At 43.3% G+C, this 72,089-nt stretch overlaps 1 protein-coding gene across 1 annotated transcript; it reads right to left on the minus strand.

Moving 5' to 3' along the window:
* Positions 1-7,153: 7,153 nt before the first annotated feature.
* On the minus strand, positions 7,154-37,857 carry LOC144756308 (uncharacterized). Its single transcript, XM_078646005.1, has 3 exons — positions 37,705-37,857; positions 19,326-19,442; positions 7,154-7,508 (listed from the first exon to the last, which is right to left on the minus strand). Exons 1-3 carry the CDS (start codon positions 37,754-37,756, stop codon positions 7,372-7,374), a joined length of 306 nt encoding a protein of 101 aa, XP_078502131.1. The 5' UTR covers positions 37,757-37,857; the 3' UTR covers positions 7,154-7,371.
* Positions 37,858-72,089: the final 34,232 nt, after the last annotated feature.

The following is a 72,089-nucleotide window of genomic DNA, read 5'->3' on the forward strand; positions in this document are numbered from 1 at the left end:
ACTGGCTTCGCAATAGGGTTACTTCTTCTTGTTGCAGAGCGCGGTGTCGCAGCAGATGTGGAACACTTTGTACTCGATGTTCAGATACTTGTCAGGCTCTTCCTTTGAGCACCGCTCCTGAGCCAGGCATCCTTTCTTGGTGATATGATGGAGACCTGTGGTAAATGCAAAAACAAGGAGTCACTGCTGAGGCCTGTCACTGCCCAAGGACGTAACTGCTGATTGGTGGCAGATGAACACTGTCACTGTTCAAGGGTGTCACTGCTGACGGGCGTAACTGCTCATTGGTGGCAGATTAACACCGTCACCGCTGAATGCTGTCACTGCCCAAGAACGTACCTGCTGATTGGTTGCAGATTAATACTGTCACCGCGAAAGGCTGTCATTGCCCAAGAACGTACATGCTGATTGGTGGCAGATTAAACCTGTCACCGCTGAAGGGTGTCACTGTCCCTGCTGACGGGTGTCACTGAAGGAGGCTGTCACTGAGTAAAACTGGCACTGCTTGAGAGTGTTACTGTTCATGGGTGTCACTGCTTAATTGTGGCACTGCTCAGTTATGTCACTGCTACAGGCTGTTACTGATTACCACTGTCATTGCTCAATGGTGTCACTGCTGACAGGTGTCACTGCTGGAGGCTGTAACTGAATACCACGGTCACTGCATAGTGTCAGTCATAAAGAGATGCACAACTGTTGGTGCAGTTGGAGGTCAGAAGCGTGTGCCCCAAATTCCTGACTGCCATTTTACACTATATTTTCCTCTTTTTGCTCTCTCTGTAAATACAGAATGGAGCATCAGTCCAAGTCTCTCTTCCTTTCACAGCAGTCCAAGCTTCCATCACATGCAAAGAACAGGTACATCACAGGTGGCAGCAGTGCGCACTTCCCTCAAACACATACAGTGGACAGCAAAGCCAGTGGTGATGCCATCTCTGATGTACGCATTGAACAGTTTCAGCAAAGCAGCAGCTCTGCGTACAGGGCTCAAAAACTCCACCCACTGGTGATCTATTTTTAGAGACTCCTCACCCTTTTCTGGGGAGCTGAAAATCCTCCAACTTTAGTCATAGAACATAAAGTAAACGTAGGAAGATAAACTGACTTTTAACCTATGCCTCTGAAAGCAGAGCAATTGTGGCAAGGTAACAAGATGTAAAGCATCTTTATTGCTCACAAAGTGAAAGAGCAATACAAATGCCTTGAAAATCTTATCTTCTCACATTTGCTGGCTTTTTGAGACAGAGGTCAAAAGTCAATTTGTCTTCCTACATTTATTTCTCTCTCTGTGACTGAAGTTAGAGGATTTTGTTTAATGAACTGTTTGACAATATCCGGGGGGGGGGCGTTCCATACCTGTTTTGGCGCGAACTCTGCTTTTACGGCTGTTTTCAGCTCCCGTAAAAAAAAGGGTCGTACGGTGCGTACCCGACACGTATCGTACTTGCTGGGTCATATAAACCAGCCCCTAGCCATATAGATGTCGCGTACAGCGGGTTCCGACGGAGACTCGTAGGGGGATTCGAGTTGTACGGTCTCTGTACGATTCATACGGACTCCGGCTCCTGGTACGAATCGTACTTCGACGTACGTACGCGGGACGTCGCAGGGTACGATTCGTACGGGAAAAACGCTCCAAACGGTTATTCGGAGCGTTTTTTCCCAAATCGAAATCGACCCCCTTATCTCTGTGGGGACCTGTGCTTCACTATAATCCCGTAATACCTCTTCTTGACTTGAGCATGTCTATAATCTCACACTATCTGTGACTCCAGCTCAGCATCTCTATAATCATATACAATGTTTGCAGGGATCTGAGCATGACTCTAAAAATTCACCATTTCTCCAGGAACTGAATATTTCTATCATAACCATCTCTATATAGGCATTTGAAGCGGACCACCTAAACACTTTGTATATGGGGACTTGAATATGATTGTAATCACATACTGTTTCTGAGAAGTCTTGAATATAACTATAATTATACACTATCCTCGAGGGGAAATTGAATCTAGCAGTACTTGAGAGTGATTATCATTAAATGCTATATCCGTGGGGAAATGGGCACAACAGGAATGGCATACTATGTATGCATGAACATCAGGATAAGTATCATCATACACTATGGAGGACTTGAACATGACTTTCAGAACACTATCTACGTGGGGACTTGAACATGACTATAATCACACACTATCTATGTGGGGACTTGAACATAACTGTAATCACCCACTATCTCTGTGGGGACCTGGGAATTACAGTACGACACACTGTTTCTGCATGAACTGTAGCATCACAATCATCATACACGGTCTCTGGTTGCACTTGAACATGACTATAACCAAACACTATGGGCCCGATGTAGGTGGCCATTACCGGTCAGTAACGGCCGAATTCGGCCGTTACCGACCGGTAAATGGGCCATTGAGATGTAAGGGACCTTTTTTACAGAATTGGCAAATTTACTGAATGGGTAAATTTACCGATTCTGTAAAATACCGAATCGGTAATTTTACCGTTTCTATAAATCTCACATGTAGGTGGCACTGCAAACAGTGCCACAGGCCTTTAGGAGTCGGTATTTTACCACCCAATCCAATTGGGTGGTCAAATACCGAATCCAGGTGTGCATGCACATCTGTGCATGCACACCTGTGCCATGTGACACACAGACATGCCCTTAGGGCAAAATTCGGTATTTACCGATTTGGTAAATACCGAATCGGTAATGCCCATTGATTCCTATGGGCTTCAATGCCCATAGGAATCAATGGGCATTACCGATTCGGTATTTACCGAATCGGTAAATACCGATTCCTTCTGATTCGGTAATTATTAAAATAAAATTACCTACATCTGCCCTCCTCTTTTTTACCACTTCTTACATACCGATTCGGTATGAATCGGTATGTAAGAAGTGGTAAAAAAGATTTACCTACATCAGTCCCCATATCTCTAGGGACCTGGGCACGGCTATAATAATCAGACACTACCTTTTGGATGATTTGAGCATGACTATAATGACATGCTATCTGTGTTGCAACCGGGAAACATCCTTTACAATGCGGTGTTTACACCACGCGACCTTTACGATCCAGCCATTACAACGTAAGGCATTACTACGACTTGTGCTGGATGGCGCTCTTGCTTAAGGAATAGTTTGATTTTCTATTCCAACACCTTCTCTACTGTTATGTGGGCTGGAGTTGGAATAGAAAATTAAATTAATCCTCAATCCAGAGCCCTCCAACGCAAGTCGTTGTAACGACTTGCGTTGTGAAAACCGCGTTGTAAAGTACCGCGATCAAAATGATCGCGTTGTACTGACGTACATCCGTTGCAACCTGGTTATCACTCTAATGACACACTAACCCATGCAATTTCAACATAACTATCATTAAACACTATCTCTACAGAGAATTGAGCCTTATTACAATAACACACCATCTCTGTTGGAGCTTTAACATACATATAATCACACTCTGTCTATGGGGACTTGAGAGCGACTGTAATTAAACACTGTCAGTGGGAACCAGGGCATCAATATAATCATGCACTATCTCTGTGGGGGCTTGAAAATGACTGTCACAACACACTCCCTCTGTCAGCTCTAGACATTACTATAATCACTTGCCATATCTTTGAAGACTATTATTGTACAGCCATACCAAGAATTTGGAGAAGTTGATGTAAAAAAAACAAGGTCATCTCAACTTGACTTTCCCATGTGACCACATTGCATGTTTTTTGGCCTTTGCATGAATTTAACTATTTGTTGTTTCCTTATCTCTTAATGTATGTGAGAACTCAGCAATAGAGAAGATAACTGTAATCTCTTTCAGTTGACTTTATCTACTATGTGTTTCTACTGAGAAACGCATTACCATCAAAATTCATTTGTTGGAGGATCTTAGGACACAAAGAGATATTCATATATGTCTAAACTATCAAGCAATATAGGTAAAGCACTGAAAAATAACATTTAGCCACTTGTTTATGAATGTATTCAATCAGACACGATAATTATTGAGTAAGTCCCCACAAGGATGGTAACACACGTTCAAGTCCCAACAAAGATGGTTCTGTACTTATGAATATTTAACAATATATTTGCAGATATGAAGCAGGATCCTATATAATGAATTTTTTCTTAACATTTTCTGTTATTCGTATGTTTTTAAAACATTGGGAAAGGTTAGGCCCCACAAGGCAGGTGTTCACACATAGTCCCCACAAGGATGGTAACACGTGTATGTGTGTGTACACACACACATATATACACATTTGAATGTACACATTTCTTTAATAAATACTGGGCCCAGCTATAAATGGTGGGACAGAACAGAAGGCTGAACAATTAATCCAAAGTTTCGGTAAAATTAAAAGATATTGGGGCAGATGTATCAAAGCAATTTTTAGTCGCAAACGATACGAGTCGCAAAAAAGCAGCGTTTGCGACAAAACATTTGCTAAACAGTATGTATGAAGGAAATTGCATAGCAAAATTAAGGAATCGCAAAATTTGCGATTCCTTAATTTTGCGTAAGCATTTAAAGAATCGCAAATTGCGAATCCTTAAATGCTATGCATCAAGCATTCATTTATTGCAATTTCCCCTTAAGAAATCACAAATTACCACCAACTTCAAGTTGGTGGTAATTTGCGATTTCTTTCACAAATGCCCTTTTTGGCATTTGTGAAGGTGCCATATGGTGCACATACATGCCCTTAGGGCATGTATGTGCGCCGGTATACAACCTTTACAACGCAACTTTTACCACGACCTACCATTACCACGCATTTTTTACAACGCAGGATCCATGACAACGCATACCATTACCACGCATGTATTTACAACGCAGGTACTTTTACAACGCATACCATTACAACGTAAGTATTGGTAAGTATATTATTTTATTAAAAATATTATTTGGTTTTTTTTGTAAAGGGGTATTTTTTGGGTTCAGGGTCAGTTTTGGGTTTTTAGGTAAAGGGGTATTTTTAGGGTTCAGGGTCAGTTTTCAGTTTTTGGGTAAAGGGGTATTTTTAGGGTTTAGGGTCAGTTTTCAGTTTTTGGGTAAAGGGGTATTTTTAGGGTTTAGGGTCAGTTTTCAGTTTTTGGGTAAAGGGGTATTTTTAGGGTTTAGGGTCGGTTTTCAGTTTTTGGGTAAAGGGGTATTTTTAGGGTTCAGGGTCAGTTTTCAGTTTTTGGGTAAAGGGGTATTTTTAGGGTTCAGGGTCAGTTTTGGGTTTTTGGGTAAATGGGTATTTTTAGGGTTCAGTGTCAGTTTTGGGTTTTTGGGTAAAGGGGTATTTTTAGGGTTCAGGGTCAGTTTTGGGTTTTTGGGTAAAAGGGTATTTTTAGGGTTCAGGGTCAGTTTTGTGTTTTTGGGTAAAAGGGGTATTTTTTGGGTTCAGGGTCAGTTTTGGGTTTTTGGGTAAAAGGGGTATTTTTTTGGGTTCAAGGTCAGTTTTGGGTTTAAATTTAAATTACATTAAATTAAATTGATTAAATTAAATTAATTAAATTAAATTACATTAAATTAAATTAAATTAAATTAATTAAATTAAATTAATTAAATTAAATTAAATTACATTATATTAATTTTAATTAAATTAAATATTAAAAAATATTATATACTTACCAATACTTACGTTGTAATTGTATGCGTTGTAAAGGTATATGCGTTGTAAATACATGCGTGGTAATGGTATGCGTTGTCATGGATCCTGCGTTGTAAAAAATGCGTGGTAATGGTAGGCGTGGTAAAAGTATGCGTTGTAACGTCATACATCCATGTGCGCCATATGCGCACACATGTAAATTTCAGGGGTGCATCAGGGTGTCCTTATGACACCCTTGTACCCTTGAAATTACTCTCAATTTGCGATTCTCAAATTGCGAATTGCAAATTGAGAATAACTTCACATTCATTCCGATGGGACTCCTGGCCCATAGAAATGAATGAGAAATTATTCCTTAATTGCGATTTGCAATTTGCTAATCGCAATTAAGGAATTTTAAGAAATCGCTAAAAATTTGCGATTTTTTTATATACATACCATTTTGCAATTCTCAAATAGCGATTCTCAAAAAATCGCTATTTGAGAATGGCAAATAGGTATTTTGTTACATCTGCCCCATTGTCAATGTGATACTTGTTTTAGAGCCTACAGTTAAAAGTACAGGAACGGACATGATATGCGAAGAAAAGGGCAAGTATTTGCTGTGTGTTTGGTTGCAAAGTTGTTTTGTCAGCAAACTTTGAAAAATTTACTGCAGAACTAAGAAAGTTTCTAAAAGGTTGTAGAATTTAATTTGTGAGCATGCATGTGCAAAAGGAGGAGTTGTGGAGAAACATCTTGTCAAAAAAAATTTTCAGTAGAAGAACTATCGTAAAAAAGTATTCTTGCTAAAGAATCTACAAAGTTTTGCAATTTATTTAAATAGATGTGAATTAATTCTTGAGTGGGTCTCACCTCATCACACTCATCCTTTTGATCAATAAATGCCAGCAGATAAAGGCAAATGGGCAGACAGGCTTATAGTCATAAATGACATTTATCACTGCAGTACAATTAGTCTACGGACTATATTATGTCGCCATGGGAGGGTCAGTGGGTGAAAAATGGAAAAAATGCACATGGAGACAGTAAGATTAATACAGGGATGCTGCAACTGCACCTCCCTCCTCACCATAAACAAGCTCATTTTCTCCAGGCAGAAAATGTACCAATTTTGTGTTGGGTGTAAATGCAGATTTATATATCTTTCATAGGTTTCATTGATTATCAGGGTCTGGTGGTTTAGAGGACTAATGCGTCCACTGCAGGGGCCTGTGTTTGACCTCATGGTCATAGGTTCACACCCTGGCTGGCCCACTCACCTTTCATCCTTCTGAGGTCAATAAAATGTGTCCTGTTGAGTTTGGTAACAATGAACATCTGTTATTCAGCGCCAAGATACTCTGTGGTGAAAGTGCAATTACAAACACTATTATTTATTGCATTTTTATAGACTCAGAGGATTAACAGCTTCATGAATTCACAGACATTAGTCCACAATTTGTAATGGGATATTTTGTGGATGAGGTGTATAAACTTTTCTTCATGAGATGCCTTTAAAAAAACAAAAGAAATGAGCTGCAAACAGTTGAGCAATACTGAGAGTCAATATTTATTGAGGAGATTACAGATTGTGATATAAACAGTGTTTGTGGTCTTAGTGAGGGGCAGTGGGAAGCCCTCTGTGGCTGACTCCAGTAGTAACTGTGGCCAATGTGACAAGGCCACACTGATCCCCTTGCAGGGCGCTCGTGAGACCAGTGTCCTGCCAGTGACTATCGCGACAAGACTGGCTTCGCAATAGGGTTACTTCTTCTTGTTGCAGAGCGCGGTGTCGCAGCAGATGTGGAACACTTTGTACTCGATGTTCAGATACTTGTCAGGCTCTTCCTTTGAGCACCGCTCCTGAGCCAGGCATCCTTTCTTGGTGATATGATGGAGACCTGTGGTAAATGCAAAAACAAGGTGTCACTGCTGAGGCCTGTCACTGCCCAAGGACGTAACTGCTGATTGGTGGCAGATGAACACTGTCACTGTTCAAGGGTGTCACTGCTGACGGGCATAACTGCTCATTGGTGGCAGATTAACACCGTCACCGCTGAATGCTGTCACTGCCCAAGAACGTACCTGCTGATTGGTTGCAGATTAATACTGTCACCGCGAAAGGCTGTCATTGCCCAAGAACGTACCTGCTGATTGGTGGCAGATTAAACCTGTCACCGCTGAAGGGTGTCACTGTCCCTGCTGACGGGTGTCACTGAAGGAGGCTGTCACTGAGTAAAACTGGCACTGCTTGAGAGTGTTACTGTTCATGGGTGTCACTGCTTAATTGTGGCACTGCTCAGTTATGTCACTGCTACAGGCTGTTACTGATTACCACTGTCATTGCTCAATGGTGTCACTGCTGACAGGTGTCACTGCTGGAGGCTGTAACTGAATACCACGGTCACTGCATAGTGTCAGTCATAAAGAGATGCACAACTGTTGGTGCAGTTGGAGTTCAGAAGCGTGTGCCCCAAATTCTTGACTACCATTTTACACTATATTTTCCTATTTTTGCTCTCTCTGTAAATACAGAATGGAGCATCAGTCCAAGTCTCTCTTCCTTTCACAGCAGTCCAAGCTTCCATCAAATATAAAGAACAGGTACAGCACAGGTGGCAGCAGTGCGCACTTCCCTCAAACACATACAGTGGACAGCAAAGCCAGTGGTGATGCCATCTCTGATGTACGCATTGAACAGTTTCAGCAAAGCAGCAGCTCTGCGTACAGGGCTCCAGAACTCCACCCACTGGTGATCTATTTTTAGAGACTCCTCACCCTTTTCTGGGGAGCTGAAAATCCTCCAACTTTAGTCATAGAACATAAAGTAAACGTAGGAAGATAAACTGCTTTTAACCTATGCCTCTGAAAGCAGAGCAATTGTGGCAAGGTAACAAGATGTAAAGCATCTTTATTGCTCACAAAGTGAAAGAGCAATACAAATGCCTTGAAAATCTTATCTTCTCACATTTGCTGGCTTTTTGAGACAGAGGTCAAAAGTCAATTTGTCTTCCTACATTTATTTCTCTCTCTGTGACTGAAGTTAGAGGATTTTGTTTAATGAACTGTTTGACAATTGAACTGTTTAAAGAATGTTAAATTAAAGACTGTAAGATGGCAGTCTTTGTTTTCTAACACAACACTGAAATAGCTAAGTGAACTGTTCAAACATTTAAAATATATTTCCCTAGTCATGAATACCCATTTTTGTAATTCTGTGGTGAAGAACATATATTTATAGGATCAAAAAAAATTAGAACATTTTACTTGGTGATGTGCACATTTTAAATATTTTTACTGAAACACAATTTCCAATTATTGTTTATGCACTATTACCAGTAAAACTACATGTGGAAGAGTTGTGTGGCCATTTCAATGCAAAATATTCTATCTTAAAATGACCGTGCAAGTGAGTTTTTAAACATGAACTGGGAATTATTATTGCTCCTGCCAAGATGACTATGCTATTAGGGAACTAAGCGGCAAGCCAGGGATCATGTGTACCCTATATATGGGCTCAATTTGTGTTATACATGGAGCAAACATTTGTGGGCCGGTTACGATGCTGTCGGTAAACGCTCCGACAGCCGGTTGGAACCTTTCCAACCTCATTGTAATATGTCCGTCGCATTCCTTTCCGACACGCAGACTATTCAGCGAGAGTTCTCACCTGGAGATTCTCTTGGTTTTACTACCAGAAATTCGTGTTCCTTTTCTGCTTGATTGCACTTGCATTTATCGGGGTCTTATAACATACCTCAATGAGCCTCATAGCGTGTTTAGCCACTGTTGTTTTCGACCCACTGCTCACCTGCTGACTACCAAGCGAGCGTTCTAACCTGGAGGCTCTCTGCGTTTCACTATCAGCATTTGTTTTGCTTGAGCAGAAAGCTCATTGATCGACTAGTTGTGTCAATCATTGACTTTTCCTAATGCAAAGGGTCTTCTCTATCAACCAAAGTAAAGTCCTGATGATGGTCTAACGGACAAACACAATATTTGACCGAAACATCCACTTATACACCTATTCACCACTTTATTACAGTTAAGGCAATCTTGGTATTGTGTAAACTTTTCAGATTGCCTATGAATACTTTGTGAAAAGGTGTCCACAATTATAACTAAGAAGATTATCTAACCCTATGTATTGTTTTACTTCTGGTTATATTGTGTTGATTGATTTTTTGATTTCTGTACCCTCTACAATCAATGATTTTCTAGTAATATAAAATTAGGTTTCAAAATCCCTATACCCATGTTGTTGTTATCTCTTCTTCAACTATAATGTTTAATTCATTGACAAGTTAACAGAATTGTGGTTTGAGTGAACTAACTGTAAGCGACTTGAACAGAGCTTACTCAATTGTAATTTCCCTTGAGGTTCCTACCATGGGGCATCTTCTATTTTACAATGGGAGCATGCATTCCGTTCAGAATACATGCTCCCATTGTAAAGCATAGGACTGTGACTGAACAGCGTTTGGTCGCATCCTAATTAGTCTGTTGGGACTCTGCCCAATATTGGCCCCTTAGACTAGTAAATAAAATAGTTTTTTGGACAGTAGAAATAGTGAACATGCATATTTGAAGGTGCTCTCTTATGTGATAATAAAGAAAATGACAGCTCCATAGGACAAAATATTTGCATAGTATCACACAATTTGAGACCAGTTCATGGGACAAGTAGATTATAGTTAGGTCGAGTAGATTATTAAAGTTACTAGACCTGCATGTCTAGTTTCATTTTTATGATTTTTTGAGTCCTGCTACAGTACTTCTCCTTTAGATGTCTCTTTCTGAGTAGCGTCATCAAATAGACATCTCCCTTCAGCTCCTAGAGAACTGTAAAATTGTGCTTGTTTTTTGGGACATTTAATTTGTTCCCATCAATAGCGACCAATTGCATTTTGAACTCTTTATCCATTGACTCCAGCGTTCTCATGGTGCCCCAGACACTCCAAGGAAGTTTTTTGGCATCAATACATGGGTTGGTATTTTTGCCAAGATTGTGTAGAATGGTACTATGTAATATATAACATGTCACAAGACGTAAATTCCGGATGTACATTTCATTCGTGTCAGGAAGGCAAAGGGCACAGACATTGCCTTTAGTATAGGTGGCAGGAAATGGAATTTCCAGGCAATTAAATACTTGACTGAGGGTCCTACTGACTTAGTGTAACATCAATAGCCACGTGCACAATAATGTAAATGTTCTTTAATCAATTAGTGAGCAAGACCTTGTGTTTTGATTGCACATTGAACAGTCTAAGAAAGCGTGCATTCACTGGCGACGGCGCCAGACTGTCTGAGGAGCAGATGGATTAGGCGTCACAATGTGTGGAGAAGGCCACCTACAAGCTGGAAGCTCACCCTCCCTGAGATGTACCTCTTTTGTGACAATTGCTGAGGAGTTCTGTGTCTGGCTCTCTCTACCAGCACCTCAGCATTTGGGGCACGCTTCAGCAGCTGGCTGCAAGGGACACTTGTGGGCATATGTTCAAGGATTAAATGCTATTTGAGACATTCTGGTGGCGACAAGTCCTTCGACTTATTTACAAGTCAGCCTTATAGAGAATGCCCCTATTCACGCAACACTTAGCATGAAAGGGGCAGGCACTGGGTGTTGCAGTGGGCATTCCATTGCAACAGCCAATGCTTTTTGATGCTGCCCCATATTTACATGGTATGGGGCAGCGGCAAAAAAAAATTCCCGAAAATACCTGGTCTTAATCAGGCGATGCGTGGAGAATTGATTTCTTTCTCCGCGTATATTGTTCTTTCCACATGTGCTGCTTTCTGCAGCACACATGGATAGAGAAAATCGCCTGGTAAGATTGTTTATGTGTAGGAAGGTGTCTCTTCCTGCACATAAACAATCACCCCTGCAGCGCAGGCACCCTAGCAAAATGGCGGTAGGCAGCTTGTTTAGCACCAGGCTAGGGGAAGCACAGGGGTGTGCCATATGTTTGTAAATACGGCGCATCCCTGCATTTTGAAATTGACTGAGCGAATATGACTCGTTACAACGCGAGCCATTACATTGCGTGGCATTACAATGGGGTAGTTACAACGACCTCGTTGTTACCATACAATGCCATTACTATGCAAGTCACTACATCGACTTGCAGTAGATGGCGCGCTGACATTAGAAATGTATAATTTACTATTTCAATTCCAGCCTACACAACTGTAGGGAAGGTGTTGGAATGGTAAACTATAGTATTCCTAATCTTAGCGTGCCGTCTACTACTAGTCGATTTAATGACTTGCATAGTAATGGCATTGTATGATAACAGCGCGCTGTCTACTACAAGTCGTTGTAACAACCACGTTGTAATGGCATTGCGGTAAGATCACCGCGATGTAAAGGTAATTTCCCGACGGAGCACGGCGTTATCAATTTTGGCGTAATATGTTGAGTATCACCGCATTCCAAACTCCATGTACTGTGTGATGCCGTGATGGAATGTGGTTATACTCGAAGGGCCTTTTCATCTAAGAATCCAATTTGTTGGACAGGACCGGGAAAGGAACCAAATTATCCATGCATTCAATAGCCTCCCGGTTTCCCTTTGGCCACGCATAACTGCATCGTGTTTGATTCACTGAGCGATCATGGCGCCCTCGGGCTGCCTGAGTTTTGATTGACAGTTGCTACTTATGTGTTTTTATCCTGATGATGAACTGCTAAATGACTATCGTTGAAACGTCGTCAACGCCTTCCCAGGCAAAAAAATCAAACGAAGCTTTAAGTGTTTTTTGTTTTTGTGGTTCTGCAAACGTGTCACTGTATATAATAACCTTTGTTCTCCACTATTAATATTTATGCTTACATGTCTTTGTTATTAACATATGTTTGTGTAATCTTAGGAGCACTTTTTGTATTGGCCTGTATATGTATACAAATATTTCTTACTAAAGAAAAAACCTTTTTTGATACATTTCTGAAGGGTACTGTTTCATTATTTCTTTGATCATTGATATGAATCATCTAAAGTCACTAATGTCTTTATATAAATAAGAATCCGAACCATTGTAGAATCAGATATTACAAACTTGGGAAATACTGCAGGTATGGAGAAGGAAGTGGCCACACAATTGGGCTGGCACAGCCTACACGGTTGTAAAACCCTACTACAGGGTTTTGAGGGAGAGTCAGTATAATTTGGCCCTACAGTGTGGTTAAACCCTACTATGGGGTTTTGAGGGGGAGGGTCAGTATCACTTGGCCAGTCACCACCCCCGTGGCTAGCCATAAGTGTTCTAGCCAATATGCTAGGAGTCTCGCACGTGGGTCATCAGGGAGCTGGATAGTCAGTGCTCGCTTGTGTGTCTAACAGCGATGGAGGACCAGTGGCAGTCATCTGAGATGCTGCACATAGTTTGGTTGACCTAGCAACCAGTTTTGGTAACAATAACCCAATGGTGTGCCATAAGGGGTCTATCCCCTGGATGCTTTGCAGAAACAGAGGAGGACATCTGTAAAGGGGACTTTTCTTTAAGCAGTACTGAAGCATCCGACATTCCAGGGTTGGCACGGATCCGGTATGACATAAAGTCCCGACAGATGAAGGCCTTTAGACTCACAATTGCATATGATAAGAGGGTCATGAATCTGTACCACATGGAGTTTGAGGTGGCCAAGAGTGCATCTAGACTGAACCATTCCTTTCTGATAAATTAACAGGGAAATAAGAAAAATGCTTGCAAGCAATTCAACCAAAATGATGTATAGAGGTAGGCACATGTAAAGGTAAACACATCTGCTCCTTCTGTGGGAGTCAGGGACATCCCACAGCAAGATGCTCTAAGAAACACGGGAAGCCCAGAGACCACGCCGTAAAATCAAACTAGCGGGCCATCACCATTAGCCAAAGCGTCACTCTGATGTGCATTTATGTCCTGATTCATCTCCACTAGGCCTGGGCTGTAAATTCAGTTCCGTTTGCGGAATTTGGGTAATTTCGCGTTCCGCGGAGAATGCGAAATTCCCCAAAATTGTGCATTCCACGACTTTGCAAAATTTTTTGCTTGTTTGCGTTCTGAAATGCGTGTTCGCAAGATTTTTCCCGTCGAGCACGCAAACAGCAATTGCGAACAGTAAAAAAGCATCTTGAACAAGCAATTGGAATTTCTGCGTGTTCGTGGAGATATTTTACCGTTTCGCGGAGATTTGCGTAATGCGATTGCGCAAATTCAGCCCACCCCTAATTTCCACGTGATGCTCCTACCCTGTACTTTCAGTGAGGGGTTCTGATACCACCCAAAGTGGTGACAATCCTCTTCTCCCACGAAATCAGAATCTGGATAGACCACATTTGAGACTTAGGGCTCGTGAGTCGTGTTCAACCATGCCTGCTAGCAGACTCTTCCTTTCTATAAACCTAAGAGATCAAAGAGTGTCATCTGTACATTTATTCATTTTTTGAAAGTGTATTCGCCAAGAAGGAGAGTGGAGAAGCGAAGCCAGGGATGGAAAATCATTGGTTGGGCAAATGCAAACTCGAGTTAGGGCACATGATGGCGGCATTGGAGGCTGGTTAAATTACCAGGCATGACATTCTGTTGATTCATGCTACACACGAAACACTGAGTTTCTGGTTGCAGTGTGGAACACCGATCCTGGTGTCCACCTCTGCACATATTTGAGTATTCTTCAGCAATCACTTGGAGAAATGTTGTTCCTAATACCAAAGGCCTTTTTTTGTGGGCTGGATCTATTTGAAGCGCACAATTAATACTGATGCCCTGAAGAAGTTCTCTTGAATGAAACATGTTGGTAGTGTTGCTTTTTTAAAATGTGAGTTAAAGAAAACTTGAAGTGTAACCTTGTGGCAATAGGAAGTTGCAGCTTTCTTGAGTGCCGCTTGATTGGTTTTCATTGTATTTTCAGCTTCATCAGTGGCCCCTTTTAGCAGCTGGTGCTGCCCTGGTTGCGCACCATCTCATCAATTTGGGATAGACTCAGATGAACTATATTGTTGCCTCAGCTGCTATATTTTTGGGTTTGCATTCTGTTGATTCATGTTGGGGCACCAGTATGATCACTTTAGGGAGGCAAGGGGTTCACAAGGGAGTCAATCAATCAATCAATCAGTCAATCAAATAATCTTTATTTAATCATTTCCCGGATGATCATAAAAGACGTACATTATTTACAAGGGACTCATTTAGATGTTAGCCAAGCTTCACCACTTACTGCCAAGCGGCCTGTTGTGATTCTTCATGGACGGCGGGTCAGCAGGGCTAAGTCTGGGGCTATAAACAAGTCAGTGAGAGAACTTGATAACTCTTTGCGAATTGTTTTGAAGATGGCAGCCGTAAATACCACCAGGCTTTAGTTGCAGCTCCTGCCAATTCTGAATTCTTTGGCAAAGACGGCATTCACCAATCTCAGTCAGAACTCAGTGTATTCCTGGGTGAGATTGCTGAGAAAGGGAAAGGATTGGCGGTGGACCTTTTCACACTGCGGCTCACACTCTCCAAAAATGGCAATACCATCCTGGAGAGCTCTAGGATGTGGGGGTCACCATTATTTTCAGGAGAGGCTATGCAAGGGGTGGGCCATGTTGGACGGGGGGGGGGTGCGGTCCTACTTCTGGTTCAAAAATCCTAGTCCTACCTCAGGTACCATTGGGATTACCTGGGGCGCGGCTCAGAGTTCAAGAGGTGCTCCAGCGCGACAAGATGCTATGTAGTTCCTGGAAGAATGTATGGTCTGCAATGTGTTACTTTAGGTCTCCATATCTTTTCTGTACTATGTCAGCTTGGATGGGATAACCGGTCTGGTATCACTAGGGGGGACGAAAATAGGAAATGTGTGCAGTTTGATTTATATAGGTTTACATATTTGCTGTTCACTTTCTAATATTAAATGCTGCAATTTCTGTACCATGTTTGGCTGTGAAGTAAGCTTGATGCGTCCTAACCCAAGAAGATTGGCCCTTTGCCTACCAGCAGCAGTGCAAGGTTCCTCACACTATAACAACGAGTAAGCTTCTCTTACGTGACTACAATAGGTTCCACCATGGACCATAACATCCTCCTCCACCGTGTCGAACAGGCCGGCATCCAGGGCCTGGCGCTGGCCTGGGTGAAATCTTTCCTTATGGGGAGATCCCAGTCCCTCAGCCTAGGTACATTTAGGGCCCCTAGGGAACATCTGCCTTGTGGGGTCCCTCAGGGCTCCTCTTTATCCCCTCTTCTTTTCAATCTCTATCTTCGCCCTCTTCTCTCCTCTCTGAGGCAGTGGGACGTCCGCGTCTTCAATTACGCGGACGACCTACAACTCATTTTCTCTCTAAACTCTTCTTCTTCTATTCCTACTTTTCAGGCAGTCATGTCCCATATCTTTCAGTGGATGTGTCAGAACCAGCTGAAATTGAACCCCGGTAAGACGGAGCTCCTCCTGCCGGGTAAGAGCGCCGTCCACTGGGGTCCATATTTCTGGCCGACAGAGCTTGGCTCTCCTCCCTCCCCGGTAACCTCGGTGAAAAGCCTCGGGGTCACTATTGACGCTGGGCTCTCTCTGGGGCCGCAGGTGGGGACAGTGGTTTCCTCCTGCATGTTCCAACTGCGCAGGATCAGGAAGGTGGCCTACCTTCTTACTCCCGATGCCTTGCTTCAAGTCATCATGGCCCTTGTTCTCTCCCGCCTGGATTTTTCAAATTCCATCTATTACGGCTTGCCCAAATGCTCCATCAATAGGTTGCAAGTCATCCAAAACCAGGCGGCGAGACTGGCCCTCGGGATTCCGAAGTGGCAGTCCGCCAAACCCCTCCTTATCAAGCTACACTGGCTCCCGGTTAGCCTAAGGGCTGCCTTCAAGGTTGGCTGTCTTATTTTCAAATCTCTCTCTGGTTCCTGTCCCGCCTTTCTGAAATCCCTGATCTGCCCCTACTGTCCCTCACGTAACCTTAGATCACTTCACTTACATCTTCTGGTGGTCCCTCCCTTCAAACTCTGTAGATCTGGGGGTCGAAGATTTGCCTTTCTCGGCCCCAAACTTTGGAACTCTCTCCCCCTCTCAGTTAGGACTTCCGGTACTCTGATTCAATTTCGCAAATCATTAAAAACCTGGCTTTTCCCACAATCCCGCTAAAATCCCTCTGTTTCCTCAGCACCCTTTCAGCGCCATGATACCTCCGGTGACAGTGCGCTATACAAAATTCCCTTAACAATAACAATAACACCCTACCAGGGCTGGACTGGGAACACAACCCGGCCCTGGCAATTGAGTTCAGACCGGCAGTGGAGGGGAGGGGGGATTGCATTCTGGTAGGAAATACTGTTGCTGATTTCGGTAGAGAGCGCTGGCCCCTACTACCAAAAACGGCCCCCACCAGTCCAAAACTGTCCCCCACCCTTCCGGCCCACCGGTAAAACGCCCCATGTCTGCTACGCCCAGTCTGGTCCTGCACTTTACCAGCAGCATTGCACGCTTCTTTACACAACTGGAACAAATAGAGATCAGTCAGCAGTAGTGCAAGCTTCCCTCACATAACTGGAACACCCATTTATCAAAGCACAGCAACAAATACTGCCCTGCCAGCAGCAGCAATGCAGGTTTCCCTCAAGTGACTACAACAGATACCACTCAACCAGCAGCATTGCATGCTTCCTTACACAACTGGAACAAATAGAGATCAGTAAGCAGTAGTGCAGGCTTCCCTCACGTAACTGGAACAGAAAGAGACCAGTCAGCAGCAGTGCATGCTTTTCCACAGCACACCAACAGATACAGTCCTACTAGCAGCAGTGCAAGCTTCTCCACAGCACAGCAACAGAAACAGCCCTACCAGCATCCGTGCAAGCTTGCTCACACTACAACAACAGATAGTTCTACCAGCAGCAGTGCAAGCTTCCCTAATGTGACTACAACAGATACCACCCAACTAGCAGCATTGCACGCTTCCTTACACAACTGGAACAAATAGAGATCAGTCAGCAGTAGAGCATGCTTCTCCACAGCACACTAACAGATACAGTCCTACTAGCAGCAGTGCAAGCTTCCCAATAGCATAGCAACCAATACAGCCCTACCCGCATCAATGCAAGCTTGCTCACACTACAACAACAGATAGTTCTACCAGCAGCAGTGCATGCATCATCAAAGCACAGCAACAAATACCGCCCTGCCAGCAGCAGTGAAAGCTTCCCTCATGTGACTACAACAGATGCCACCCAACCAGCAGCATTTCAAGCTTCCTTACGCAACTGGAACAAATAGAGATCAGTCAGCAGTAGTGCAGGCTTCCCTCACATAACTGGAACAGAAAGAGACCAGTCAGCAGCAGTGCATGCTTATCCACAGCACACCAACAGATACAGTCCTACTAGCAGCAGTGCAAGCTTCTCCACAGCAAAGCAACAGAAACAGCCCCATCAGCATCCGTGCAAGCTTGCTCACACTACAACAGATAGTTCTACCAGCAGCAGTGCACGCATCATCAAAGCACAGCAACAAATACTGCCCTGACAGCAGCAGTGAAAGCTTCCCTCATGTGACTACAACAGATACCACCCAACCGGCAGCATTGCACGCTTTCTTACACAACTGGATCAAATAGAGATCAGTCAGCAGTAGTGCAGGCTTCCCTCTCATAACTGGAATAGAAAGAGACCAGTCAGCAGCAGTGAATGCTTCTCCACAGCACACCAACAGATACAGTCCTACTAGCAGCAGTGCAAGCTTCTCCACAGCAGAGCAACAGAAACAGCCCTACCAGCATACGTGCAAGCTTGCTCACACCACAACAACAAATAGTTCTACCAGCAGCAGTGCAAGCTTCCCTCATGTGACTACAACAGATACCACCAAACCAGCAGCATTGCAACCTTCCTTACAGTCAGCAGTAGAGCACGCTTCTCCACAGCACACCAACAGATACAGTCCTACTAGCAGCAGTGCAAGTTTCCCAATAGCATAGCAACCAATACAGCCCTACCCGCATCAATGCAAACTTCCTCACACTACAACAACTGATAATTCTACCAGCAGCAGTGCATGCATCGTCAATGCACAGCAACAAATACTGCCCTGCCAACAGGCAGCAGTGCAAGCTTCCCTCACACGACTACAACAGATGCCACCCAAACAACTACAATGCAAGCTTCCTTACACAACTGGAGCAAGTAGAGATCAGTCAGCAGCAGAGCAATATTCCTCAGACCAGAGTTATAGATACAGGCCTACCAGCAGAAGTGCAGGCTTTCCTGGACCAAACAGAAATCTGTCAGCAGCATTGCAAGCTTTCTCACACCACAGGAACATATACAGTCCTACCCACAGCAGTGCACACTCACCCCCCACACAATTGATCAAACAGAGACCACTCATCAGCATTGCAAGCTTCCTCATTCACACCACAAGAACAGATGCAATCCTACCCACAGCAGTGCAAGCTTCCCTCACACAACAGGATCAAACAAAGACCATTCAGAAGCAGCATAAGATTTCTCAAAGCTAACCAACAGCCAACCAGCATCATTGCAAGCTACCCTAACACACCTACAGAAAATCAGATGAATCACCACAGTGCAAGCTTATGTACCAATCCGGATCTGACAGGGCAGTAGATGTGCACGGGCAGCAAAAAGTCAAGCTTCGCTCACAGACTGAAGTTCTGAATCTTTTAACAGTAACAAAAACGTCCTGCACACACAGCGAGGTGATAGAACAAAGGCTGTGGCACTGCCAATTGACGAATATTTACCTTTGTGGGCTTTAGAGGTGGCACACATCTCTCCAGCTTTGCATGTGGCTGTGCTCTCAGTTATGCATGGATAATCACACTTGTGGCACACCAGGAGCGGCTGGGTTGTATTCATCGCTGCAACAGAGAAGGAATAACATGAGTCACTGCAGGAGTGATTGCATCAGACACCATATCCTTTTAAAGGTTCAAGCTTGAACCACTAAAAACAAAAAGAGGTGCTTCCTAAAACACTCTGAAGATGTATCCCCAACACCACAGACATCTCCAGTGGTAGTTATAACTGCTACTATGGACATGCACAAGTACTACTCAGGAGACACATTGACTAAGTACCAGACCATCGTTGGTAGCACCCTGCTGCAGGGATTCTGTTTGGAAACAGAATTGTGCCTTGGGATAACAGGAAGTCAGAATGTAGCGACTGAGGGGCATATTTACAAGAAAAATGATGGAGCACAGCGTTAGCCTTCTTGGCCACCTTTTAAAAGCAGGGCTGCACCTTATTTACACCAATACGGTGCAGCCCTGCATTCCCCCTTGCGCTGACGCTAATTACAGTTGCCTAGTGCCTACGCAGGCTCCCTTGCACCATGGTGCAAGGGTGCCTGCGTTGTGGGAATGATTGTTTATGTGCAGGAAGGTGTCCCTTCCTGCACATAAACAATCTTAAATAGCGATTTGTAACTTCTATGTGCGCTGCTTTGTGTAGCACATATAGAAGTTGCAACTCATCATTTTTAAAATGATTGTTTATGTGCAGGAAGGGACACCTTCCTGCACAGAAACAATCATAAATGGTGTTTTGCTGTTTGTATGTGTGCTGTACAATGCAGCATACAAAGAAACTGCAAAAATGAGGAGAAATAAGTTTTTCTCCTCGTAGGGCCATGTTAAGACCAAGTTTCTTTTAGTATGAATTTTGGTGATGCCCCATATTAACGCCACCCTTGTAAATATCGGGAGCATCAAAATCGATGAGTGTTACGGCAGAATGCCCATGCAACACCCATTGCCCGCCCCTTTCATGAAGTGGCTTAACACTGCCTTGTAAATACGACGAAGCCTGAATCACCACGGGAACGTAAAGAAAAGTGATGTTCATGTGGCGATAGGGGCTGGTAAATATGCCCCTGAGTCTCTCTAGCACATCAGTACATGAAGGTCCAGATCTGACTACCTCACAGTGCCTCACCTGAACTCCTAATCTTCCCAGAGTAACAGGTGTTTTGGCAATCTAGAACATGAACCTCTAGTCTCTAAGCTAACTGTGGAAACAGATCATCACCTTTCATTTCTCACTCATGCACGTCCATAATACACAAAAGACATGACTAAAGTTTACAATACTTAATGAAACTATTGTAGTTTATTATGAAGCAGTTGTGCTGCAATCAGAAAACATACACAACTAAGCAGAGTAATCAACATTACTTCGGTCATGTGTGGTTAGTATATTTAAAGAATGGCGCAAGCCAGAATCAGAAAGTGGCTATGACTTCTGACCAACGGTCGCCATCTCTCAAGGTCTTCAGTTTGGACTGCTGAATGGGTGATTCTGAGTTGGAGCAAGCCTTTCCAGAGCCGCAGACGTATGTTCATTTAAAGAGGTTGTGGTAAAACCATGGTTAGCTTGGCTTGGCTAGCTGTGTGGGCGTTTAGTGTGTTATAACAAGTTATAGTATAGCATGATATATTACGTTATAGCATAGCATGTTATATTATGTTATACTATTACATGGTATATTAAGTTTTGTCATGTAGATATGCTTTGCCTTCATACTGTGTTAAGTTAGCATGAGCTTATTAGAAGTTTGAACGCCATTTTACCTTTCTGCTGCTTTTGCACACGGCACATATTGTTATTAGAGCTTTGAGCCTAGTAGAATATTTTGCTTCACACGAGAATAATATGTTTTGCTATTGTATCAGCTTTGCTTGGTAAGCTATGTCTGAACAGTGAATGCCGAGGTCTTCAAGGTTATTTCAACACAGTGGTTGTTGTGAGGTCTGATCTGTGCAAGTTCTAGACATAACACATATGCAGCTGCGGCCAACTCTGGCTTTAGGCGCGTTTAATAGTGCACTGCACAGAGCATGCACACACACTTGATGATTCTTCGCATGTAGAGAGCTGGTGGAAGATGATGTGATCCCCTTCCACTAAGATCAGAGGTATGGGGCCGCCCTCCTAAAACCCAAAGAGACCTTCTTTAGATATAATATAATATACTAGCAAGTGAGGGTAAGACTTAGGTGCTATTTGGCCTTCTTCCCTTTAACATTTTAACATGCTTTCTCCCTTTGTATTTTATGGACTACTAACTATGCTGATAACTTTGTTTCTTATAATGTTTGCTTGTATTAGCTAAGATACTGCGCTTGAGTACACTGCATTAGAAATAAACATTTCAAACTTGCACGTGTCTTCATTTACTCCTCGTTCTGGATTGATATGTTGGTATAACGAAAGAGTGTTCATGTGTTCCACGTTACCCGAGGTGTTCTAAGTCCATGTTCTGGGTTATCTAAACATTGGGAGTTTGTAAGAACCAATTTATTTATTTATTTATTTTTCACATTTTTAGAGCGCGCTGTTACCCGGAGGTGTCCTGGCGCTGGCTGACTGACATTAGTGTGTGAGAGCTGAGAAATTAGTGTGTAAAAAGCCAGGTCTTTAAAGCTCTCCTGAATGATAGAAGGTCAGGCATCTGTCTGAGGTTTAGCGGCAGTGCGTTCCATGCTTTCGCAACGCCCAAGGAAAAGCTCCTACCCCCCCAACGAGCTTTCCTGACTCTTGGGACTACCACCAGCCCCTGCTCGGCTGACCTAAGGGATCTTGCCGGTATGTACCAGTGGAAGAGCAAGGTCATACAGTGGGGGGCCAAGGCCATTCAGTGCCTTGAAGACCACGCACAATGATTTAAAGATTATTCTTTTGCGAACTGGTAGCCAGTGTAGCTTCACCAAGTCCCGTGCAGTCGAGGCGAGTTTGGGTGTACCTGTAATCAGACGGGCAGCTGCGTTCTGCAGAATTTGGAGTTTGTTTAGAATCCCCTGTTGCGCATTCAGCAGAAGGCTGTTGCAGTAGTCCAATCGGGACATCACCAAACCTGTGACCACTGTCTTCTTGTGCTCATCCGCTAGAACCGGCAAGACTTTCCGGATGGTTTTTAGCACATTGTGGGTAGTTGAGGAAAGGGCATTTATTTGAGGCCTGAAGGATAGAGAGTCATCCATCAGTACACCCAGGTTTTTCACCTTCGTGACCGGTGATGGGGGGGTCCCCATTTCCTCTGGCCACCAGCGTGGGGACCAGAAGTTATCTCTGGACCCAAACAGCATCACTTCAGTTTTTGCTGAATTCAATTTGAGGCAGTTTTCAGCCATCCAGTTGCTGACCTCACGCATGCAGCCTCTGAACCTATCTGCTGTGCTGTCAGTTTCACCCGGTAGCAGTGACACCACTATCTGTGTGTCATCTGCGTATGATGTTAAGTTGAAGCCAAAAGATCTGATCACTGGAGCCAGGGTAGATACGTACACGTTAAAAAGAGTTGGACTCAGGGAGGACCCCTGATGAACTCCGCAGGGGAGCACAAAAGGGTCGGATTCAAAGGCCCCTAAAGCCACTCTCTGAGTCCTGCCGGAAAGGAAGGCTTGAGACACTGATTGCTAGTCTGGTAGGGGATTTTGGGTACTAAGGTGAGTTTTGGCACACCCAAATTCACTGAGGTTCCAAGTCTCTATGCACAGTTCTGTGTGAGAGCAGGATCCCTGCGACATGGCGCCCAACCGTTGGTGGTCTTATTACCTGACACTTGAGTAGTACTTCATTCAGTCCTCAACCCCTTCGCTATTTTTTCCAATTAACAGTGGTGTTGGACAAACCTACCTATAGTTACATAGGTCTTTTCAAGCTTGAATCTTTTCAAACGGTTCCTTTTTGAATTACTACCCAGTTGTGCTACGTAGTTTTTATTGAACATCTTTCTTCCTGTGTCCCTATGGCTAATGCCGTTGATATTCCACAGCATAGTCGGATTGTGGTTCGCAATCATTTGCAGACTTATGATGTCCCTGTGGATGGCATGGCTGTGATCATGGTGGTGAGTGTGGAAGTAGCTTACCCATATGACATTTTTTACTCGTGGGTTACCTTCTCTGCTGTGAATGCAAAACGAATGTGTTCGACAGGTACACTCCGACTGCCATGCCACAGGAATATGTTCACTATAGGACACAGGAAGTTCCTATTAATGCCTGGCAGCACACAGTTTAGTTTAATGGCGCCCTACCCCACTCTTTGTTAACTCCGAGGTTAGGTCCTTTGTCCATTCCAAGCGCAACTTGGCCTGTTTTGTCTGGATTTACACCGCATCCTAGACGTGGAGCGGTTTCCGTTGCAGATTTACGGCTATTACATACAGTCGCAATTAGTGTAATTCGGTCGTTAGTACATTACCCGCAATCTCCCGGGCAGGGCCCCGGGCGATGCGGCGCTTCCTGCCGGACAGGGCGGAATGAAGCTCAGTCCTGTGATGGTGAATGCAGTAATGGGCAAGCGCCCCCAGAATGAGGATGATTTTCCTTTCTGGCTTGCCGAGAAGTTTGACCAGCTGGAAGCAGTATTTCCTAACACGACTCCTGGTGAGAAACACAGGATTCTGACAATTAGCATGCCAAAGGACTTGGTCCCGGAACCTGATGACTGTGAAACTTGGGGTAAGAACTTTGCGGCAGTGTATACGAGGTGCTTCGGCACTCCGTCAATGACTGTCCTTCCGACGTGTTCAAGATGAGCACGGACCCGAGGCAGCGGTTGAATTGGGTATACGCCTATGGGGCACTTTTGACGTAGTTTCCGATCTCATAATTGCGAATGTCAAGGGAGATGCTGTGAACTTTCAGGTGTGTAATGCTTTGCAGGCTGTACCCGATGTCGACAAACCCCGACAGTTAGCAAGAATTATTGTGACGGCTTATAAGACCGTAGGCCGTAATAGTTTGGGACTCACGCCTTTCTCAACAAAAGAGAAAAAACAACTCCAAGGGCAGAAGTCAGAAACTGACGAACAGCTCAAGGCTAAAAAGCAAAATTGGCAGAAAAAAACAACAAAAACAGGGTAAACAACAACAGCAGAAACAGGAGTCTCGTCCTGCATCTCCAGTGCCTGCACGTACAGAACGTATTTATGACTTGCGCGATCGCGCAACGATAAAACCACCTGATCGTTTTCAGGTTTCTGAACAACGCTCTCCTCGTTCTTTTCAGGAATCATTGGCCTCATCGACCGGTGGTGTAGGAGGCGGCAGAGGTCGGGGCGGCCAGCAGGGACGCGACCAGCCCCGCCGGAAAGACAGTAAAGGCAAGCAGGACGATTCAACACCGAAAAGAAAGTTGCCACTTTAACGGCGAGATATGCCACAGATAGTGAGAACGCAGCTTCGGAATCAGACATGGGCTCTGACCTTGCTGGACAGCGCGGCGAAGATTACCATAGTGCGAGAGGCCCTGCGTCCACTACTGAAGGTGCCAGCGACTGACCGATATGTTGTTGTGGAGGCTGCTGACACTAGAGTAGCTCCCCCTGATAGACTTCATGAAATAGTTCTTTTAGTTGAAGGTGACATACAACGTACCATAAAAGGGGTATTTCGGGAAAATCTTACGACTACCTATGACATTTTATTAGCGGAGGCTGACTGGCCCCCACCTTTTGTGCTCGCAGCTCCGAGAGGGGAGGAGGTGATCCTCCCTAGTTTCGCGCACACTGTCTCGAAGGAGCATGCGCTGAATTTTGCAGAAGAGTGGACTAAATCCCTTGCGCCGGCTCTCTATCGTACACACTATGGTTGGGATACATTTTCCCCACACCACGAGATTCCCTTACGGTCTACGCCACAGCCTCAACCTCAATATCCCATCAGACGCGAAGCTAAGGCTTCTGTTGCGGAAATCCTTGAACAATTAGAATATCAAGGTGTAATTGAAACTTGTGTGTCACCGATGAATAACCCTCTTTTTACTGTGACCAAGCCAGATGGCTCGTTCCGTTTGGTATTGGATTACCGGCATCTTAACTCGCATTGTCGTACCTGTGTAGTACAGAATACCCACGGCTCTGCTTTAGTGGATGGTCTTGTGCGTAAATGGTTTAAAACCACACTTGACATTTCCAATGTTTTTTTTGCCCACAATTTAGATGGCCTAAGTTCCCAATGGACCAGTTTTACAAGTGGCGGCAAACAACGCCAATACAAACGTTTACCAATGGGCTATATGAATAGTCAAGGCGTGTTTGCTGCCTGCATTGTCTCTCTCTTAGAGAGAGTAGACACGGATGCGTGTTCACATGTGGATGACATCTATCTCACAGACAACGAGCTTTGGGCGCATCTGTGTCGCGTTGACCGCATAATTTGTAACTTTGCAGACTTTGGTTACAAATTCAACTTTGCAAAGTCTCACATTCAAGAGTACACAGTGTTGTTCCTGGGCTACGAGCTCAACAATGAAGGTCGAGGATTGGCTCCTCACTTCTTGGAGAAATGTGCACAATTGCACGCTCCTACAACTCTGAAAAAATTACAGTCCTTGCTGGGATTTTTGAATTTCGGGCGTACATACATTCCTGAATATGCCCAGCGTATCAAGCCCTTGCATGCTTTGATACAACCTACTTTTACCAAATCGTGCTGGCTGCCAGAACACTCAGCTATTTTGCAATTTATGCAGGCTGATCTTTTAGAATCTAAATTCTTACTGACTCGTGATAACCACATCAACCTAGTGATAAGAATGATCCCTGGGGCGGTGGGTTTCACTTACCTTACTTTTAATAAGGGAGACACAGTACCTATTGCTTACAAGTCACACTTGTACACTTCGGCTGAAATGCGATTTTCCACTGTGGAAAAAGTTTTGACAGCAGTGCAGATGGCGATTCTTAAGGAGCATGCACTGTCGCAGTGAAAACGCATGTTGGTTGCTACCCCGTATCCTGTACTAGAGTCAGTGACGAAAGCCAGTGTACCAAATTCTAAAGATTTGCACCCTCGATGGATACAATGGGCAGCATCATTGACATCTCTGGATGTCACGTTTATTTTTGATGCCTCCTTAAAGTCGCAGGAGTTTTTGCAATATGAATTTGTTCATCAGGCACCTTGGCTATGCGGCCGTTGGAGGATTTCCATTGCAGCATATACACTGATGGTTCAGCGCAAGTTGCGCATGGGTCTAAACACGCATACGTTTCTGCTTGCACCATTGTGGTAGGTGCCACGGTGAATGATGAGTTCAAGTCGAGAGTTGTGCACACGGATACTCTAGGGGACTGCACCGCACAATTGGCAGAGCTTCGTGCTCTGATGCTTGCATTGGAGTACGCTGATCCTAGTGTGACAACTCTTATTGTGAGTGATTCTTACTACTGTGTCCAGTCTTACAATGAGAACCTCTTCTTTTGGATTTAGAATGATTTTCGTGATTCCAAGGGTAGCACAATAAGATGTAAAATGATCTGGGTCCAAGTGGCTGAGCTTAAAGAGCAGTTGCCACTCGTGTTTGTAATTCACACTTTAGGTCATCAGCGCATGGGAGTCCACTCTGTTGGCAATTCGTTGGCAGATGAGGCCGCGAAATCAGCAGTATCATCATATTTGGTTGCAGCAGTTACACAGTCCAAAAGTAAGATTTATGATGATATCTTGGCAGCTGTTGCTGCGACTGAGAAGGGAAGTAAATATCAAAAGGGATTCCCTTCGAAGTATTCATACCACTTAAGTCCTGATAAAGTTCCGTATGTGAAAATACCTGACGTTGGTGAAAGGTTGATTCCCAACGCGGATCGCAGGCACACATTGCTCACAGCGGCCCATGAAGGAGTTGCGTCTGCGCATGCGGGCGTTTCGGCTACTGTGGCTCAGTTACAACAGCGTTTCTGATGGCAGGGACAGTACAAACAGACGCGTGATTATGTCTTTCAATGTGACATTTGCCAGCAGATTAAGCCTTCAACTGCTACGCGTCCGCCCCATACCAAACGCTCTTTGGTATCAAGATGTTCGTACCGGACCTTGACGGTCTAGACTCGGCGGCTGTTGCTGCCTCCTTTGACGTAGATGAAAATTGCAATGTTTTACAGAAGCTACAAGAGACAAGAGACAGTCTTGCAAAGGAACATTTGCCCTCCACCTCGGATGATGCTTTGCAGATCCCAGTAGTTGGCTGGCTACCCCAAGTTGGAGAAGTGGTTCGGGAGAAGATCGAAAACAAGAAAGAATTTAGTCCCTCTTATCGAGCTCCAGTTCCAGTGCTTGGTGTGAAGGGCACAAGAACAGTCATTTTATCACCACTTCCAGGTCGTAAGGAAAACAGGTATATCTCTATTGACAATGTCAAGATACACAGAGTGGCCGATTCTTCTTAGTATGACACCAGTGGTCTCATGTCCTTCGATTGTGAGATGTTCTGTTTTTGCCCCGGCTTCAAATCCTGTGCCTGATGTTGCCCTTGAGATGCCTGCAATTTCTAGTCCTTTATTGAGTACACTGCCGGGTACTCAACATGATGAAACTGACTACACTTACCCAACTGACTTATCGATGCCTGATTTACAAACTCGCTTGGCCACAGAATCCAGATTTTCATTTGACACTGTTTCACACACATCAAGAAAGACTTCAAGGATTACTGTTTATGTAAGACTGTTTAAAAAACATTTTTTTACTTCCGCCTTGGACCTATATTTGGCTGGTGCTTTTTTTGGTTCACCTTTTTATGTCAATTGGTTTTGTGTTTTATTTTTTCCGACTCGTCAATGGACACTATGTCGAGGAGAGAACATGCATTCGACATATCAATGGAACATTGGCACCCCATTCCTCATCACACAGATTGAAGAGAGACTTGGATTTGTTAACATCACTGCTTGGCCTCTCCTAGATGGGATTGTATGGGATGCTGTAAGATTTCAAATCCATGGCCCCACTGAGGTTATAAATGTCCCTAATGTGCTTAGAGTTAACATGGGGGATGTAGTTAAACAAAATATACGTTCTGATGATTGGGATGTTCAGGCCGTAGAAGCTTTGTTTTCTGATTTGAAATATTATGCTGCCTTTGATGCTAAAGATTTGTATTTAGAATCTGCTAATTACGGTGATTTATATTGTTACCAACATTATGGCAATCACTACCTGCATAAAACTAATACCAGGAGGAACACTGTAAATTATACACAATGGGAGCATTGTCCAGCTCCTATACAAGGCAGTTCTGCTTCCTTTTTGTAAAGGTTCACTTATTTTACTGATTTTAATCAGTCAAATCCCAATGCATTTTATTTTAAAATGACCGAAAAGTGCACATCCAAAGTTAGACTTACAGATACTAAATTATTGTACTCGAAGTCCTTTCTAGACCCTTTGGCTGTCGGAGGCTACGAGTTGTGGAAGGAAACAGTTGACCTTAAATCGGTTTGGGGTTCTATAAGTTGGCAAGTGCAAGGCACTGAGGCTTTGCACCGTGCACGTCTCATCCCGAATCACACGTTGTTTTTGAATTCTACAATTTCACAGACAACATGCTTTGGATTGGCTACTACAAAAAAATTAAATGCTCCTTCCTTCCCTGATTTAGAAGAATATTCAGGTTGGGGTAATACTAAAAAAAATTCGATTAGAGAGTTGCAAACTCTGTTGCTAAATTTTTCTTTTAACATATCCAGTTTGGATCCCAATGGCTGGTTGCTCTGGCACAGAAGTGCTGACTCGTCCCAGCATCGTTTTCTGGGTTTAGCTCAAGGCTTTACACAGGTCAGGGTGGATCCCCGTTTTGAAAGTGACCATTCTGTGACTACCTATTCTGTAGGCAAATTATGTCAGAATTGGCTCAAACATTCTACCTTGGCGTCAGTTAAACAACATTTATCTAACCTGACCGACGATGTTGATCTGAATGATTTCATAAAAGGCCCGGCTAAAGGTAGATCTAAAAGGTGGATATATGCTGTTTATGATGAATTCTGGAAAACTTCCCAGATTGAGGCGGCAACCCGCCTTAGGGCTATAGATCAAGCTAATTTAGAAAAAGTGCTAGCAGTTGTAGATAATAGCATTAAGACGCTTTCTTCCCGCATTTACACGTTGGATAATATTGTGTCATCTGTTGTTGATATTGTGCAAGATGAAGGGTCTGTATTATACCATGGTCAAATCAATTGCGTTCTATTATGCAGTTTGCGTGGACCCTGCAGACTCTTAAGGCAGGAAAAGTGCAATGGCATTACATGAATACCTCTTCCCTGTTTGCCCCATTTAATTTGACTGACTAGCAGCGTTTACTTTCAATGAAGGATGCCTCTTTTTCCATGTTACACATTGAGCGGTTGGAGTCTTTACCGTTTTCTGTGGCAGAGGCCACTGCTGCAACATGGCTTATCCATGGATTGATAACTCTCCCGTTTCCTCTGTTTGAGTTCAACAGCTGTATGAAGTACTTTGCCATTGGTAGATACAAGCCTCTTGGAAGTTCTTATCTCCATGAACCATGGTCGCTTCCTTTTACATATAGATGCCTTACGGAAGACAAGGAAGTTTATTTGAATGGTGAAGAATGCACTGAAGCACCGGTTCACTCATTAATGTGTAGACATATCCAATTACACGGCTCCTGTAATCAGAACGAGCCAAATTTAGCCTGTGTTTTGAACGGTACCCCCGTGCCTGCTATCGTTCCCACATTCACATTACTGGCAAAAGGGAGTTATTTACTATTAAACAATGAGGATTGCTGTGGGTTAATAAAAGGAATTGCTTATGTCGTTACCGTCAGTGAGCGTGCATTTTGTTGTAAGAATGTAATGTATCCACCCCGCATGGGAAACTGGATGTTTCCATTTAATCCTGTTTTTTTGTTTAATTCGAAATGGATGCACGTCCTGTGTTTCGAGACAAACTGGCATATCTGGTGCTGTTTCGCAATAGAATGCTCGAGTACTATGGAGCGATGCCTCTTGCAACCTTAAGTGCAGCTTATGGATTATCGTTTCGGTTTTCCTACTTTACATGTGTCCAGCCTGTTTTTCATTGCCTGAGTTGCGATTTCGACTGGGCCCTGGATTTTTGTCTCTGCAGTACGGTGTCTCCCAAAGTGTATTATAACCAGCTCATGAGCCCCTTAGTTGCTCATGAATTGCTTTGTTCTGACGGAGGGGATTATGGCCTTTGCAGCGATACATGGAATACTGGGTCGTTGAAATGTATTCACAGCGGCGCAAGATTTCTTGGCACACAGCTTCATTGAGAACCCACCAAGTTGTCCTCTAATGGTGCTAGAGGCTCCAGCAATTGAAGAGCATGTATGTTCTTTCCCGCGATTAAATTGGATGGCTGAACTATTTTCAGATGAGAACAGTGACTTCCTATTGGAAGCTGTTGCTGCATATTTTGCATATTCAATGTTAGGATGAGGTGTGTCAACGTCATTTATTGGACACTGAACATTTTTATTATTATTATTTTTTTCTAGCATATGAAAACTTTCTCTGCCCCAGGCCTTTTGACTTTGCTACAGCCAATGACTAAATGTTCTTGATTATGAGATTTTGTTTTTGGGTGAAAATCTTTTAAAATTTTTTTTTCACTTGTGCAAATTTGAGCTGACTGTCGTTCTTGAACTCTGCATTCCAAAAAATGTGCCCCTTATCTTATCTTATCTTATCCGTGCTCGGATCAAAGGAGGGTGTCATATAGATATGCTTTGCCTTCATACTGTGTTAAGTTAGCATGAACTTATTAGAAGTTTAAACGCCATTTTACCTTTCTGCTGCTTTTGCACATGGCACATATTGTTATTAGAGCTTTGAGTCTAGTAGAATATTTTGCTTCACACGAGAATAATATGTTTTGCTATTGTATCAGCTTTGCTTGGTAAGCTATGTCTGAACAGTGAGTGCAGTGGCCTTCAAGGTTATTTCAACACAGTGGTTGTTGTGAGGTCTGATCTGCGCACGTTCTAGACATAACACATATGCAGCGCAGAGCATGCACACACACTTGATGATTCTTCGCATGCAGAGAGCTGGTGGAAGACGATGTGATCCCTTTCCACTAAGATCAGAGGTATGGGGCCGCCTTTCTAAAACCCAAAGAGACCTTCTTTAGATATAATATAATATACTAGCAAGGGAGGGTAAGACTTAGGTGCCATTTAGCCTTCTTCCCTTTAGCATTTTAACATGCTTTCTCCCTTTGTATTTTATGGACTAGTAACTATGCTGATAACTTTGTTTCTTATAATATGTTTGCTTGTATTAGCTAAGATACTGCGCTTGAGAACACTGCTTTAGAAATAAACATTTCAAACTTGCACGTGTCTTCATTTACTCCTCCTTCTGCATTGATATTTGGTATAACGAAAGAGTGTTCATGTGTTCCACGTTACCTGAGGTGTTCTAAGTCCATGTTCTGAGTTGTCTAAACATTGGGAGTTCGTAAGAACCAATGAGACATTGATTGCTAGTCTGGTAGGGGATTTTGTGTACTAAGGTGAGTTTTGGCACACCCTAATTCACTGAGGTTCCAAGTCTCTATGCACAGTCCTGTGTGAGAGCAGGATCCCTGCAGCAGTTATAGTGTAGCTTGTTATATTATGTTATACTATAGCATGGTGTATTATGTTATAGTGTAGCATGTTATATTACGTTATACTATCGCATGGTATACTAAGTTATAGTGTAGCATTTTATATTACGTTATACTATAGCATGGTATATTTTGTTATAGTGTAGCATGTTATATTATGTTGTACTATAGCATGGTATATTATTTTATGGTGTAGCATGTTATATTACGTTATATTATAGCATGGTATATTAAATTATAGTATAACATGTTATATTACCTTATACTATAGCATGGTATATTAAGGTATATTATAGCATATTATATTATTTTATACTATAGCATGACATATTAAGTCATAATATAGCATGTTATATTGTGTTGTATTATAGCATGATATATTATGTCACAGCACCTGAGACAATAAAAACTATTATACGCGATGGCCTTCATTTATTTATAGAGCATGGTAAGTGGGTGTGGTTGAAGGAGTGATAAATAGATCATAATGTGCACATATAGTAAGATTAGCAGGGGTGAGCAAGCTAAGCGTGGAGACTCACTAGAGGACAGAGGGCGGAGCAAGCAGTCTAGCACACTGAAAGGATGGACTACTAGAGAGCGTGATATAAGTTAGGTTGGGGTATGACCTAAACCTGGGCCGGCTTTAGAGCAGTGTGACGGGTGCAGTCGCACCAGCTGCCAAGTTCAGGGGAGGGGTAAGAGGGCGCTGTGTTCAGAAATAAATTATGGGTTTAAAAGCACCTGCTGAAGAGTTTCCTGTGTGTCCAGCAGCTTTCTGGAAATAATACAATGCCAAGACAACTCTGGTGATAAATGTTCCCTCTGGAGGGAGGTTGGTGTTTTGATTCATCATAAAGTTGCACAGAGGGTTAACATGCCAGCTGCAAAGAAATTGTACTGTGCATATCACAGAACTGTATTTTAAATGTGGCGTTTGTACTACTCCAGACCAAACACTCTGAAAATATACTGCCTACTAGTAAGGATGACTTGCAATTCCTGCACCTTGTAATCCTCATTGTCCTATGTTACAGTTCCTATAAGTTGATTTACATACGTATGATTCATTGTCTCTGTATAATGTGTGTGATATAAAGCGCGCTGATATGAGTAGATCTATAAAATATCTGAAATGTATGTGAGAGTAGGATATGGAGAGATATGGGGCCCTGTTGAAGGGTGGTACTGAGGTAAGGCATGGGAAAGAGGGTGATGGGCGTGTGCACCAAAAAAGATTGTTGCACCGGGCGCCACCAGTGATAAAGCGGTCCCTGATCTAAATGCTAGTAGACCAGTAGTATCAGTGGGACAGAAGAGTTGTGGCTAGAAGGTAATATTGGTCTAGTAGCTATTCAGCTATGAGCAGTTCTTAACCTTTTGACTTCCGGGGCCCCCCAATGAATGACTGCTGGACACCAGGGACCACCACCCAAGCAGGTATTAGGATTTGAACCTAAAAACAATACATAAAGCTACATAAACAAGTAAACATTAAACAAATACATACATTATGAAATATTTGGTTTCATATATAGACAAAAGTAATAACATCGAAATACTAATGTTAATGTGAAGATTGAGCATTTCACAATTTGTATTATTTGTAAAAGACAAAGCAGTATGATAGACTCTATCATATTGTCTTTTTTGCTCCTAATGTATTTTTTTGTTGGTGCTTATTAGTGCTTTGGGGTCACCAATTGTCCCCAATACTGTTCTCTGTTCTTGAGATGCTCGAACGAATCAAGATACAAACTTCATTTTTAGCTTCCAATTTTAAATTCCTTCACATTTACAGCAGACTTTACATTTTTTAATTTTACATTTATCTTTTTTTCATGTTGATAACTTTAAGTAATCTGCAAAAATCACTCCACTTTTTAAACAGTTGTGGACCCCTGAGTAGGTGTCTTGGCCCCCCAGGGCTCCACAGACCCAAGGTCAAGAACGCTGCCTTAATAGCTTACTAGTTATTTCTCCGCCCAGGCCACCACACCTCCTTTCTTGGGAGATGGTCTGGGTTCTTTCCAAGAACCCTATGGTCTCTGGCCTCATCTGGTTTTTACTACCTCTTTAATCTGATTTGAGCAGCTTCCTCAATCTCCCTGTAGGTGTCTCACTCCCCCAGCGTCAGGCCCTCCCGCTGATCAGGGTCATAGGTGAGAACATTCGCCACACCCTGAAATAGAGAGCTGGGCCCAGCTTTTATTATTAATGTTCTAAAGACAGGTTTGTTGGCTACATCCACTTAGCAGTGTGAGTAAAGTAATAATTAGCCATGCTCTGGAAACTACTGCTGGACTTCCCTTGGTGGAAGACATTGGACTAGAATAAATTACATTCACATGGCTTAATATAAATCAACTGCTAAGATAGCTGTGTGGGTTGAGCGCCTGCTGCAGTGCAGCTGGTAAACCAGGTTCTGCGTTGATATTGCTGTGAACAGGTGCCTGAGGCACCTCCGACAAGAGAACAACAGACTGATTGCCTGGCAATGAAGCGTAGGCAGTAATGAGGGCAGCGGGAGAGAGTAGGAACACCCTCCCTTTGAGGTGAAGTCCAGGCTGTGATGGACTAGGAGGTCTCACCATCTAAGAGCATGTCAGGCAAAAATGCAAGTGACAAAAATATCGAAAAATATCATTCTCACTAACATTGTCTAAAATATATTTTTATAAATATATATCAATTTGAATAGGAACATTAAATAAATGATAAAAGTAATATGACATAAATAAAATATACTTAATGTTTTTAAAAAACAAATAACAATTATAATTATTTCCCAAAAATAAAACACACACACACACACATATATATAAATATATATTACATGTATCTTATAAAAAATAATATTAAACTAATACTAGTAATTGATATTATATTTAATAATTATTTTTAAGTATAATAACATAAAATATATCAACATATACATATATAAATAAATATATATATATATATATATATACACATTATCGTAAAACAAACCATTTTAATAAAAAAAAATACAATTTACAAAAAATATATTACATATCAAAAACATTAATAATTATAAATATTATATTCTTAAATAAACAAAAAAGCAATAATATAAATGTAAAAATGTATAAAGTAAACTATAACATTTTACAAATAATACATATTCTATTCCCACTTCAATTTATACAAGAGTAGGCAAAGTTTTGGGCTCAGGAGGGGTCAAATTGACTAGTCCCATTCCACGCAAAGCAACACTAGGGAAATTGTTGGATTACACATGGGTAAAATGTACTATTCCGCTCCAGTCAGTTCAACTGTAGGGTAATTGTTGGATTGCAGAGTGGTACATTTACTATTCCCACTTCCGTCTTTGCAATAGTAGGGAAAGTGTTGGATCTCGAAGGGGAAAAATGTACTATTTCCACTCCAGTCCGTGCAACAGTAGAACAAGTGATAGATTGCAGAGGGGTGAAATATACGATTCCCACTCAAGGGAGTGCAACAGTAGGGAAATGCTATATTGCGGAGGGGTAAAATTTACTATTCCCACTCAAGGGAGTGCAATAGTAGGGAAAGTGTTTGATTGTGGAGGGGTACAATTCATTACTCCCACTCCAGTCAGTGCAAGAGTTGAGGAAGTATTGGATTGTGTAGGAGTAAAATTGACTATTTCCACTTCAGTCAGTGGAATATTAGAAACAGATTAATTAACTTGAACAAAATAAAATTATTTCAAAAACATACCAAATAACACAAATAAATAAATATGTAAATATGAAAAATCTAAATCATTTTTTATTAAATTAAATATGTATTACAAAGTTTAATACATATAAATTACCACACATATTGTTATAATTAAAGTACAAAACTATATTTTCAAAATAATAACCAATAAATATAATGTTATTTACATTTAGAAAGCACAACACAACACAACACATACAACAAAAAATAATATAATTATAAAACATGCGTTAACTATTTTTAAATGTATTCTTACTTAAATACCTTTTTGCCCTATATTTCTACAAAGTACACAGAACATTTCTAAGGTGAATTCCTTATATGCTGTTATTTAAGCAGGTTAAATAATTAAATATGTATTAGAATAGTAATATTATTTAACTTTTACTAAAATAATTATATATAATTACCCCCTGGCTCGTTATCCATACAAAACAAACAATCCACACCTAATATAAATGTTAAAAACAATATTTGCAAAATGTTCATAATTAATTGTCAACTAAACAATTATTATGAAAATTGAACTATAAAAATTAGTTAATATTTAATTAACTTCCCACTCTTTACTCCTACAAATGCAACAACTCACACATTATATAACATAAAGAATATCTTAATTATGTATTTGACGTAATCATTTATCATTTCAATAATTATTATAAAGTAACATTATTAATTAATTATTATAATTAATTTCCTAAACACCCTTTACCCATACAAAAATAATGTGCCCCAAAATAATAATTTTTATATTACACAATTTACATAATTAATTATCAATTACATTATTAATACTAATTAAAACTTATTTTTTAATTATTAATTTACTTACCACCGTATACCCCTACAAAACACAACCTGCACGTCACACTTTATTAAAACAAATATATCCAATTATCTTAAATAATTATCAATTAAAGAATATAATTAAAAAGTAATAATTCAATAATTATAATTAATTTAATTCCAATCCTGTACCACTATAAACCCCACAACCCGCAACAGCACTAAAAATTAAAATATATTTATAGGAAATTAAATTTCAAAACTACTAACAATTAAACAATTATATCAAAATAAACCGCTACACCAGGCAATCGCAACAATTGCCTGTGGCGGAACTATACCCCCACCATCCTGATGTGGCAGGGGAAATAGGCATTCAGATGGCGGAGGGACCGCCACCGCACGGCTGGTGGTGGCGATCCCTCCACAATTGTAATCAGCCCCTATATTCTTAACAACAATATTTCTGAAAACTATTGTAATGATTTCAATATTTTTATAAATTAGATTAATGATTTAGATATTGTTCAAATCGATATTATTTACCTTAAAATCAATATTCATGACAACGATATTCTTGCACACAGTATATCTGTGTGACGATATTTCAGACTCAATATTTCGATCTGACCATATTTATGTTTCTATATTTTGACTCAACACCACATGGAAGCAAGTCTCGTTCTGAATCCATGGAACAGACAAACATACATTTGTTTAAGAAAACTATCCAGGGAATCATCATTGTAATCTCCTTGCCAGTGTACTTCCAGACAAAAAATTACAAAGCCTTCTAGACAAAATGCAGGTGGTTATGCTTCACCTCTGGCTCAATCAATCAGATTTCCATCGTCCAGTAGAGGTAGTGCACCAAACCAGTGCACCCTCATCCCCCACCCTGTATGACTGGCAGCAAGTTTTTGCAGTTTTCTGCATTGGACAGTGAGGAGTTATCTCCTCTTCCCTAATGCAGACTCCATCTCGGCTACACATTCTTCAAGTGATGACCCAACAGCCTCGTCCCTCACTGTCTCCAATACACTCCAAACTTAAAACAACAAAACCCTTCATAGGCCAGCCAATGACCAAGATAAAAGTACCCAGACGTTGGCTGCCCACAGCACCAAGTCTAAGGAAGAGATCCATCCATGAAGTACAAATAAATTGAAAGTAACTCAGATATTGAAATCTTGTTGCCCCAATATCTTACCGACACATGTGCCCAGAAAAGCCAATAAGGCCAGAAGGACCAGGCTCTTCATTCTTCTTCCTTCGATAGGCAATCGAAATGCGTCAAGTAAAACAAACTCTGGACTCTTCCTAGAGCTCAAGGCGATCCTCGGCCCAACTTATATACACAGCAGAACGCCAGATATGTCACCATGCCAAGGGCTTGGTTCATGGAGGGAGGGGTAGGGGAAGGAGACTTTGTTCCCCAACTGTCTGAAAAGAGTAATTAAATCCAGGGTGTAGGCAAAGCTAGCACAATGTTCTCTAGAGAGTAATGTAAAACATGTTGTCCTGTAGAGAGTGCACAGGGTTGGTGTCACCAGATTGGGGAGGTTTGTTCTTGGAAGCAACAATTACAATGAATGTTTATTTGCTGACTCAGGGTGTACTAGGACAAGGTTTCCAGTGAAAGCAGGTGTGAAACCCAACCCAACATTACAGCAGCATACTCAAATTAGTACCAGTTCTGGCACATAGCCACCAGGATCTGGTCACAGAATATCACTGTCATAGTATCTACTGCCATAAATGTCTTGCCCTAAACATAGTGTAAAAAAATATCACCCCATTGGAGTTGATAGAAAATGTGCACCCCAGTGTATGTTATCCTTATAAAATATATACGAGGGATGGAAATTTATGCCGGTTAATATTTCTGTATACGGTATTCTGATATACAATCAAGAAACAACCACCCACTGCTCAGTTCTGCCAGGTGGGCAAGAGGCAGGGATTGGGGATGCCCTTTTAACTATTGAAAGTGGAGTTTAACACATGGCAGGTGCCTTTGGGTGTTTGCATTTTTGGGTGTGTGGGTCTTAATTGATATATCTCTTCTGCAGTGCAGTGCAGGTTTGCTGTTTGCTGTGTTAGCTAAAGGAGAGAGGCAAACAGGACTTTTCTTTCCTCACTGATGGTAATGTATTCCGATACCTGGCTTATTGTCAGTTCTTAGTAGTGCTAGTACTTTGTGCACACTATTGGTTATTCTCTTCTATGCGCCTATTTACCTATTTTTATAATTAGGCGTAGCTAGGTTGGTTGGAGCTGTCTTGACAGAGCTCTTACCTCCACAGTGATCATCTACCTATTTGTACAATGTTTCACAGAGTAGCTGTCCCATCACAATCTTTTTTTCTCTTGGCTGCGAGGAACTCTTGTTGTTTAAGTATTGCCTGAGAGAGCGCATGCGCTGTCCCTTTGAAAAATTATTCTTTTTACTCATAGCGGGATTAGAGTCCGTCCGTTACTTACCATTGGCTGGCCTCATTTTCACTCTTCTTCGTTTCCCTTTCAAGTTAGAGCATGCTGCATTCACTTCCATTTTTTGTGACTGACCCTTCCCTGGGGAAGTCCCAATACTATAGTCCTTCCACTGCTTCCTTAATCAGGTGCTTATTTTTAGGGGCAAGCACTAGCACATGCGTCTCGCTTGTGAGACTCTTTTGTTAAAAAAAAAGGGCTTGGAGCCCGCCCATGACTTACCGTTTGTGCGCCACAGTGTCACTCTTCTGTGCAGCATTCCTAATTGGCAACGTCATGCGACACTAATTTCCGATGCTTGTGTTATTCTTTGTTTTGTTTTGTCCCCTGCTGGTGTGTGAATTGAACACATTCCCAGAAGAATCACTAATCTTTTTACTGTTTTTATTTTTGTATGACGATATAATCCTCCTAAATATTTAAAAATGTGTTAATCAAATGTCAGGACACATTATACCCAGCTTCCCCTGTCATCCTTAATGCACAGATGTAGGTATGATAGTGGAGCAGTGGAATTTTGACTCTACTCTGAGATACTGCATGAGTGCATCATAATCATGTGTTTTCAGCACTCAAATATATTCTGTGTGATTAATGCTACTATGGGCTACATTTATCATTATTGGAAATAACGGTTACCTAGTTGCGCTTTTCTGTGACTCACCATTAGATAATCGCTATTCCTAATGAATGAAACTCCATTAATTTCATTTAGAAATTCCTAGTGGATCGCGTATTGACCGACCACATGAATATTAACGAGGTAGGTCGCAATTTGCAACCCATTAGGAATCGCTAAAATCGTGTGGCTGGTGGCCTGCTGCGGTCAGCAGACCCCCATGTCCGTGATTGCTTTAAAATAAAGCAATATTTCTTTTTTTTTTAATGCTGCCCGGTTTCCTCAAAGGAAAATAGGTTATGTTTGAAAAAGAAATATGAAAAGTTCTCTTTTCACTTTTTAAGAGCAGGCATTGGTCCGTGGGACTACTGCCTGCTCTGCAAAAACTTATTTGCTACCATTCTCAAAGGGGAAGGAGTCCCTTAGGGACCTCTTCCTATTTGCGAATGGGTTACCACCTGCTTGAAGTAGGTAGGGAAAGATAGTGTGCTCATGCTTTCCTTTGAAAATCAACTGGTACCATTTGACTTTCAATTCTTTTTCCTGGTTATTTGCATTGTTATAGCTGAAGTCGTTTTATGCTTTTTGTTGCATAGGGTACATCTCTTTAGGAGATTTTGTCTCATTTTGTTTATCTTATATATTTATACTGTAATGCTGAGACTTATTTATATCAATTTAATTTTGAGTTAATAATTAAACCCTACTAATCCAAATGTATTTGTCTTGTAGTTATTGTGTAACCAAACTGGTTATATTGTATTCCATTTCTTGCTTTGAATGTTTCTCCCTCTTACCTCTCAAGCAACTAAAAAGATCATGTTGTATAGTGGGGATGTTTATATGGGCCTGAGCTTTCTCAATAGCACTGTTGGTTCAGGTAGCTGCTGCAGAAATCTTAGCAGTCCTGTGTTCAGTGTTTTAGGACGCATAATATGTTAGTCATGGATAGTTCATTGAAATTATTCCGTTATGTTATGTTATGTTATTTGTACTTATAAAGCGCACTGCTACCCTGAGGTGTCCTGGCGCTGAGTACTGGTGACCTGGGAAGAATTAAGCGGTTTAATGAGAGAAAAACCAAGTTTTTTAACCCTTGCAAAAAGAAATAAGATCTGACGCGTTTCTTAGCTGGTACGGGAGTTCATTCCATGCCTTAGAGGCACAATGAAAAAGCTTCTGCTTCCCCAGTTGGTTTTCTTAAAAGTGGAGGTTTGGACTAATTTAGAACCAGAGGAACGCAGGGTTCTGCTTGGGAGGTACCATGTGAGTCTATTCTTGAGAAACTCCGGGCCAATCCCATTCACCACCTTAAAGACCACACAGAAGGCCTTGAACCGTGATCTGAGTGGAAATAGGGGGACAATTTAATTTCTTCAGTTCTCCTCTGACCGAGGCAAACCTAGAAGTTTCCCACAGCAATCTCGCTGCCGCATTCTGGACCAGTTGCAACTTGTACCTATGTTGTTTCTGTACATTAAGGCTGTTGCAATAGTCCAGGTGGGACAAAATAAGGGCCGTAACGACTGTCCCTAGGTTGCTGGCTGAGAGGAAGAACTTGATTTTTGGGATTATTATGAGGACCATGAAGCAGGCTGACGTCACCTGGTTCACTTGGTCCCCCATGGTGAGTTTGTTGTCAACCATGACTCCCAAATTCTTGGCTTTCCTAGAGGGTATTGGGCAGGATCCCAGAACTTCCAGCCACCAGTCCGTGTCCAGACCCGGGGATTATTACCAAATTTTAACACCCACGTTTTAGCTGAGTTGAGCTTTAAACAATTAGATGACATCCAGGTGGAAATGAAGCTCAAACAGTTCTGGTACCTATCCCCTGCTTCTCTATCCGCTCCCTCCATCAGCGATAGCACAATCTGTGTGTCATCAGCGTAGGAGGTGAGCTGGAACCCAAACGACCGGATGACATTGGCCAGAGGGGCCACATAGATATTAAAAAGCATGGGGCTCGGAGACGAGCCCTGTGGCACCCCACAGGGAAACGAGAAGGGATCAGAGGTGTTACCATCTAGGTCTACCGTCTGGGACCTATCAGAAAAAAAGGAATGAAGCACTTTCCAGGCTAAACCCTTCACACCAATGTCCGAGAGCCGGTTCAACAGGACCTTATGGTGGACTGTGTCAAAGGCCGCTGATAGGTCCAGGAGGATTAAGATGGCATTTCCTCCCCTATCCACGGCCTCTCTGATTTCCTCCGTTGATTTTATTAAAGCCAGCTCTGTACTGTGAAAAGCTCTAAACCCAAACTGCGAAGGGTCTAAGGAGTTATTAGCCGAGATAAAATTGCTAAATTGGCTATTCATTTCTTTCTCCAGTAGTTTGGCTGGTAATGGGAGTCTGGAAATCAGACGATAATTATTCGGGTCCTTAGGGTCCAAGGATTGCTTCTTCAGTAAAGGCAGCAGGGAGGCCTTTTTTCAATTTCTAGGAAAAATTCCAATCCGTAAAACTGCATTAAGTAGCAGGGTCAGTACTGCTCCAATAATTTCCGGGATTTGCTTAACAATTCCCACGGGACACGGATCACTGGGAGCACCAGATTTTATAGTGTGCAACAGTTTGACCAAATCAGCATTCTCAATCGGGGTAAAATGATCCAATGAATCTTCGGTAGCAATTAGGCCACCTGAAGCCATTGGATTGGAATCAGTCTGTTTACCGTTGATCTGACCAACCAGTGAAGTAAAGATTGTTTCTATTTTAGTTTTAAAAAATCCGCCATTTTGTTGCAGAATTCTACATCACCCTGTTTTTGAATTGAATTGAATTGAAAATTCCATTTGTATAGCGCATAACCACCCGAAGGCCTCGCAGCGCTAGGGACTGAATTCTGTGTGCGACTGCAGGGAAGGATTAATGCGCTTTTGAGAACAGATGGGTTTTCAATTCTCTCCTAAATGACATCAGGTTGCTGTTTTTCCTGAGGGACAGGGGCAGGGAGTTCCATGCCTTCGCCGCTGAATAGGTGAAAGAGCGGCCGCCCCATCTGGCTCTCTTGATTTTTACTTTGGTTGCCAGGTGCAGTGAGGCTGAACGTAGGGTTCTAAGTGGCACATACGGCGGTATTAGAGGGTACAGTACTGCCGGGCCAGTTTGATAAAGGGATTTGTGCAGGATGCACATGGCCTTGAATAATGTTCTTGAGGCCACTGGAAGCCAATGAAGCTCCTTTAGGGCAGTTCTTGCCGACTGCCAGCGAGGGATATTAAACAGTAGGCGGGCGGCGCAGTTTTGAGTGACCTGCAGTTTTTTTGTCACTGTTGCCGGGGCCCCAAGATATAAAACATTTCCGTAGTCCAGGCGGGAGAGAATCAGGGCCTGGACCATGACCCTCCTCGCCTGGAATGGGAGCAGGGGGAGCACTTTCCGGAGCATTTTCATTAGCCCCACGCATACCGAGGCAGTGATAGTAGCTTGAGACGAGAAGTCTAGCGCTCTGTCCAACCAGACTCCCAGACTCTTTATCTGCTCTTTAGGAGGGGGGGGGAGTACCGAGACACAGAGGCCAGCCATCCAGGAAGGAGGTAGGGGAGGAATTACCAAGCACCATGATCTCGGTCTTCTCCCCATTGAGCTTGAGGTGGGAGAGTTGCATCCACCCAGCTACGGCCTCCAGACATGGACCCAAAGTGTTCGACGAACCCCCCTCGTGGTCCAAAGAGACCACGAGTTGAGTGTCGTCTGCGTAGGTGACAATCCGCACACCAAAGGGGAGAACGATCTTCTCCAGAGGCTGCATATAAACATTAAACAGCGTGGGGCTCAGGGAGGAGCCCTGAGGAACCCCACAGCTGAGAAGATGTTTTGATGAAGTCGCCTCGCCTTCAAATACCTGGAAGAAGCGTTCCTCCAAAAAGGAGGTCAGCCACAACAGGGCCGCGCCCGACACTCCCAAGCCACTCAAGCGATGTAATAGTGTGGCATGGTTCACAGTGTCGAACGCGGCACTGAGGTCCAAGAGTATGATAGCTGTTTTACCACCTTGGTCCATTATGGCTCTCGCTGCCTCCGTAACCGCTAAAAGAGCGGTCTCAGTGCCATGTTGTGGGCGAAACCCTGTTTGGGAGACCTGAAGCAATTTGTTGGACTCCAAATATTCCCCTAATGCTTTGTTGATATGCCTCTCCAGCAATTTGCTCATCCATGGAAGCAGCGAGATAGGGCGAAAATTGGATAGGTTGTTAGGATCCAAATTCGGTTTTTTTAACAGGGCCCTTACCATTGCACACTTCCAGGCGGCTGGTACAGAGTTGGAGGTAATGGAGGTGTTAAGAGCCTCCAGCAAACAGGGGCGGATGGTGTCCATTGCTTTTACTAAGGTCTGGGGAGGAGCAGGGTCATTTGGAGATCCTGAAGTAACCTTCTGAGCAAGAGAATCTAAAGTATTAGGGTCCAGGAGAGGAAAGGTAGCCAAGGAGCAGGATGGAGGCAGGTCTGAGTCTGAGGTGGGCAGTGGATTAGTGCCCCCATCATTTGCTGCTAATTGGGAATAGATGGCCTGAATCTTCTGTGAGAAGAAAGTGGCAAGATCCTCACAGCGGGCCTGCGCCCCCTCTGATATAGGTCTCTCAGCAGGAAGAGATATCAGAGATTTAGCGATCTTAAATGGGTAATGGGTTTAGCTAGTTTGCAAATCGTTTTAAACAGTTCTTTAGAACTGGATTCAGCCATAGTTATTTGTAAGGAGAAGTATTCCTTTTTAGCTTCAAAAAGGGCTAGCTTGTAGTTAGAAATATAAGTTTTATACTTTTCCTTCTTGCCTTCGGTGTAAAATTTCCGCCAACCCCTCTCTGCATATTTACAGACCGATTTCTTGGCCCTGAGCTCCTCTGAATACCAGGGAGCAGTGGGCAAGGCCCGTTTGGGAACCCATTTTTTAACAAGAACAAGCTGGTCACAAGCATTCGTGAGCCATTTGTTATAGGTAGATGTAGCTTCATCCACATTTGACGGAAACTGGACCATAGAATTCACCAGGACGTTTCCCAGTCTCTCCACATCCAGATTACCCCAAGATCTAGTGCCAATCTCTCAATTCTGTTTCTGGCCTAAAGGATGTGCTGGCAAACATTTAAGTTCATACTTGAACGCATAGTGATCAGACCACGGGGTTGGAAGAACCATAATCTCGATTAAATCTTTGTTGTTGGTATGTATACCATCTAGGGTATGACCCTTTTCATGTGTCGGCACCTTCACCATTTGTTCCAGGCCACCAGTACCCAAGATTTGGCTCAGCCTAGATGTCTCAGCGTCTTTGGAATTTTCAAGATAGAAGTTGAACTCCCCCAACACTGAGAAGGATGCCAAGCACAGTCCCTCTTCCAACATCGAATCGAGGGACTCCAGAAAACCACCTTTGGAGCCCTGGGGGCGGTATATCAGCATTCCTTTAAAAGGTCTATGGGAATCGGAGTAAATATCAAAAGCTAGAGTCTCACTTGCCAAATTGGTTTCTGGTACAAACTTGGAGGAGAGTGATTCATGATAGATAATAGCAAGCCCTCCCCCCTTCTTATTGGATCGATCCAGTGTGTGACACTGAAAACCCGCCGGTGTAGCTTTCACCAGATCAGGGCCAGAGCTACTGTCAGTCCAGGTCTCAGTAATAAAAGGCAATTTGATTTTATGCTCCCCCAGTAAGAGCGCGCATTCCACGCTATGCTTCACAAGGGATCTAGCATTAAACATGATACATTTCAGTGTACCCCTGTTCCCATGTGTCACAATATTTAAGCTTTCCTGGGTGATCTTATACTTATTAAGGGACCCATTAAGGATGGTGGGGAGAGGTATCTGACAAGAAATGCATTGAGAGCTCATAGTGTAGTTCTTATCACTGTCAAGGGCCAACCTAGGACATTGCTGATTCCTAACTGCAGGGTTAAGGTTATGTAAATCTTTACTGGAGTAAAAAATGCCATCTGCCTTGCAGCATCCAGGGGTCCGGGCCCTGCGCCCGGCCAGATCGCAGACGGGTGCAGACACGCTTGCCTTTGGCGCGCCTTCGGAGCGCCGGCGGCTCGCCCTCTGCATGCATCCGCTGCGCGCACGGCACATCATGCTTGATAAATAGTATGTCTTGTCAGGCCACTAGACCGCTAACCGGTGCTCCTAGACCCGGAAGTGAGTTTCCAATGTCTGGGGCCAGAACCGGGTCTCGAGCAGTGTGCTATTTAAAAACACAAACCCCCCAAAACATTCAAATTTCCATTAAAATAGGATGAAGCCTCAGAGTTTTAGCCCAGTTTAAGCATAGTTGTATCTCCCGGCGAGCGTTGAACGCAGCTTCGCCCAGGGAGACCAGCAGAGCGCGCACGAAAGCCTGCGTGCTAAATAGGGAGCCTTGTCATGCCACTAGACTGCTAACCGGTGCTCCTAGACCCGGAAGTGTGTTTCCCCTGTCTGGGGCCCGAAGCGGGTCTCGGACAGTGCGCTATTTAAAAACACAAACGCCCCAAAACATTCAAATTCCCATTAAAATAAGATGTAGTCTCAGAGTTTTAGCCCAGTTAAAGCGTAGTTGTATCTCCTGGCGAGCGTTGAACGCAGCTCCGCCCAGGGAGACCAGCCCGTTAGGCAGTACTAAACAAAATATGTTTGTTTGCCCTGCGGAAAATTACAGTTCAGTAGAATATGGAAAGGATACTTGCTCACAGGCGTTGAGACCACAAATGTACAACTCACAATGCACAAAAGATGTTTTGCAAAAATATTTCCCATTCCAAAATGTCATTTGGGACCCAATCTTTCTCGCAGCAGTATTGGGTGTGAAAGGGCAGCTCCCTTACTTTTTGTGTGTCCCAAAACTATACGTCAATGGTTTGCCACAGCACATTGAAAGGTTAACGATACACCATGGGCGTCCTCAGTGGGAGCGAACTGTGGTCTAGGGGACCAGTGCATGTTACCTGAATGTCATTCTTTTCCTGTGAATTTCTTTTTAAAGAAGGCCCTGTCACCTAAAAGGATAGGGCGTGCTTTTATAAAAGATATTTACATGCCAATGGGGTGTGGCCATTGAGGGATTGTGGTACTGTGCCAAGAACTTCCTCAGAGGCACTTCTGCGCTCACCTTGACCGTCCCCTTCCTCCTAAAAACAAACCTGCTGAGACTGGTACCAATGTCCTGGGGTGTTTTTACACCCCATAACAGATGTCAGTTTTTAAAAGCCTCTAAAACTAGGGGGAAAAGCGGGAAATCCACTCTTTGTAATGATTTCTAGCTTGTTTTCCAGTCACAGCTGCTACCTGGAAACATCAGTGGACGGGTGGGGGGCTAATGGATGGGGGATCAGTTTAAATAAAAACACTTACCTTCCAGCTGGCTGCCCGCTGCCACCTCTCCTACATCCTCTTCCTGGCTTCTTGGGAGAAACAGGAAGCAGGAAGCACCAGCTCTCCCAAGCTCCCCATACCCAATCAGAATACTGCAATGACATGGCGGTCAGCCAGGGGCTGGAGGTGTGGGCATACTCTCTACTCAGGCTGTAATTCAGCCTGCATGGAGAACAGAGAAAGTGCGCATGACAGTTTTGGGCGGCTGGAGAGGGCCGGCCAAACAGTCATTGATCACTTAGGAGAATTCTACTGCTAACGCGGGATTACTGGTTACTAATTATCTTACCAAATCCCATTTCCTGTCGACTGAATCGTTGGTACCTGTCTTGAGTAAAAGGTAATTTCACAATAAACAATCAATTTAAGAACTTACACCACTCTAAATGACCACTGACCAAAATTAAGTTTTAAAGATTTAATATAAAGTCAAAGATAACTGAAGATACAAACTTCTCAAAATGAGATTCAACAGGTAAATTGGTATCACTATAAACATGAACTTTTTGAATAGTCTGAGTCTGAAGAACAAAATAATAAGTACAAGCTCTAATAACATGAGCGTTGCCAAAATGAATACAAGTTGCAACCTCAAAGTCATTACAGAAAAGAAAATTAAGGTTAGTCTGTCCCTACACTATACTAAATGACATCCCTACTTAGCAAGATCTTAACCCTCTAGGTGTCAGCCGTGGTGATTTCCTAAGAAGATCACGCACTTCTCTTTGTCTCTTCTCAGATAATGGGTCTCTCCTGATCAGCCTATCTGCCTACCCATCCGCTTCCTTAGGCTCCCAAAATCATCTGCTCTGCTCTCCTCCCGGGTCACTTTCCCTAATACCAAATCACATTTCCAATAGAAACGCCCCTTGGGACGCCCCTCACGTGGTACATCTTTCCGCGGCAAACTCCATGATGGTACTCTTGAAGACCCTCGTTAAAGTTGACCTTGGTTCCCAGGCTTCTTCTTCAGTGCGCTGATACCCCCTGAAATTCCTGGAAACTCCTACAGGCCTGCGCAAGGCGCCACTGAACAAAGTCCCTTTCATTCGAGCTGATTAGGACCCTCGCACCTGCATACAGCTCGTCCTGCAGTGGGCCTCAAATTCCAGACTTCACCATATCTTAGGCCATAAAACACTCTCAGAGCTCCATACTGGACACCTCACGACCTCTCCTCTAACGAGCACATGACGATTTAAACTACATGACATTATCTGCTCTGGCCTACTTGATTTACATGCAGCAGGTTCCTGCACTCTTAAAACGTTAACTTGATTTAAACAGCAAACATTCTTAACTAGCATACGTTTCTAAAATAACACATCTATAAAGCATATACTTTTAACCCTAAGTTCAATAGTACATTTTGAAAGAACCATGTCAACCTTGTCTCACATTATTTTAGCAGCACGTTTAGATTTGCTTGTGAATTGCCATGAGGCCTACACAAAATACTGGGTTTTAGAGTTACATTCAACTCTTACATTATTCCTTTAACATGAGAACGTGAGGTTTTCATATTCATCCCAAACATTTCTACATTAGTCTCACACAGTTATGATTATTGTTACTCTACTTAAACATTCTATGCATTTCACCACTGAATATAAGACACTCGGTGTATTTCACTTCTAAATATAAACACTCTGGTGCAAAGTACATGTTAACTAACTACGTGCTTGTAAATATGGCGTACTTATACATTTTTTCAAACTTGTGCTCTCTCAGTCCCCCCTTTGATGACCTTTAGGGGTCATCATTACCATGACACAAAAATGTAGAACCTTTAAAGTGAAGACAGGGCAGTACCACTTCTTTTCATACTCTCTAATGCTTTCAGACTCTTATATTGAGTGTCCTGCATCGCTGTCAACTCTTCTTCCTGTTTCTTCATAGCTCTCTGTAACCTATTTGCTCTATACCATTGATACAAACGCACCAATCCCCACAAAGTGATTACACAAATCACTACTATGATGATGGGTTTCAATATGTACCAAACGATACCCTTTCCTAAGTTGGCAAACCAACTTCCAACTTTACCCATTCCATGGCCTACTTTTTCCCACACATTTACCTTTGCCAGGTCCTCAATTTCGTAGTGTATGGCAGTGATGTTTTGTATATACTTCTCTAGAGGCTTTGAATTGTCTGGAATGTAAGTACAACATTCCTGTACCTTCAAGGCCCTACAGACTCCTCCCTCTTTTGCTAACAGAACATCTAAAGCAAGTCGGTTCTGAAGAACCATTGCCCTAATCGATTGCATCTCCCCTTCTATCAGCATCAAGGATCTTGCAGTACTGGCAGACAGTCTATCTACGACTGTAGCTAACCTCCTGATCTTAATGTCATTCATTATCAATCCTAAGAAAGGGAATGCAGCACCTATTACATCTCCAACTACTTCTGCTGCACCCAGCCCTCGCTTCCATCTAGTTGATATTTCTTTCTTAGGCGTGTCTAAATTCTCAACATGATATATTTTAGGGAAGACAACAGCCAGATAGCATGATCCGTACCAATTATCTGGTAACTTCACATAGGCATATCTTCCACATACAAAATATACATTTGGTATTGCTTGCATCCCTTTCATGAAGTTCTTAGAGTAGTACTCCAATTGAAAAGCATGTTCGCAATTGACTTGTCCTACATAAACGTTTTCATAGTAGGAGTAACTCCGGTGAATGCACAGTTTCCCCCGTTTCTCCTTATCCAAAGCAATTGGACCAATACTTCCTTTTCGTTGTTGTGCCCTTTCTTCCTTGGTCCAATCTGTTTCTCCTTGTCCTGATGCCTTCAATACCTTCTGCTTCCTGTATCTAGTATCTACCTGTGCTATAAACTTTTTCTCAACTTCTGATATTTGACAAGTCAGATTGTTTATTCGAGCATGTGAAGTATCTAACGTTCTCCATGGAATAAACCATTTGTGTAACCTGTCTTCGCTTTTGTAGTAGTCCCATTTGTTCAAATGCTTGAAATTCGGAACCTCTGGCAATGTCGAGTCGAAATTCGAGAAGTAATACTCAAATCCGTCTCGTCCATAAAACATACTTAACAATAAACTGCACGTTATTCCATATGTCAACGGGAGATGATGGTATTTGATACCCTCCTCCACCGAAATTGGTAATTGCATACAGACATAACAGTCCTTTACTTCCATGGCATCAACATATTCATAAAGCAACTTAGCATAAGCATTTGACTTGTAATTCCCCTGTGACTCATCCATGTGTAACCTTTTTACTTCTGCATCTAACAACGCTTTGTCTTTCTCATTGATGTTTCCCTTCCCCTTAATAATGGTAGTTCTCGGTGTTGACACTCCCTTATCCTCCTTAACTGTGGTTCCATCCCCTTCTTGTCCCGCTAGGAATGAAACAGTTACCACTAAAATTATAAGAGAAACCACTACTCCTAAAAATGTAACAGCTATACATTTTGCCCTGCGGTTTGGGTTGCCAGCCTCCATGTTCTCAAACAGTGTAGTTTTCGACTATCTTCCAGCATTCACTTCCTCTTCTTTTCAAACAAAGTCTTTCTCTCTTGCAATGTCTTTCTTGGAACACTTGGAAGCTTGACAATTTGTTTCCGCAAAACAGTTCAAAGTCCAGTAGAAAATAGACAACCCTAGCCCTTCTCCATCCACTAAAATGAAACCCCTATCACTTTTCTTCTTCCACTCGGCGCTAGGTTATCTTGCAACAAGTTTACAATTTCTTTTCAAAAGTCTTATTTTCGTCTGAAGTTATGTATGACTCAAGGAGTGACACTACTTCTTCATAAACGTCCATCCGAAGTATCATTCCCTCAGGTTCTGGACAGTTCGTACCACACCATGGAAAGTCAACCTTTTCTAGGATTATTCTCCTTATTTCGCTCAAGACAAGTGGACGGACGAAATTGAGAGTTAGCGTTTTTTTCAATTTCCAATCCTGGTACTATCAGTTCTATATCCACAATTACAAAGGGGTCCGTTCTAATCAAGATCACTTTCTTCACTTTTCCAGATCTGCACCCCTTTGAAGACATTCGTAGTATGGTTTTAATCCACAACAATAAGCGCTCCTAGCATTTCTACTACTCGCTCAAGCATTTCCAAACGAAGAAGAGTTCCCTCCAATATTGGATATCGTGAACAGCAAACTGGAAACTCAACTGTCTCTAAAAGCAATTTTCTTATTCCACTCAGGAGAGCAGGATGAACGATGTTGAGTGTCAGCAACCTTTCGGTCTCCGCTCCCGGCAGTAGAAACTTTATTTGCACTGTGATGATCGGGTCAGTTCTGATCAGTTCCACTTCCCTGATCCTCCCTGTTCTGTGTCTCCCAGACATCTGCAACGAGGTAGGTCCAATCGGGAGTAGAGTATCTTCTGCTAGGCACTCGCACCCTACTTGATCTTCTAAGACCCTCCTCGGCTTGATCCTGGATATCTTCTTCTGGATCTGAGTCTTCGGATATAGGAGTAAGCGTTTCTTCTTGGGCCGACCTCAAACTTAGCCTTCTTCTTCTTGCTGGCCAAGTGGCAGCTCCAAGCCTTATTCTCCTATTCCTTGTCCTCCCACTTGGTTCTTGGTCGCTCCGATACGGATCTGAGTCTGAGTCGTATTCACTTCTGCTCTCTCCTTCAGTTGCGTCTTCTGTCTCACTGCCGTCCTGCCTTCGCTCTTCTTCTGAATCCGATGCGTTCCCAACTTCTTCCGACACCTCCTCAGCTGCCTCAATCCCTTCTTGCGACTCTTCTTCCACTTCCGGGCTTTCGTCTGGGATGGGAGCTGTTCCTTCTAGAGGTGCTGGAACTCTTCTAGTATGGGATGCATGGATCCAATTTGGCAGCCCCCCGCACTTCACCGCGGTGTTCGTGATCAGGATTACCTGAAAGGGCCCACGCCAGCGAACATCTAGGCAGTTCTTCCGGACGTGTTTTTTAACCAGGACCCAGTCCCCTGGGTTCAGGTCATGACACAGGTTCCTCGCTGCTGGAACTTCAGCCGCATGCACCTGAAGGGACACAGAATGGATGGCGTCAGACAGTCCTTTACAATAATCCAAGATCAGATCATCTGTAATATTCAATAGAGCAGTAGTTGGAACTGTAGGAAGTCTCATGGCCCTCCCCATCAGGATCTCGTGGGGAGAGAGACCTGTCCTCCTATCAGGTGTGCTGCGCATGCTCATGAGCACCAATGGAAGAGCATCTGGCCAACTCAAGGATGTGGATGCCACTACTTTAGCCAATCTATTCTTCAAAGTGCCATTCACTTGTTCCACAATTCCTGAAGCTTCTGGTCGATAACTACAATGCAGCTTTTGATCGATATTCAGTGTGGAGCACAACATCTTCACTATTTCGCTGTTAAAATGTTTTCCTCTGTCCGATTCCAAAGAGGCAGGCACCCCGAAGCGCGGTATCAACTCCCTGAGCAACAATTTAGCCACTGTGAGTGTATCGCACCTACGTGTAGGGTACGCTTCAACCCATCTGGAAAATACGCATACAATCACCAACACATACCGAAGGCGATTGACTCTTGGCATTTCGATGAAATCTAGTTGCATTCTATTGAAAGGCCCCCCCGACCTCCCAATGTGACTCAGTGTGACTGGTGTTCGTTTGCCTACGTTCAGTTGTTGGCAGGTAACACATCGCTTACATACTGATTCTGCTGCTATTCTGAATTTCGGGCAATACCAAGTCTGCCTAAAAACTCTCATCATAGCATCCCTTCCTAGATGTACTGGACCATGTATTTCTCTCGCCATGGGATTAGCTAATTCTTCAGGTAACACAGCTCTCCCATCTGCTGAAACCCAAAAATCCATTTCACTTCGCACACAGCCTGCTATTTCCCATGCCTTTTTCTCTGTTTCAGGTGCGTTCTCCTGCATTATCCTTAAATCCTCCCAAGTGTCTACAGTTTCTAACATCATACTTAATTCAGTCTTTTCTTCTGCACCTTCTATTTCCACCTTTGAGAAAGAATAACTTTGTTCCGCACAATAGCGTGCGACTTCATCAGCATATCTATTACCTTGTGACACAAAATCTGTATTCTTAGTATGAGCTACACACTTCACCACTGCAATGTCAACAGGACCTTGTAATGCTTCTATCAGCAATCGCACAAATTCTCCATTTCGAATGGGCGAACCAGAGGAGGTCATGTAACCCCTCTGAGACCACAACTGCCCGAAATCATGAACCACACCGAAACCATATTGGCTGTCCGTGTAGATGGTGACTCTCTTTCCATTTCCTGCTATGCAGGCACGAGTTAGGGCAATAATCTCTGCTACCTGTGCGGAATGTACTCCTTCCAGGCAAGCGGCTTCCACAACTCCAGTAATGGTACAAACAGCATAAGCTGCTCTTAACCGACCAGTATCGTCTCTTAAACATGAGCCATCAACAAAGTAAATTTCATCGGGGTCAGACAATGGCTCATCCACTATATCTGGTCTGGGTTTCGTGCATAGTTCAGTCACATCAAGGCAATCGTGGTCTTCACATCCTTCGCCTTCTATTACCGAAGGTAATGGCATCAAAGTAGCAGGATTCAAGACAGAGCATCTCCTGAGAGTCACGTTTTCTGCGGCAAGTATAACTTGCTCATAACGCGTGAGCCTACTATTGGTCAGATGCTGCGTCTTCGTCCTGGTCATTAACAATTCAACTGAATGCGGTACATACACCACTACTGGATGTCCCATCACAATACTCTCGCTCCTTTCAATGCTGACACCCGTTGCAGCAACGGATTTGAGACATCCGGGCAACGCTGCGGCTACTGGATCTAATGTAGCCGAAAAATATGCAACTGGTCTACGGGCATTACCGTGGGTCTGTGCCAAGACTGACAAAGCACATCCCTCTCTCTCACAGCAATAGAGTGAAAACGACTTTTCATAATCTGGCATTCCCAGAGCCGGAGCACGACATAAATCGTCTCTCAGCTGTAAAAACGCCACCAGACATTCTTCATCCCATGGTACCGGATCACTCACCTCCTTGTGCGTCAGTTTCTGTAAGGGCTTTGCTTTCAGTGAAAAGTTAACTATCCACTGTCGGCAGTAACCCACCATTCCTAGGAACATTCTAACCTCTCTCTGAGTTGTAGGCGCATTCATTTTCATTATCGCCTCAATCCTCTCTGGGGACACCTTACGTTTCCCTTTTTCTAACCTGTGCCCTAGATACTGTACTTCTGTCAGACAATACTGTAACTTGCTCGGAGATACCTTATGTCCATTTTCAGCTAAATGATTCAGTAAGGCAATTGAATCTACTTTACAAGCTTCCTCTGTTTCTGACGCAACAAGTAGGTCATCTATGTACTGTACCAGAACCGAGTTCTGTGGCAGTACTAGATTCTCAAGATTCTTCTTCAACAACTGATTAAAGATGGATGGACTGTCTGTGAATCCTTGTGGAATTCGACACCATGTTAAAACGCGATCTTCCATTTTAAACGCAAAAAGGTACCTGCTCTCTTCATCCAATGGGATTGAAAAGAAAGCCTGACAAAGATCTATCACTGTGAACCATTCTGCTTGACATGGTATTTGAAACAATATTACTGATGGATTCGGTACCACGGGACAACATGAAACGACTATGTTGTTAATCTTTCGTAAATCCTGAACTATCCTAAACTTCCCACTAGGTTTCTGCAAACCCATAATCGGGGAGTTACAAGGACTGCCCACGATTTCTTTCAGTATTCCCTGCTGTATCATTGACTCGATCACAGGCTTTATTCCTGCAATCGTTTCCTGGGACAATTTGTATTGAGGCGTTCTTGGAAACTCAACATTTGGTTTTACCAGAATTTTTACCGGTTCTACCCCTTTAATCAATCCTATATCTTCTCCTGTGAAATCCCACACCTCTGACGCCACTGCATCTCTTAAGTCTTGTGGAAGATCTTCTACAGTCAGAGTAGGATATAGTTCTACACAGAATTTTGAATTGGCCACCTTAAAGGTAGCATCATCGTCGGTAGTCTGTACCTCCACTCCTTGTGGGGTGCAGTATATGGTGCAATTCAATTTGCATAACAAATCCCTACCTAACAGACATACCGGACTCGAATCACAAACCACAAACTGATGTTCGTTCATGTGATTGCCTATTTTCACAGATACTGGTTCTGTCAACGGACTAGTCATTCTTTTATTTGCGACTCCTACCACTTGAATTGTTTCCCCTGACATCGGCAAGTCTGGAACTACCGCTGATCTCAGAGTCGAACGAGTAGCCCCAGTGTCCACTAAGAACGTAGTGGGACACCCTGCCACTTCTGCCTCAACAAATGGCCCTCTCTGATCCACTTCTAGAACTGCCCCGAGGGTACAGTCTTCTTCACTGCTCACCCGTTGTCCTGTCAATGGATCAATGTAATAACATTTTTCTTCCTCAATAAACAGAGGCATTTGTTTAAAGACCTTTCCTCCAGCTGTTATCTTCGGTGGCTGTGGGAATTGGGCCCGTGGAGCCGAAGTCCCCCCTTTGGCCACCTTACTGCTTGGGACTGTCACTTTTTGCACTGGGTCTTCTTGGACCTGCTCTTCTACTTCTTGCTCTCCGTTTTCAGGGTTAAAGGGACACTCGCGTCGCCAATGCCCCACCTGGTGACACAGATGACACTTTGTCGTTTTCTTTAAAGTGGCAAAGTCTATCCTAGGTCTCTGCCCTTCTTCATTATCTTTGTTCTGACCATTTGGTTTTCGTCCCATCCCCTGCTTCTGCTGGCCACCCTTCCCAGCGGACTGCATTTGCACCACCATCAATTTCTCCTTTAGATTCTTGGCTTTAGAATCTATCTCGTCACTGCAGTACCTCGCATATCGTAAAATCTCATCTAGTGGTTTGTTCTGCCAACAGATTAAATGTTGCTGTATCATCAAACAAATATCAGGTCTCAACCCCAAGACAAACTTTGACACGAACTGCCCTATGTCTTTGGGATCCATTACATCTAGTCCACTGTATTGCTTGAATGTTTTCAACAATCTTTCATAAAACTCGTGAACTGTCTCCTTGGGTTCCTGCCTTGTTCGGTCTATTTTTACCCAATCTATATCCTGTGGTGGTACCTTATCTTTCAGCCATGCTATTACCCTTTCATACTTTCGCATGACAATCTCAGATGGCCCATTTGTTCGAACATCCCTCAATGGTTCAGCATTTGGCCATTCGACACTAGTCTTGCACGGGGTCCACAAATCAGATGGGACCACGATGTCAAACAACGTGTTCAAATCTATCCACAATACTTTCGAGATTTTAACAAACCTCTCTACCTGCTTATACCACTCGACTGGGTTGTCCCGCAACTTCGGAAATGAGTTGGTAAATGCGGCTAAGTCTCCTCTACTCCAGGGCACATGTACATAATTTCCATTTGATATTTCTCGCAAAGGGAATGCCTCCATCTGCATTACCCTTCCCTCAGGGGTCATCACATTTGTACTTCGCCTAACTGTGCCCTTTTTCGACCACCTTTCTTCCCATTTATCCAGTTCTCTCCACACTCTTATCCCTGTTACCAACTCTCTTATGTGTGTTTTTAATCCAGTAGTTCTCTTCTCATCTAGATCTTGGTCTGCGTACTGTAATCTGTGGTTGCTCTGTAATGCCCTTGTCCTAGATAAATCCACGGCATACCTGTCTGCCAAATCAGTCAGTTTTTCATGAAACGCTCTAGCTTTCCTAGTAATATCCTTTGCCATGAACAATAACTCATCCTGTTCATACAATTCTATCCTTTCCAAAGGCAATGTTCCATCTATTATCTCATCAACATCTGATTTTAAACTGGTAACATCAAGCCTTTTTGCCTTTATTTCAGCTTTCAAGACACTCAATTTAGCTCCTCCATCTGCATCTCTCCCATCCCAGCTCCGAGATCTACGTTTAGGTATTGGTGAATTATAGGGAGTCCTCCCCTGTTCCCATCTCTCTAAGTCCCATGCCTTTCCGTCTTCTCGGGGTGGGTGGTGAAACACTCCTTCATGCCTCATAGCCCTTCTCTCCCCTTCCGGGCTAGTTTCACGGGATGCAGGGTAAGGTGTTCCCTTACTCCCTCTTTCTTCCCTACTTCCCTGTGATTCCTGATTATTCGAGGCGTGGCGGGACCTATCGCTGTTCTCCTTTCTCCAATGTTGAACGTCTTCCCCAAGGGTATGATGAAGGCACCTAAACCTATTCTGGAAAGCCCGTACCGCCTCATCTCCTCCGTTCCCCCAGAGACGGGACATTTCCTCACATTCTACAATCCTAGTATTTTGTTCCGGCTGTTCTCTCTGATTTGTAGGACATGCATCCCCTCTATTCTCTTGACTTTGGCCTTCCCGGCTCTGACTACTCTCGCTGGCCCCACAATGAGATACTGTCCCGTTACCCCTGCTTTCCCACTCTGGTTCCGTTCTTGTCCTGTTACTCGGAGATACTATGGACCCGTCCCATTCCCTCAAATCAGCTCTTAACTCTGAAAAAGATCTTGGCCGCGGTCCCCTTAGATCCATTGGTCCTCTCGGACCTCCCTGTTCTGAATTGGGACCGACAGTTGTGTCTAATGGGGTGTTCCACGTTACCGAACCTGGTAATTGTTTCCATGCATTCGTCACATTATTCCTCCTTTCCATCTCAATCCTTTCCCTATCCAATTGCCTTTGTTGTTCCCCTCTATCTCTCTCAGAATTATAGATCGAAACTATGGGTCCTATGGTAACAGGCACTTGAAGAGCGTCTGGCAATCCCACAGACTCAACCCTTTCTGTGGTTGGCGTTTTCTGCACCACAAACCTTCCCACTACACTCTGTACAGTGTTGTTTGGAGGTGTTTCTCCGCCTTTGATAGGTGTCCATTCCGATATAGGGAGTGGTGTATATCCCTCTATCTCATTCCCATCTTCCCTTGCGAGCCCTCTATCTTCTATCAATCCCACTCTCGGAGGTGGTCTATCCATTAACAATCTGTTTATCAGATTGTCCTCCGACTCGCTTTCCTCGTCTTCTTCCATGAGGTTTCCTCCTCCTGACACCTCCCTCATCGGATACATTTTCTCCACCTCAATAGTCTGTACCCTCCAACGCTTTTCCTCCTCATCCCATTTGGAATCTCGCACTGCCCTTACCGATCGCGTCAGCCTTTGTTGACGCCTGTTCAAATTTCGGTCGTGTGCAGCCTTAATCCATGCATTAAGAGCCTCAAACTGTGTTGGTCTAGGTGAGGGTTTCAATGAGGACATGGTTGCTTTTAGCCGATGTAACACCTCTAACTTAAACGTCCCGTACTTCGGGAACTGCATTTCCTCATTTCCTTCCGTAAGCTTATTCCAAGCCCCGATCCACAATATCGTATGCAGCCCAACATTCGTTGCCATATAATGAGCTGGCGTACCCTCTGGGGGAGCCTCTTCCCCGTAATAATGTTCACTTCGTTTACGTTTAAAAATCCCTTTCAAACACTTAAAACACTTCATAATTTCTCTTTTCTCCGCGTTTGTTTACTTCCTGATGATATTCCACCAATCTCGGCGCCGTTCTCACTAACTGGCCTATCCGTACGCGACTTTCCTCCGACGTCACTCTAGCCGCCCAACCAGAGCGCGGCTCTAGCTAACGTCACACCAACCGCTCAATCACAGCGCGGCTCTAGCCGACGTCACCCGTCCCCCTTCGCAGCAGTTCCCCTCCTTTCTCAGCTCGTCTCCTCGGTCATGCACGCATCCCATTCATACTCTGAAAAATGATTACTTCCGTCCAAGCGATCACCTTTCTTTGACTGTACGCCCACAGTCTTTCTGTAGTTGTCACCCTAACTTGGCGAAATGTCTTTCCGTTTACGTCCAGACAATCGCCTTCTCCGATAGGTTACTCACACGCAGTAACTTTCGACCAGCGTCCGTTACTCATACACTCACTCTTACACTCCCCCTATCTTGGATCCACGGCGGTCAATGGTACCTCGTGACCTCCGTACTATGGTCGACAACTACCCTGGATGTTCGATACACCCAAAACCACTTAAGCTCTGGCCTGAACTTAAGATTTCACCAGTTCACCCGTTTACCAGGTTACCAGTTTACCAGGTTGCGCGCGCTCACAACCTTCTCTCTTTCACACTACAGGCATTCAACTCCGCAAGACATTACAATACAAATACCACACAAAACACCGCAATCTGTTCACGCATGACCCTTTTTATACTCACTCTCCGATACTGCTGCTTTTCTCGCACCGTCTGCACCTTTCGGCACACGATTCTTCCGCTGCTCGTCTCTCGACGTCTCGGGCCTTGGGGTAAACTAACCTCTCTAGATTACCTTCCTCAAGAAGATAACCATCCTCACTCTGCTACCAACTGCTAACGCGGGATTACTGGTTACTAATTATCTTACCAAATCCCATTTCCTGTCGACTGAATCGTTGGTACCTGTCTTGAGTAAAAGGTAATTTCACAATAAACAATCAATTTAAGAACTTACACCACTCTAAATGACCACTGACCAAAATTAAGTTTTAAAGATTTAATATAAAGTCAAAGATAACTGAAGATACAAACTTCTCAAAATGAGATTCAACAGGTAAATTGGTATCACTATAAACATGAACTTTTTGAATAGTCTGAGTCTGAAGAACAAAATAATAAGTACAAGCTCTAATAACATGAGCGTTGCCAAAATGAATACAAGTTGCAACCTCAAAGTCATTACAGAAAAGAAAATTAAGGTTAGTCTGTCCCTACACTATACTAAATGACATCCCTACTTAGCAAGATCTTAACCCTCTAGGTGTCAGCCGTGGTGATTTCCTAAGAAGATCACGCACTTCTCTTTGTCTCTTCTCAGATAATGGGTCTCTCCTGATCAGCCTATCTGCCTACCCATCCGCTTCCTTAGGCTCCCAAAATCATCTGCTCTGCTCTCCTCCCGGGTCACTTTCCCTAATACCAAATCACATTTCCAATAGAAACGCCCCTTGGGACGCCCCTCACGTGGTACATCTTTCCGCGGCAAACTCCATGATGGTACTCTTGAAGACCCTCGTTAAAGTTGACCTTGGTTCCCAGGCTTCTTCTTCAGTGCGCTGATACCCCCTGAAATTCCTGGAAACTCCTACAGGCCTGCGCAAGGCGCCACTGAACAAAGTCCCTTTCATTCGAGCTGATTAGGACCCTCGCACCTGCATACAGCTCGTCCTGCAGTGGGCCTCAAATTCCAGACTTCACCATATCTTAGGCCATAAAACACTCTCAGAGCTCCATACTGGACACCTCACGACCTCTCCTCTAACGAGCACATGACGATTTAAACTACATGACATTATCTGCTCTGGCCTACTTGATTTACATGCAGCAGGTTCCTGCACTCTTAAAACGTTAACTTGATTTAAACAGCAAACATTCTTAACTAGCATACGTTTCTAAAATAACACATCTATAAAGCATATACTTTTAACCCTAAGTTCAATAGTACATTTTGAAAGAACCATGTCAACCTTGTCTCACATTATTTTAGCAGCACGTTTAGATTTGCTTGTGAATTGCCATGAGGCCTACACAAAATACTGGGTTTTAGAGTTACATTCAACTCTTACATTATTCCTTTAACATGAGAACGTGAGGTTTTCATATTCATCCCAAACATTTCTACATTAGTCTCACACAGTTATGATTATTGTTACTCTACTTAAACATTCTATGCATTTCACCACTGAATATAAGACACTCGGTGTATTTCACTTCTAAATATAAACACTCTGGTGCAAAGTACATGTTAACTAACTACGTGCTTGTAAATATGGCGTACTTATACATTTTTTCAAACTTGTGCTCTCTCACTACCACTCCTCCCCTGCTCTGCAGTTCCATCCTACCCCCTCATGCAAGCTGCCGCAGCAGGAGGTCGAAATAAAATGATAATAACATTACAATATTATCATTTTATTTTTTCCATTCTTTTACTGCTTCATGGCAGTGGGGAGACGCTCCTCTATCTTAGCGGAGGAGCCGCCACTGTCATTTTCCCTGCTACCTTGTGATATCAGCTCCTCACCTGGTAACCATGCATAGGTAGCTGATATCGTGTGACACACGGAGGCACCGTATGAGTTGTTAGGTCTGACATGTAAGAATTGTGACTGTTGAGATGAATGTCTGCTATCCTGGACAGGCCTCGATTTCTTTATTTCAAGCATCACAAGGTGTTGCAAAATGACTCTGGATCCATCAATAATAAACACGTAGGAGGTTTTGCCACCTTCTCAGAATGTACATTGTGTGATGTGCAAGTTTGCAGAACAGTTTCAATGCCAAATGAAGACCCAGTTACTAACCGGTGTGCAAAAAATGAAATTTTCTAATTAAAATGTCAAAAAGACAGTATGACTCTAAAAAAGTCCTAATGTTCCGAATATTTCAAAATAATTATTCTCAGTCATTAACTTCTTATTCCCTCACAAATTTAATAAATAACCCCGCTAGTTATTTCTCTGACAGAATTAATAACATGATGGACCAGTTACTTGTGAATCAAGGAACCTCCGTCACCACAGACTCCTTACCTCTCCCCAGTTCTCAGAATTCAGATCATTACCAACTAATAACTGTGACAAACTGATCAGAGCAGCTCGCCCTTCAGTAGCTCCCATCAATCTTTGCCTTGGCCATGCAGAAAACTAATTAGTTCAGTGAGTCCCCATCTCTGATATGTTTTTGACTCCTCCCTAATAAGTGAAATTGCATCTCATAATTTAAACACTACTTTGAAACCCATTTTACTGGGACAATATTATGGAGAGTGCCCTGGGGGAGCAAAAGGCATGCAAGCCCACTTTGCGCACCCACATGCACTATTGTATTACAGCAAAGGGCCACCGAAGTGCTGTTGCAGGAATTCTGCAGAGTCCCAGGAATATGCTTGGGATTATGGGACCTTAATAGGCAGGGACTGAGTCATCCTATCACCTTAGTACCCATGAGCCCTGGACCAACTAGCTACAGTACCTCACTTACCCTCCTACTCCCTCACAGAGGAACACCCCAGCACCCAACACTCCCGACCCTCTAAGGAATTGTGGTTGCAGGACGCAGCCTTTCGCTTACGCTCTTGTACTCATCCACAAAAAAATGTGACGGAGACATGAGAAAAGTTTAAAATGGTATATTAGCTAACATGCTCTTGCATGCAGTATACGTGCCACAACATGTAGAAAAATGCCTAATACAAATACGGTCAGCATAGCAAGTAGTCTGTAAATCATAAAGGGAACTGTCTTTACAGAAGACAGAGTAGAATAACCTCCCTCCCCTTGTGTAGAAGCATGATGATTATATATTAGAATATCTCTGGGTGTTAGCAGCAGAACCCGTACCTCAGTCTTATAGATGGAAAATCTACATCACAGGTGCTGTCACGCTCTCTTCCCTGGATAGATCCCTCTTCAAGTATGTGTGCTACCTATCCGTGTATCCTCATATGCCCAAAGTACGTGTCCCCAAACAATCAGCTGCATCTGCATGTTTTGTCTAGGTGCTAGGGTCTGACAAGAACAGAATAACAAAGGGCATTGTTGTTGGGCCTTGTCTGCCATGTCGAGACAAAATCCCAGGAAAGAACAAAGCGCATAAACAGCATATTCTATGTGAAAGTTTCAGCGTGGCTCAAAGCAAAATAGGTTTGTGTAGTAAAGTGCGCAAAGCAGAAGGCAGCCTGCCCTGGCTCATGCTAACATAGTGTGGTAAATAAATAATTAATTACCGGTACTATTTTTGAATATATTAACAATAACAGATAGCTCAATAAATAAGAGGCAAGATCCGATGTATCCGAGTTGAACAGGCTTTATTCAGGCAAAGGGGAAGGGACTGGAACGGGACAGCCTGAAATAAAATAGGAAGGAAGGAAGGCAGCTGCACCCGTTTCATCACAATTCAACATATATATAGTAAGACATTTCTATTACATTACATACAGTAGGCGTAACTTATGACAAACGTAAGATAAGAAGACATGGGCGTGAAGAGAAGGCGTGCACAGGGCGTGTACGTAGACATGTGATGTGAACGTCACAGAAGTGTCATAAAGTGGGCGGAAACATGGAGGGGGCTACCTGAGTAGCTGGGACCTTTAACCTAGTGGTGCGCGCAAACGGGCAATGACGTGTTACCGGGGAGAACTGGGGGCTATGACTTCTGCACTAGAAGAGGAGACTAAAGTCTGCGGTGTCAGGACGACATGTACCTATAACATATCTGGTATCTAGTGTTTGGAGTACATGATGATAGAATCTAAAAGTTATCAGGGCAAAGGCTACTGGACACTAAGGCTGGTGCATGCATATATTCTACATGTATTGCGTGTTATGAATCTTCTATGAATATTAATACAGTAATTCTCTTGCATGAAGACAGAAAGACTAGACTATAGCTGAAGCTGTTTATGCGGTTCGTTAGCTTAGGAATGTGAAGACGGAGAGCTGAACTGATAACTGGAGGCATAACATATTCTTGGCAGACAGGCAGGCAGAGCCAGGCCGGGCACCGCGCTGCGCGGCAGGAAGTAAGTGAAGGGTCAGGGATGCAGGTGGGGGCTGCATCGCTCCTCGGAGTGGTTCAGGAGACTGGAGCTTGAATCTGGTGTCCGGGCCCCTTTTGAGGCCTAGAAACGGGGACAATGCGGTGAATTAACGTGCATAATGTAAAACGTGGCAACATAGGCCTAATACTCGTTGCTTTCACGAGAACTGGATACTGGCATACTAGAGTTGGACACAACTATAATTGCGTCTTAAATCGATCATAGGGGGATATATGCATATCGATCATGCACATATAACATAGGATGGGGAACACGTAGGCACATATAACAAGGCAAAATTCAATTTTCCTCATTCCCTCCTTGTGCCCTACGTTTCCATCAGGAAACATCAATATTCATGATTCCATCTATCTGTTCATATAGCATCATTTGCTCGTCTCGAATTGTCTTGGAACGGGACTTAGGACTAGGAATACAAGAGGTAGCACACAAGCCGCAAATCGCAGGGCCACATTGTAAACAGAGGCAGCAACTGAATATGATCATTACTGCTATACCCAGGAATGACAATACTTTCCATTCCCAGGCAGATATTATACTCCAGAGCCAACCGGACCATGTCCAGGTGCCTGGATTCTGGTGTAACTGATGGGCAATTTTATGAAGTCTGGTTATAGCTGAATAAACAGACGGCGCGTTATTAGGAATGAAAATGCAGCAACTAGATCCGATGACTCTACAAGCTCCTCCCCTATCGGCCAGTATGACGTCAAGGACGAGACGATTTTGGAGCACGACAAATCTAATAGCAGATTGCTCTTCAGTTAAGTTACCTAGAGCGGAAGTAGTCTCATTCACTACTGCTTCAAGGGTTCTGGTTAGCCTACGTATTAACTTACTATTCTGGACAGGACCTATGAAGAAAAAGAAACCTTTATTGAAGTCTTGATATTGTTCTAAGGCAGTTTCAGTTTGATCGACAATTGGGGACTCGATCTCCCTTCTATGTCTAACGTGTACTAGATGTGTGTTTCTGTGATAATCGGATGGGGCTAGAAAAACTGGTGGCAGTAGGAAGGCAATATATCATGTTCCATCCCAATCTAGGGGCAGACGTACATATGCGGTCTGACCACACACAAAATAAGAATGACGTGAGGCTTTGAAAATAGATTTCCCACTGTCACTATACTCGACCATAGTGGTACAATCACTATGTCCTACATGTGCAGAACCATTCTTTCTGACACATAATTCGCCTTTAACTGGTAGAACTGAAATAGCAGGCAAATCTGGAGTAGTCTCGGACTCAACATTCAGAACCATGAAATTCGAGGAATAATTACCTAAATCATATACTTCATTTTCTAGATCTAACCCTGTTCTATGGGAAAGACCTTGCTTGTCTGGGAAACATGTTCTATTCAGAAGGGACATATCATTTGAGGATGACGTTAACGTGGACCATGCTCCACATGAACCATTGTGTGAAAATGGATAGGGAAAGAGTGGCAGAACTCCCTTCGATGTCTGGAAAGGGGGGAGTCGACCACACACCCAACAATTAGTGGCATTGCTGGTCTGGTGTGAATAGTGCAGCATTCGGATAAAAGTATTATTACGCATAGCAAGACGATATGATAACTCGTGAGGAGGCAGGTCACTAAATGTGTGCTCTACTGTAACATTAGAAAACATATGTACATGTGAAATAGGAAAACATAAATGTAAAGCATAACTTATGCAAGTAACCATAAGACTCAGAATAAATAGAAAAAACAGAGTAATGATACATCTCTTAGAGTTTTGACTAACTCTCTCACTGCGTGGGTCTATCTCATACATGTCAGGAACCTGTCTAACCGTTTTACCCGAGAGGGACTTAGACAATTAAACTGGCTGACTTACTAGACCTCAACTTTGTTTTATACTCCTGCTGCGGAGTTTTCTCTAACAGGGGAAGTTTAGATTCAGTGTCTGGGCAGTCCTTGAGAACGGGGCAGTCTTTGAGAAAAGTTTTTGCTTTAAGTCCATGGAATTTCTTGGCGTGGCTCACGTGTAGCCACCCTTTTCTGTTCTCGACCTTCACTGCTGTCCGGGTGGTGAGAAGAACAAGGCGGGGCTCCTTCCAACGGGGCTCCAGCGGACTTGAACGATCAAAATTTCTCACAAGGACGAAGTCACCTGGAACGACCTCGTGCGGTTTCACTTCGGTGTTGTCTGGAAATGCAGCGGCGACCTGTGAACGACAAGATTGTAGTGCAGACATCAAGGCGGCCAAATAATCTGTCAGCATATTACTATCAACATCGGTAATTGTACGTGGTCTAGGTGTACCCCACATATTTGGGGGTCGACCAAACACTATCTCATATGGAGATAGACCTGAACGGGAATGAGCTACCATTCTCATATAAAAAAGGGCGACTGGCAGTGCTACCATCCAATCTACGCCTTTCTCTGCGCATACTTTGGCGATGCGGATTTTCAGAGTCTGGTTATGTCTCTCTACGAGACCGGCTGCTTCAGGATGGCGTACACAATGGAACTTCCACTGGTACCCTAACAGAAGGGAAACTTGTTTCATGAGCTCGGATGAGAATGGCTGGCCGTTATCTGAATACACGACCCTAGGTAATCCATAGCGGGGGAAATACTCACGAACCAACTGCCTGGCAGTGGTCGCGGCTGTGTAATCTGGAACTGGATATGCTTCTGTCCACCTGGACAAAGCGCATACAACTACGAGAACATACTTGAAACCTCGACATCGCTCCATCTGAATATAATCCATCTGGAGGACTTCAAAAGGGTGGTCAGGAGGATGGAATCCACCTTGTTCCACCGGGACACCTTTACCTGGATTGAACTGACAACAGATCATGCAGGTACGCACTTTCTGTTTGGCTGCTGCTCGTAAATGCTTGTTGAACCAGAGGTTCTGGATACTGTCTAACATGGCTTTTTCTCCTAAGTGTGCTGGACTATGTGCGGTGTTAATAATGACTTGAACCATAGAGTCGGGGAGAAACCATGTGGCTTTTCCCTTTGTCAACCATCCTTGATCTGTCTGGACCCCTCCTTGTTCAGACCAATTCTTGATTTCTTCTGGAGTGGCATGTAACTGTATATCTATCACATCTTGTGTTGGGTCCTTAACGGTCATACAAGTAGTCTGATCTGGAATGTGTGTCGGTGTCGTGTTAACTGGAATGTCTGGAGTCTGGGCTGTAAGCTTGGCTGTTCGATCTGCTAGATCGTTACCCTGGGAAATGATGTCAGTGACTTTCGTATGTGCCTTGCACTTCATGATGGCGATAGCTGTCGGTAAATGTATTGCATCTAACAGAGCTTGAATGAGGGGGCCATGCTGAATCTTGGCTCCATGAGAGGTCATGAAACCTCTTTCTTGCCAGAGGACTCCAAAGTCGTGAACGACTCCGAATGCATAACGTGAATCTGTATATATATTAACTTTCAGGTTCTTGGCACGTATGCAGGCTTGGGTCAGAGCGACAAGCTCTGCTGCTTGAGCAGACAGGGTGTCTATACGATGTGTTTCTATAACTTCGGTTTCAGTAGTCACTGCATACGCGGCTACTAGTTCTCCTGTATTTGTTCTCATACATGAACCATCCACATAAAGTGTCAGGTCGGGATTAGGTAATGCAATGTCTGTCAAGTCTTGTCTTGGCTTTGTCGTAGTGTTAACAACTTCCACACAGTCATGTGTGGCAGGATTTGAAGTAACTGACAGTAACAATGTAGCAGGATTTAAAATGTTGCAGCGTCTGATTTCTATGTGTGGCTGAAACAGTGTCAGTTCATAACCTGTTAAACGTGCAATTGTCAAGTGCTGGGTCTGTGTTCGGTTTAGAAGAACTTCCACGGAGTGTGGAACTTGTACTGTCAGGGAATGTCCTAACACTATGGAATCACTTTGTCTGATAGCTAGTGCTGTGGCTGCAACTGACTTGAGGCACGCAGGCAGAGCCTGGGCTACTGGGTCTAATGTGCTAGAAAAATAAGCACAGGGCTTGTATTGTCCTGCTTGATCTTGTGTGAGAACAGATAATGCAGTACCATCACGTTCAGTAACAAAAAGTGTAAAAGGCTTACTGTAGTTCGGTGTTGCTAGAACAGGTGCATTACATAAGGCTTTCTTTAACTCATTGAAAACAAGTGTATGTTCCTGGGTCCAAGGGAGGACAGTCGATGTCGCTGCCTCCTGTGTCGTTAACTGTATCAGTGGCTTGGCTAAAAATGCATACTGAGCAATCCATTGTCTGCAGTAAGAAGTGAGGCAGATAAAAGCTCGTACCTCCTTCTGTGTCTTGGGCTGTGGAAGACGTGCTATTAACTGGATACGGTCAGGTGTCAACTGCCTACCCCTCTTGGACAGTAAGTGTCCTAAGTAGACCACTTGCTGGACACAGAATTGCAATTTGGAAGGGGACACCTTGTGCCCCATCTCGGCCAAGAAATACAAGACTGTAAGTGACGCACGTTCGCAGTCACGTTCAGAACGGGCTGTGATCAGTAGATCATCGACATACTGGAGCAGGGCAGTGTCAGTTGGCATGTGAATATTGTCTAGTTGTCTTTTAAGTGCTTGACTATAAATACTAGGACTTTCTGTGAAACCTTGAGGAGCTCGTGTAAATTTATAGCTTTTTCCATTTAAACAGAATCCGAAAAGGAACTGGCTGTCTGGATGAATGGGGACACTAAAGAATGCGTTCTTGAGATCGATAACTGTAAAGAACGTAGCTTCAGAATCAATTGCTGGCAATAGGGAAGAAATATCTGGAACCACTGGGTACTGGGGTATGATACATTTATTAAGTTCTCGAAGGTCAATCACTAATCGATAAACTGGAGGTGCATTTGGATCAGTACGTTTCAGAATCGGAATGATAGGAGAATTACATATATTGGAGTCAGTCTCTACAACCACTCCTTGAACAATAAGCTCGTCAATAATTTTAGATAAGGCTGCTACAGCCTCAGGTGGCAATTTGTACTGTCGGATTCGTGGTAATACAACACCTGGCTTCAGGGTAACACGATGGGGTGTGATATGCATACAACCTACATCAGTTGGACCTTGCGCCCATAAATGCTGCGGTACATTCAATAATCTTGGATCAAAATCTCGTAATACATAATGACCTTTAAAATCTCTCAGGAACAATCGCACCCCTTCTGGGGAGCAGCATATTACTGCTCCTAATTCTTTCAGGGTCCTAATGCCTAATACATTTTCTGGACATGATTTCGTGAGTAACAAGTCTGTAGTTCGGGACAATGGACCGACTTCTAGAGTAACTGGTTTCGATATTTCATTAACAATAGGCTTTCCTGAAAATCCAAGGGAAACATTTCTAGAGCCTGAGAGCGGAGCCCCTGGAACCTCGTCATGACTGATGGTAGTCCTACTTGCCCCTGTATCAATCAGAAACTTTCTGTCTTTCCCTAATACTTGACTGTGTACATAGGGACCCTCTTGATCTACAGGAATCTCGATGAGAGGCAAGCCTACCTCCCTCTCTACGCTGTTTCATGAATACGGCTGATAATCTGGATACTCTGACTGTGCATACTGGTACATCTGCTGTGTAACGTGTTGTGTTGCAGCGATAGGCTGCGGTACTGTAGCTGTCTGTTGTGCATTCTGCGGTGGCTGGGAAGTCTGTGAAACTTGTTCTTGTCTATGCGGACGTGGTCTTTCTTTCGTCTTACCTGTAGCTATGTTGTGTTTCAGAACTGCACATTCGTTTATATAATGAACTGGCTGTTTACAGTAATTGCATGTCCCTTTAACGGGAGCTGTCAGATGACTGGCTTGATTCGGACCCCTCTTCTGACTGTCTTGTGGAACAGATTGTGCAACTAATACTTTCATTTTCGTGGCTAGTAATCTTGGCAAGACTTGTATTAACAATTCGGGCAAAGCTTTAGCTTTATCCCCAAGACCGGTACCTGGTACTCGTGTATTATCTTCAGTTTCTAATGCTGTCCAATCTATCTTTTTCTCTCCCACCTCCCATTCTTTTTCTTTGAGTTTTTCATATATGCCCGCAGGCAACAGGACCTTTAACATTTTAATGATATCAGGATACGTGTATTCTCCCATACGGAGCATGTCCTTTAATTCACGGTGAAACCCTGCTGGATCTTTATCGTGACAGGGAATTAACTTTTTCATTTCCAAGAGTTCTATTTTCGTGATAAGGGTGTAAACAAATACTCGTTCTAGACTACCATCTTCTTTCTTGACTGGATGTACTTCTCGTAACGGATTCTGTCTGTCTATGTAGAATGATTTATTTTCTGGGGGTGAGACATGAACAAAATGTGGATTCAGAAACGTTCGGTACTTATGGCGCTGTTCTAGTATGACACTAATTAAATCGGTACCTAGACCTTTCCATTTGTTTTGGAGTAACTCGTTCAATATATCATGTAGAGGACCTGGATCAGAATGTTGTTCCTCATACAGTGTAATGAGGTGCTGAATCATATATGTGCCCACCAGACGTTGCTCGGCTGGGGGCAGTTTCAGGAACATTTGGGCCACTATTTCATCTGGAAATGTGGTAGAATCACTAGTCCATCGGACTGCTGATCGGGCTAGTTCTTGTTCATGCATTGTACTAAGCTCGCTATACCCTATTCGTAATTTCAGAATGTGATCGGTGGCTTGGAATACTTGCTCAAGAGAACACTGTTCTGGTACTGGAGGAGGAAAAGCTTTCTTGTAATCTAGGCGTGAATGTCGGTCGGAAAGTCTAGTTCTACCTACATACGCTATTCTGGAGGGATTCTCGCTGTCTACCTCTTCACTGGAAGAGTCATTCTCTTTCTCGGTTGCTCGTTTTGCTTCCTCTTTCTGGTGTATACGTATTATTTTCTTACGAATTTTCTTGTACATACTCTCTACACTACCTTGTGTCTTGTGTTTTCCCTCGGCTATATTGTCACTCCATCTGGTCAGGACTTTCATCTCGTCTTGGTCTTTATCTGGATAATCTTGTTCTCTTATTAAACAGTTAATCAAGAACTTTAAAATCATAAGTTGAACTTCGGCTTTCCTTTGTGACATAGCTTCGTGAATACTTCCTGGATTCTCTCCTGTACGGATAAAACGATATATTCTGTTTAGATGTTCCTTCATATCAGGCAGGGTGATCAAAAAGCTGGCCACCCGTCTTAAACGTACTGAATATAAGATCATGTGATCTTCGCCTGGAACTGGATCATATATTTATAAATTCAAGTCCACAAGTTAAAAATAGAGTATTGAAAGTCGAAAGTACCTGGCAAGCTAATACTCCGTCACAAATGCTCCAGATGCTCCAGTACCACCAGAACAGAATCAGGGAAGAGCAAGAACACGAAAAGAGACGTATGAAAGAGCCACGTCAAGAAATTCCATGGACTTAAAGCAAAAACTTTTCTCAAAGACTGCCCCGTTCTCAAGGACTGCCCAGACACTGAATCTAAACTTCCCCTGTTAGAGAAAACTCCGCAGCAGGAGTATAAAACAAAGTTGAGGTCTAGTAAGTCAGCCAGTTTAATTGTCTAAGTCCCTCTCGGGTGAAATGGTTAGACAGGTTCCTGACATGTATGAGATAGACCCACGCAGTGAGAGAGTTAGTCAAAACTCTAATAGATGTATCATTACTCTGTTTTTTCTATTTATTCTGAGTCTTATGGTTACTTGCATAAGTTATGCTTTACATTTATGTTTTCCTATTTCACATGTACATATGTTTTCTAATGTTACAGTAGAGCACACATTTAGTGACCTGCCTCCTCACGAGTTATCATATCGTCTTGCTATGCGTAATAATACTTTTATCCGGATGCTGCACTATTCACACCAGACCAGCAATGCCACTAATTGTTGGGTGTGTGGTCGACTCCCCCCTTTCCAGACATCGAAGGGAGTTCTGCCACTCTTTCCCGATCCATTTTCACACAATGGTTCATGTGGAGCATGGTCCACGTTAACGTCATCCTCAAATGATATGTCCCTTCTGAATAGAACATGTTTCCCAGACAAGCAAGGTCTTTCCCATAGAACAGGGTTAGATCTAGAAAATGAAGTATATGATTTAGGTAATTATTCCTCGAATTTCATGGTTCTGAATGTTCAGTCCGAGACTACTCCAGATTTGCCTGCTATTTCAGTTCTACCAGTTAAAGGCGAATTATGTGTCAGAAAGAATGGTTCTGCACATGTAGGACATAGCCTATGTTGCCACGTTTTACATTATGCACGTTAATTCACCGCATTGTCCCCGTTTCTAGGCCTCAAAAGGGGCCCGGACACCAGATTCAAGCTCCAGTCTCCTGAACCACTCCGAGGAGCGATGCAGCCCCCACCTGCATCCCTGACCCTTCACTTACTTCCTGCCGCGCAGCGCGGTGCCCGGCCTGGCTCTGCCTGCCTGTCTGCCAAGAATATGTTATGCCTCCAGTTATCAGTTCAGCTCTCCGTCTTCACATTCCTAAGCTAACGAACCGCATAAACAGCTTCAGCTATAGTCTAGTCTTTCTGTC

This window comes from Lissotriton helveticus, chromosome 5_1 (genome assembly GCF_964261635.1).
Source record: "Lissotriton helveticus chromosome 5_1, aLisHel1.1, whole genome shotgun sequence".
NCBI classification, from domain to species: Eukaryota; Metazoa; Chordata; class Amphibia; order Caudata; family Salamandridae; genus Lissotriton; species Lissotriton helveticus.

Excerpts from the sequence above, each read along its gene's own strand:
- LOC144756308 (XM_078646005.1), bottom strand. The coding sequence starts at position 37,756 with ATGAAGAGCCTGGTCCTTCTGGCCTTATTGGCTTTTCTGGGCACATGT. Across the intron at positions 19,443-37,704 it reads TTTTCTGGGCACATGTGTCG|CGATGAATACAACCCAGCCG; the intron begins GTAAGATATTGG and ends TCTCTGTTGCAG. Across the intron at positions 7,509-19,325 it reads CACCTCTAAAGCCCACAAAG|GTCTCCATCATATCACCAAG; the intron begins GTAAATATTCGT and ends CATTTACCACAG.